This window comes from Rhinatrema bivittatum, chromosome 3 (assembly GCF_901001135.1).
Source record: "Rhinatrema bivittatum chromosome 3, aRhiBiv1.1, whole genome shotgun sequence".
NCBI classification, from domain to species: Eukaryota; Metazoa; Chordata; class Amphibia; order Gymnophiona; family Rhinatrematidae; genus Rhinatrema; species Rhinatrema bivittatum.
In genome coordinates this window covers 32,812,992-32,866,861 of record NC_042617.1, presented here as the reverse complement: position 1 = coordinate 32,866,861, position 53,870 = coordinate 32,812,992, and the positions used below count along the sequence as shown (strand labels likewise).

The window sequence follows — 53,870 nt, the reverse complement described above, 5'->3', positions numbered from 1 at the left end:
TCTTTCCAGGGAGAGAGAGAGTTGTTGGGCAATCAGCAGGCGGCTGAACTTGATGGACCTCTGTGCCATATCTAACCTTGATGTTGTTGTGCTGATTTCCCGCTTCACCCTTTATCCACGGAAGGCTCCCGCAGTAGTTAACTTTTCTTGTGCAATAAGCGATGCACGGCACAGAAAGCCTGAGCCCGTTCAAGCTGGCAACGGTAAATGCAGAAGTGCACAGATTCGGCGAGCTGCAGAGAGCCCCGCTAATGCACCGCTCGGGCCTCGCGTCCCGCCCCCCGCCCCCACCTTCGTTCCCAGGAGGAGGGTGGGGCAGGCTGCCATTTAGCGGGGTAGGCGGAGCCCGGCCTTAGCTCCTCCCCCTCGGGCAGAAGAGAAAGCTGCGGCGGGGAGAGTGGGAGCAGAGGCGGGTCGGGTCCTGTGTGTGTTTCTTGTCTCAGGTGAGTGTGGTGGTTGGTCTGCTACAAAGAGGGCGATGCTGTATCCCAGACTCTTAAATGCGGGTGGTTTTTGAACGCGAGACCTGCTGGATGTTTGTTCGCAGAACTCTTGAGGGATTTTTTCCCCCCCCACTAAACTCTGCATCTGCGATCTTTGCTGTTTATGTTCCCATCTCTTGTTCCTTGCCTGCTTTCGGAAGGGCGGCGGGGGTGGTGTGCGTGGTGTCCCTGTTCGGCGTGGGATCGGTGTCCCGGAGCCCCACGGGCTGCAGTCTGCTGGGCGGGGTTTCCCGGGTCCACACACGTGCAGGCTCCATTAGTTCTGGCTGCAGTTACTTCGTCTCTTTGCAAAGTTCATGGTGCAGTCCAGTTATTGTTTGCCCCTTCTCCCCGATTTACAACATCTGTTTGTAAGTTACTTTGGACGATTCTAAGCAGTATCCCTGAATGTTTGTTTGTGTTTGGGGCAGTGTGGCAGATTATCGTCCCCCTACCACTTTTTTCCTATTTTTTTGTATTGGGGGGGATTCTTGGTATATCTGGGCTATGACCCGGTTCATGATGACGCTTGTGACATCACAGTAAAGATAAACCAATCCGATCTGGTGAATATGAGGTATCTGTGACCCTGGGCCAGATATGGCTGTGCATGGGTCAAGGGGGATTGTAAAGTAGAATTAGAAAAAGTACAGAGAAGGGTGATTACCAATGATAAAGGGGATGGAACGATTCCCCTGTGAGGAAAGACTAAAGGGGACTCTGAGAGGGCTATAACAGTGATTGTCAAACCCGTCCAAGGGGGCCCCCAGCCAGTCAGATCTTCAGATATGCACTACCTCTATAGTATGCTAATTTTTATCTCATGCATATTCACTGTGGATGACCTGACTGGCTGGGGGTCCCCTAGGGCAGGTTTGGGAACCTCTGGTCTACAAAATGAGTGGAATGGAACAAGTAAATATAAGCGTGTTCTACCCTTAAAAGTAAGAACTAGGGGATAAAACTAAGTACTGCATTTAAAACATAGAAAATATTTTTTTTACTCTGTATAATTAAGCCCTGGAGGATGTGGTAAAAAATGTTTGGACAGTTTCCTGGAGGAAAAGGCCCTAAACCATTAATGGAGTTGCAGAAATCCATGGCTTAGCCCTGGGATTTGCAGCTTGGAATCTTATCTACCCTTTTGTATTGTGCCAGGTACTTGTAATCTGTTGCTGGGCCTCTGGTCTGATCCAGTATGGCAAACTTTATGTTCAGCAGTTTAAAGAATCTAAATAATGCTAAAACTCATGTTAGGGGGCATTCTTGGGCAATAGTGAATATCTTTCTTCTCTCACTACTGTGTTAACGTTATGTAAGTAGTGTCACAGATTTGCTAAGTCTGTGATTTTTACCTCTGAGGAGGCCACACCTGATCTTAGACAGTCATAAAGAGAGCTTCTTTAAGGTGGCCTGTTACATTTATGAAATACATTTCTATATGATTAGTGCAGAAAATAGTAGTTTGGGTTTAGTCGTATCAGAGGAGTTATCCTTGGTCACCCCTGCTCTTGGTTTGCATAATCCAGATGCATCTTTCTCTTCTACGTTTGCTGGACTAGTTTAAAAAAAAAAAAAAAAAAACTTGCAAGAGTAAGCCTTGAGGGTGAGATGTGGTAGCCCTTTCTCAGATTTTTCAAGTTTGTGAGCTCCCCCTGTTCTGTGTGACACGAGGTTCCTTCTGGCTTGAGAGGAGAGAGGCCTGGGGATAGTACGGCTGCAGAAACTGAGGGTGAGGGGTCTGACCAGGTAGGAAGAGATACAGGGTCATCATCCCAGTTGGTTGGTTTTGTGCTTTTCCAGCAAAAAGAGTTGAAAGTGTGGTTAGGGTGGACTAATGTTGTAGTTCGGTGACGGCTGCTGTGCTTGTAAGTAGGAAGCGTGCATTCTAGTCGCAGATCAGCAAATAATGACGGTTTCGGGTACTGGTGGGTGCCATTTTATAGTAAGGGGGGAGGGTGACCCCCACATGCTTTGACAACTAATGCCCCCAGTATGCAATCAGCTTTGGAGAGCTGAAAAGTGGAATATTAATAGGCCTACCCAGATTAGTCTCCTTGCTTTCCCTGTCTCCAGGCCTGTCTTCTAGGCTCTTACTGACTTGTTCATCCTGCCTATAGGTACCCCTTTTACCCCCTCTTACTGTACTTCTTGATCCAAGCTTCTATGTTGTGAACCTCATGCTCTCTCCTCTTAATACAATGTAATCTCTTGAGTATCATCATCTCTATTCTCTTGTAATTATCATGTTGAATTGTTGTTATTTCAGTTTTGAATTTGCTATTTTGATTGTGTTATTTATTCTTTCTTTTTCAAACCTGTACTATCGTTGCCCAGTTGGCATTGATTCTACACCCGTGTCTCCTTGTTTCAATGTATTTTCCACTCATTTTGTTAAAATGTGAGCCGGCATGATGTTTCACACTAATGCCGGTATATAAAAGCTATTAAATAAGTGTTTGAGCCCATGTCTTTTGGCAGAGGGAGTGCAGGGATGCCGCTCTTGCAGGCTTGCATTGGGGGGAGGAGAGAGGGGGTGGGGCCAGTTTCTGGGGTACTAGAGAGAGCCCTTAAACACGCTCTTTGGATCTGCATCCCTGATACGTTTAACAAGTGATTGTCCTTAACGATTTCTTGTAGCGGACCCTTTTGTGGCACCTGTTGGGATGTACGATAGTATGCACCCACTTACACTACTTTATATGCCTGCATGTAATCCGTTGCGATGGTTTGTTACTTGGCGACGGTATAGAAAAGATCTTAAAACACATAAACACAGGTTTGAGGGATGTTGGAGGTGCGTCTCGTCTGCCCTGCCGAGGATGCTGTGCATGTCCCTTGCACTTCCACTAAATACGGTGTTTTTTGCGGTGGATGTGGACAAGTTCCTTGTATATCCAGTTTAGGTAGAAACACCAAGTCTTTTTTGCTGGAACAATAAGCTGCTGTTCGCTGGTACTTGCCCTCTGTACCAGTTCTTAAATGTGTGGTGGTTTTTTGTTTTTTTGAAACCGAGCCAGGTTAATCTGTACCGTGGGATTTCACCGTGGGGCCGGTTTTGTTCTTGGTGAAGTAGTGCATGGCAGGGAAACTATGTACTTTGTTCTGCTGCTCCCTGGTAAACAGTTCAGGATAATCTGTTTATGGTTATCTGAGAAGTAAGGCACCACTGGCAGGGGGAGGGTTGTCTGTCTTTTAGGATGTGGACTTTGGAAGCTGTTTTGCAGGAAAAGTAAAGTCTGGGCTGGGGGAACGAGGAACGGAGAAAATCAGCAGTAAGTCAGTCTTCGGTTGCAGAATCGGCACCTGGATGTTGGGCTCAGTATGGGAAAGGCTTGGAACCCTCTCAGCTGATCCGGGCTCGTGTCTGGGGCTGCCCTTGATTGATTTTATTTATTTTTTTGGCTGCATTCTAAGGTGATAAAACCTCAAGTCAAGCCATCATTTTTATATGTAAGCAAAGCTATTTCTTATCTCTGGTATTGGCATGGGCATCGGCTGTCTTGCTTCCAGAAGAGACTGGAGGCACGTTCAGTAAAACAGGGACTCTTAATGCTGACACCAGTACTTCAATCGCCTGGATCTGCCGGTAATCCCTTTTCTTCCAGGTTTTATTAGTGGTGACCTTGTGCATAGCACAGCATCCACTTACAGGCTAACTCCATCATAGCAGGTATTGCCCTCCGGCCTGGGAATCTCCAGCCCTCCCTGGCTGCTGATTGATGTTCTGTGGCTTTCATATTTGGACCGTGTTGGTGCATGGCTTTTTTTTCCGTGTGAGCCTGGCTACCACGTTAGCTCGCCGTATTGGTGGTAAAATATTTGCTCTCTGCAGCCAGTAACAAGTACTGTGCCCGGTTTATAGCATTACTCACCCCCCCCCTCCCGCACCTTTGGGTTAACATTTAAACCATGGCTGTATGGGTTTCTTATAAGAATAGACATAGCAGTACCTCCAGGTTTTTTTACTTTGTAGTGATGGGGATGAGACCCTAACAGGCACATTCAAAAACTTAATGAATTAAACTCTGGAATTTGTTGCCAGAGGATGTGGTTAGTGCAGTTAGTATAGCTGGGTTTAAAAAAAGGATTGGATAAGTTCTTGGAGGAGAAGTCCATTACCTGCTATTAAGTTCACCTAGAGAATAGCCACTGCCATTAGCAATGGTTACATGGAATGGACTTAGTTTTTGGGTACTTGCCAGGTTCTTATTGCCTGGATTGGCCACTGTTGGAAACAGGATGCTGGGCTTGAAGGACCCTTGGTCTGACCCAGTATGGCATTTTCTTATGTTCTTATGAATATCTCCTCAGGAAGCAATTATCAGGAATTAAAAAGCAGGCCCTTATCGATGTGTGCGCCTACTACTAGCTGAATCCTTTTACAAAATGTCTTGTGCTGCAGCTGGAACGTGTCCCAGAGGCCTGCACGTGTCTCGCAGCCCTACAGAAATGTTGGAGAGGTAGTAGTAGTAGGTCCTCCTGCTACTCCTGGGTATTCAGAGTTGTGCAGCTGCAGACGGGAGAAAAAGGTTCCTGTTAGGGGGGAGGTCTTCCTGCCAGTGGGGCTTCTGAAGCTTGCTGTTGCTGTTCTCTTTTTGTTTTGTGTGTTTTTTTTTTTTTCCCCTCCACGAATGCAGACTAGGCCACAGCACCTTGATGCTGCTTGCGGTACATCTGGGGAACACTGAGCCACAGTTCTGAGCTTGTGAGCCATTTGTACGGCAGCTGCTTTGTGCAAGGGGGGGACGACAGCCTCTAGTCCCCAGAAAGTGAGTGTATTTAAACAGAAGAAAAACAAAGTAAAAGTGAATCTTGATTCTGTTCTAGGTCTGTTTGTTCCCCCCACCTTGGGGAAAGGAGAGAATTTTGGATCTTTGTCTGTCTGTCTTTTCTCCGTGGCGGAAGTCCTCCCTTGATGAGGCTCTCTATTGTTTTGAGTGATGGAAACTTTGAGCTAAGGAGTGGCTTTCTGTGCTTTAATGGTGGGGTGAGAGAAGGGGGGAGTCTGCTCCTTAGAGCAGAGAGGCCTTGAACAGGGCAGCCTGCAGTGCAAGGCTGCGGCCTTCACAAACAATAGGCTTTTTTTTTTTGTCTCCCTGAAAAGTGAGTGAGCTTCAAAATGGAAATATTTTGTTTCTCTATTCTGGATCTTATTTCCTGGGAAGGTATTACTGAATTGTAAGATATATAAATTTTGGTTTGTCTCTTTTTTTTACCCCTGACATGGAAGTTGCATGCTTGGCTTCTAAGTGTCACTGGGGGACTTGCCGCTTGGGCCTTAGCAAGGGGAGGCAGGATCACCCCCATCCCAAAAGAGGGTCCAAACCAGCTTCTTAGTGCACAGAGCGGTGTTGGTTGGAGCATTTGGTAAGGATGTCTAGGAAGAAGGTGTAAGGTTGACAGACTTCTTGGCAAGAGATCAGGTTTTTCAGAGCAGATGGCATGAGTGGGGCCAGTGGGTGATCAGGGTGTAAAACATGCCCTCGGAAGAGAAGGCCATAAGAACATGCCATACGGAGTCAGACTGAGGGTTCATCAAGCCCAGCATCCTGTTTCCAACCGGGGCCAATCCAAGTTACAAGTACCTGGCGGCTGCAATGCTAGTAATAGTGTCTATTCCCTAAACCAAATTGATAGTAATTTCTGGACTTCTCATCCAGGAACTTATGCAAATCTTTTTATTAAACCCAGCTACACTAGCTGCCTTAACCACATCCTCTGGCAACAAATTCCAGAGCTTAATTGTGCATTGAGTGAAAACTTTTTTTTTTTCTCCTGACTTGTTTTAAATGAGCTACTTGCTAACGTCATGGAGCACCCCATAGTCCTATTATCTGAAAGAGTAAATAAGTGCTTCACATTTCCCCTTTACAGAACTTTATATCCCCTCCTCAGCCGTCTCTTCTCCAAGCTGACCAGCCCTAATCTCTTCAGCCTTTCCTCATAGGGAAGCCATTCCATCCCCTTTATCATTTTGGTCGCTCTTCTCTGTACCTTCTCCATCGCAACTATATCCTTTTTTGAGATGTGGCAACCAGAATTGCACACAGTACTTGAGCGATACAGAGGCATTATGACATTCTCCGTTTTATTGACATTCCCTTCCTAATAATTCCTAACATTTATTTTTTTTGACTGCCAAACTGACCTGAGTGAATTATTTGCAATGCCAGTTACTAGAGATGTGAATCGGAACTGAAATTGGATCCGATTCTGGTTCCGATTCACATCTCTACCAGTTACTTTGCTCAAATCATGACAATGATCTACCAACCACTACATCTCACAAGTTTGTCTATGCTGACTACCTTAGCGGTGCCACTCAAGTAGTGTCTTTTTTTTTTTTTTTTTTTTTTGCTGTCTGGACCAGCCCCTGAATGAAGATACAACAAATCTAGTAGACTATATTGCAAAGCACGGCGGTTCATGCCTAGCCCTGCTAAATCTTTATTCAGTATATTCGCCTTCATAATGCCAGTGTCAAACTAATTCTAACATCTGCATGGGTGGCCAGAGAAGGCATGATCCTTGTTCAAAATAGAGCGCCTCTAATTAGAACCCCGATCTTACTGAAACACCTAAAGGGCACAACAGCAAAGGTCAAATCCAAAAAGAACTTGCTGGATCACCAGGAAGATCAAACACTTCAGACCTTAGTTCTTTCTCTATCTGCAACAGAGCACATACACCCAGCAAAGTGCAACTATGCATAACCTAACTGGAACCTTTTGCAATGCTCTTCCTCCTGAATTCCTGTTCTTGAAAATCACTCTCCCCAAGCATCCATGATATTGGCTGCGCAACGGGTTGGGGGATTCAGGATCCAAGTCTCACCTTTTGTAAGTTGCTGTTTTAGAGGATACCTATAATTTGGAAAACTAGTAAAAGACCTAGGGGAAGGCTTGGGTAGACACTTGCAGCCCAAGATGCCAGGACTTCATGGCTTTCAGAAAGGTTAGATCAACTAAATATACACCCCCCCCCCCCCCCCCACACAGAATACCAAGAGTCCATCTCATCCCTTTTATAGAGCGAGAGAGACTAAGACTCATCTGCAGGGGCGAGTGCATGTCTCCCATCCTAATGATATTCAGCATCCCTTGTTACCACCATTAGGCAGGTGCCTGCAGCTTTTTTGCACAGAACAAACCCACATAATGCAATGAGGCCTAATTCTCAGTCAAAGGAAAGATGCCCCAAAAAGGACTGCTTCAGTCCCTAAAGCCTGTATGGTCTCTCTCTTCCCCCCCAGTCTTAGAGTACGAAGTGGGAGGCAATAAAAAATCACCTGGAAAGGTTGCAAAGCCTTCAAGCCATAGTCCCTGTCGTCGTCCCGTCCCCCGTCCCCCCCCCCCCCCCCCCCAGGAATAAGGGCCATTGTATTTCATGGTCCCAAAGGATGGGTCATTTCACTTAAATCTTGGGGAGGATCTGCATGTACCCCACTATCAGATGGAGATGCTTTGCTCTCAGGAAGGGCAAGTTTCTGTTGTCCCTGGACCTGGCAGAAGCACACTTTCACATCTCCGTTTGAAGTACTTAGCAGAATCTTCTTCGCTTCTGCACGAGGAGCAAGCGTTTCCAACTTCAAGCTCTCCTGCTCAGCCTGGTAACTGCGCCAAGGGCTCCCACTGCGGAAACGGGGCATAATGGTCCACACCTACCTAGATGGCTGGCTTATCAGGGACAAACCTTTCCGGGAAAGCCAGCAAGCCACAGACAGTGGTGAGCTTATGGAACATCTGGGATGGGTAGTGACCTCCTTACAGCAGCCTAAATCCTTCCCAGCCCCTCAGATTCCTAGGACCCCTTTTCAGTATGGTCACCCTAACTCCAGAGAGGGTATCGAAATTAATAGTGCAGGTACTTTTTTTTTTTTTTTTTTTTTTTTTTTGCTTCTGGGGCCAAAAAGCACCCAGGATCTGGGACTATCTCCATCTTTTAGGGCTGGTAACAGCCCCCTTAGATCCTAGTTCCAAGGGCCAGAGCATACATGTGTCCATTGCAGCAGTCCCTTCTGTTCCAATGGTGTCCCCCCTGAATCAAGAGATTTGAGTCTTGCCTTCTGTTTACTCTGGTGGGCAGAACACATCAACCCCAATAAAGGGCATAGACTCGGATCCTCTTCCTTTGGATCACCATAAATGCAGATGTCGGTACTGCTGGCTGGGGAGCCATTGTCTAGGTCCGATTAGTCAGAGGAAACCTAGTCCATGAACTCCATTTCTTGGTAAGGTGGTGAGAATATTATCGAACAATACCAGCAGAGTAGTGCAGGTGAACAAGTAAGGGGGCAACTACAGCCACCTCTGCAGTAGAAGCAGGCTTGCTCCTCAGATGAGCAGAGCAGAACATTTATCTGCTGTTGCATTCCACATCACAGGACTTGAGCATGTCCAAGCCAATTTTCTAAGCAGAAATGGGATAGATCCCAAGGAATGGCAACTTGATCAAGAAGCTTTAAGGGATTCTACAGGTATGGATTATTGCATCACAAGTTAAGGTAAAGGGAGCAGAACACTTCTACCTTTTTTAGAGGTAGATAATGAGATTTTATTGTAGCATCATAAAAACACAATGTTTTATACATGGTAGACATCATTTTTACACTTCTGGTTTTAACAGAGCAAATTACTCGTCACAAAGATTATGGATTCCTATATTTAACTTGGTTAACTTGCACTTGTCAAATGCAGTGCTAATAATCCGAAATGATGAAAATCAACCACTTGCACTCTCCCGTGTGAATTTCATTAATGAAATTCCATGTCATAAACCAAATAGTACTTAAGGTTATTTGTTACCGGATACTATTGGCACCCTCCCTGTTAAAGTATGATCTTTCTTTGCTATATGTGCCCTATTGTAAACCGTTATGATGGTAAATAACTTAATGACGGTATAGAGAAAATTTTAAATAAAATAATTAAACTATCCCAACTTTAAAGTAGTAACTTAATCTGTTAATCTCACACTCCGCAGCAGCAGTCAGGTCTATCCTCTAAAGAATCGGGGGTCCCCTCTCAGCACAAAGGGCTGCCAGCTGATCCTCTGGCAAGCAAGGAAGAGTTAACCCTTGCTTGCCTCAGGACAGCAGACTCAGAATTTACAGACGCCTCTAAGTTTCCTAGTCTAGGACAAGGTGAAGATGGCTCAGCTTGCCGGGGTTTAGGCAAGGAAGATCAGCAAGTTCTCCACTATTAATGGAGCTGAGCTAGATGCTTAGGCTGAGCTTCATGAAAAGTCTTGGGTGCCAAGTTTTTGGTGGTTGAGTTTATTTGAATGGCAGCAAACAGGGTGGAACTATGCGGCTGTAATTTTTCTTTCCCCCCCCACTTCATACTCATGGAAAACTTCCTGGCAATAAACACTACCAAAACAGAACTACTCATCACACCGCAAAACAATTCTTCCCTCAACTCTACTCACATTTCACAAGCCAGCCCTCTCATGACACAGCAGGTACGCAGCCTCTGCATAATCATTGACAGCCATTTCTCTTTAAAAAAAAAATTCATATCTGCCACAGTTAAAAATGGATTCTTCAAACTACATACTCTAAAGAATTAAATCTCTCCTACACCCTAATGACTTCCGACAGTCCTACAAGCCACAATACTGTCAAAACTAGACTACTGCAACTCAATCCTCCTAGGACGGCCAAAAAATTCGCTACAACCGTTACAGATGCTACAAAACGCAGCTGCCCGCATACTCGCCAATGCACACCGCCATGAACACATTACGCCCGCACTACAATCCCTTCACTGGCTACCTGTAGCATCCAGGATATTGTACAAAGTACTTGCCCTCATTCACAAGTCCATCTATAACCAAGATATGCAATGGTTCTCTGATCATTTCACAAATCAAATAATAGACCAACAAGAACAATTCACCAAGCCAGACTTCCACTCTCAAGCATATCAAGCATTTTTCAACAAGCGAACGCTCATTTACGATTGCAGGAACCAACATTTGGAATAAAATGCCCTCTGACCTGCGCCCGGAGCCCTGCCATAAGTTTAAACAAAACCTGGCTATTCAAACAAGCTTACCCATAATAGGAAAATTCTTAATCTGAACTGCCAAACACTCCCTCCCCTCTCTGCTATCCATAATACCTCAACAATTACTCTCTCTGGCAACGCCTTTTAATTCATATTTGTGGTCCTTAAAATACTTTACCATTCTACAAATAGATTTCAATCTTCTACTCACCATACTACGCTTGTTGGAAAAATACCTAGTTATTTATAATTACCTTTTCTATAACTTCCCATGTTAGGCTTGCCTCAATTGTATTATGCTTTCTATCTTACATGTTTTGTTCCATGGTCATTAGATTGTAAAGCTTGTTGCTGAATTATTGTTTATTGTAAACCGAGGTGGTGATCATTACGTGCCGCGGTATATATAAAAATTTCTAAATTTAGAACCTGCTTTATATAGCTCTTAGATAAGCCCTGTGGAGTTTTGTTTGATTATTGGAAAATTAATAACTCTTAGATTCAGTGCTCTTGTGGTGTTTTCCAACATTTCAAACTTTTTATGAAACTCTCTCTCTCCTTCTGCTTTCACTTGATGACTCTGAATCTTTTCAACTCTTCCATATCACAGATTTTTCTTTGTTTCTATCATTTCAGAATTCTTTTTCAGTGAATTGTTTCCATCACCGCATCTGTTAAATTTACATTTGAGGTATCTAATTTAGCTATATAGTTCCAGAGTTTCCATTGTAATATTAACTGGTTTGAATGTCACGGTTCTAATAGTCGTAGACTTAGTAATTATTCCAACATCCTGCTGCTTGTTTAATCCTGATTTCTCTATCTTCGGCATACTTGGGGGTCAGATGAAAACTACCAATATCTCCCAGCTCAGATGTTTCAGTTGAAGCCTGACACACAGGCTCCACAGATATTAATTCTTTAGATTCACTCTGACCATCACCTCGTATCTCCAGACTACTCAAGCTTCTTAAGAACATAAGAAATTGCCATGCTGGGACAGACCAAGGGTCCATCAAGCCCAGCATCCTGTTTCCAACAGAGGCCAAGAACCTGGCAAGTACCCAAACACCAAGAAGATCCCATGCTACTGATGCAATTAATAGCAGTGACTATTCCCTAAGTATAATTGTTCTACTGAGTCTGGCACATGAGGCTGCCAGCCCTTTCTCTTGTAATTGCCCAGTAACTCTACTGACCACCTGATTAAAAACAACTTCAGAGCCAATCCCAACTTCAAATTCTTCCTGAAGGACTTTAACAGAGTGCTATAATCTTCCCATAGCTGGCCTAAAAGCTTTAAGCCCACCCTTCTCCAATCAATGGCGTCTCTATACAACAGTCAGTTGAATTACCCTGTACTGGAGTAAGGGCAGAGACTCTGCACTGGCCATCTTAATTTTTTTTTGCTCATAGCACTTCATATCTTCAAGGTATGAAGGATGGGGGGGGGGGGGGGGAATGGGACTAGTCCCACAGGCTTTCTTGGCACCTGGTATAGAGTCGGGCTGTAATAGCAGCATGGACAAATCTGCTGTACTTCAGGCAAATAGCAGGGGACCGTCGGGTCTCTGTGAAGCCACACCATGGTGTACATCAGGCCAGAAATCCCTGTAAGACATCCCCAGCCCCCTTGGGCCACCATAGTGTACACATTTTTATATGTGCAGGCTTCCCTTCCCAGATGAACTTATTCATGATCCCTTGCAGTACTGAGAAACCCCTCAGGCAAACATCAAGGAACATATTGGAACAAATACATGAGCTGAGGTAAAATATTCATTTTCAGGACATTAATCCTGCCAGTCCAAGAAAAGATGATCATTCCAGCTCTTGATCTTTCTTAATCTGGGCAACTATCGATGCATAATTAAGGAGATATGTCTGCCATCTTATGTGGTATCCATATTCCTAGATATTTAAAGGCAGAGAAACACCTCTATCTCTTCCATTGCCATAGGCCCTAAGGGAAATGCTTTTGGATTTAGAATGTCTGTCTGGTTATAAAACTATTCAATCTTCCATTCTGCTAGTATGGTCAGCAGTCTGGAGCCAGAGGACCTGGGGTTTCTCAAGAGAGGCCATCATCCGCGTATAAAGATATAACCTGTCTTGTGCCCTCCCCCTGAAAGTCCACCACCTTAGGGTCCTCTTATATATGCCAGGATTTCAAAGGTGAAGAGCAACGGCAAGAGGGGGCACCCCCTGCCTCGTACCCCTCACAATAGGGAAGGATTCGCAGCAAAACCCATTTGTAAATACCTTGGCACAGGGATGTGCATATAATACCAATCTCTAAACTCCACCGGGAGACCCACCCTCTCCAACACGTCAAAGAGAAGTCAACTGAAGGCGATCAAATGCTTTTTTTTTTGGCATCTTAACGCTACTACCATACCCTCTGTGTGTTTGCTTTGCCATAGCTGTAATGTTAAATAGTCTCCTCATGTTTGTAGTCTAAGCTTTTTTTTTTTTAATAAATCTGCTTGAATCATCCTTAACTAGCATAGACATTCCCAACTCTAGCTGGAGAATTTTTGCTAGAATCTTGGTATCAGAATTCAACTGAGTTAAGAACCCTATTCTGGCCCATCTCGACCCAGCTTTTGTAATACTACAAATACATCTTATAATATGGGGAGCATCTGGGTCACCCCTCAAGTAATCTTATACCACCTGGCTAACTCGAAGGGAAACTTTTTTTTTTTTTGTCTCTATGAACCATCTGGGCCTGGAGTTTTACCCTTGGGCAAACCCATGATGGTACTATATACTTCTCCCTCAGTAATTGGGGCCTTTAACCTACCCACTGTCTTTCGGTGAGCTGTGGGAACTCTATTCCCCCGCAGGTATTCATCTATCTTCGTCCCCGGTATTACTATACAAATTCTGATAGAACCCCCTCCTATGTACCATTAATGGCCTGCGAACAATATAACTTCTCCTGCGGGAGTTCTAATGCTGCCGATCCTATTTTGGAATTTTATTTTCTCAAGGGCTGTAGTCAGTAGTGCCCCTGTCTGTGTTTTTTTTTTTTTGTCTTTTTTTTTTCCAATGCCCTCTACTTGTAAATATCTGAGTTCATCCCTCACCCTCTGTAAAGAACCAAATACCCTGGGGGAGCACATAGCCTTATGCTTAGCCTCCAAGGCTTTAATCTTTCAAGGGATATTTTTTTTTCCCACTGCAGCCAGAGCATGTTCCTATGGGAGGCAAAATTAATAAACTCTGTTCTGAGGGGCAAGATCAAGTTTCCCACAGTATTACTGGCAGCTGCTCTGCTGTTTGTACCTCTGTAAACTCTTTGGTGTCCTTAATCATCTGACAGAACTCCTAGCAACGAGGGATTAAGGTGCCAGGCTTTAATGGGCGGGAGACCCTGGGAAGCCGAAGCAGCAACAAAACGGATGTGACTGGTAAGGATGTCCAACTATCCCAGGTTCGTGAGCACAGAAGCTATGCAGAGAAAAATCTGACTAAACAAAAAAAAATAAAAATGGCGCGTGGAACGTGTAATCCCTTCCTGTTGGGTACTGAGTCCACCAAGCATCCAACACCTCTAATCTGACCATCAAATCCTTGAGGCTTTGAGCAGCCGTATTCAGTACTGCACCCTGTCCTTTAGATCTGTCTCAGAGGATCAAGGCTGATGTTCCAATCTTCTCCCATCACCAAGGGAGAAGATGATGATTTTATAAGGGGCCCTCATTTGGCCCATACACACTTACCAATGTATAGCATGCCCCAGAGATTACGCAGTCTAGCATAACTGCCTTCATCTTTCAACTGCTTGTTTGCCTGCAGAGAAAGGCCTTGATGTATTAAAATGCACAGACCCCCTACTTTTGGTGTTTTTTATATGAAGAATATAATACTTGACCCGCCCATTCCCTCTGAACCTTGGCATGCTCTTTATCAGCCAGGTGTGAGTCTCCTGCAGTAGTGCAACATGCACATCTCGCTTCTTTAGCTAGTCTAATTTATGTTATTGGTGCTTAATGTGGTAATATTGATCTCTCTACCAGCCATAGCCATGGTTAAGTTGACGACAGTGTGCTGTGTTCCTGAACTGATAGAGGGATATACCACAGTTAGGATTTAACGCCCCCACCACCCCAACCATTAACACATAACCAACAAACTGCCCCAAACTCTTTTTTTCCTTCACAGCCCATCATGGCAAGAAAACCCCCTCTTCCCCCCCCCCCCCTTCTTAGGTTGACCGTATGCAAAGCACACCCATATCCTACATCTAAAATCTTCAAACATATCCCCACCCCCCCCCCTTCTCTGTGGTATGTTATCGCCAAGTTGACATATCAGACCTCATGGACCGTCTCTGGCCATATCTTCTGGGGGTAGCAATATTTCCTGAATCCTTGGGTTTAGCACAATGGGCTCTTGGTCTAAGCCACGTAAGTTTAAAAAAAAAATGGACCCCCGTTCATCCATAAAATCTCTCCATGCATTCCCCCTCACCCCACCATCATTCCTATGTAAATCAGCATCTAAGAACCCTCTTCCCTGGTATTATATAATAACAGTACCCCCGGTATCTAATCCTATCTCCAGTAGGGAGGTATTCTAAAGAAAAAGGATATAGAGATTTGCTGCTCAGCTCGTAGCCTGGGTTTTACAGTGGATTGATCGCCTTGTGCTCCGTCATGCCGCAGTCAGCGAGCCAGTGCACTCTGCCAGACTAGGCCATTCTGGAGAGTCTGTATTTGCCACGGATCTCCAGTTCGGGCTACCCCTATTGCTAGGGATGGATTGAGGATCAATCTACTGTAAACCCTTTTTCGGATTCCCTCAGCGGCAAAACACAGATGCAGGTGTTTGCCGCACAAGGTGACAAGGCGCCATTTTGTCTTCCAGCCTTCTCTAAGAACACCACTGCCGCCCCAGGAGTCTCAAACGCCCACCAGACATTATCTGTCCCCCACCAACAGTGTAGCGGGAGGAATTGGTGAATTTTTCATGCCGAAGGAAAGTTAAATGATGGTGCCCTCCAAGAATCTGTGCTGGGACCAGCCTGCTGTTGTGAATCTGGCAAATTAGATTATTCCAGGTAATAGAAACCAAATCTACTGGTGGTGAAGAGCTACAAAGTGATGTCACGAAACTGAGTGAATGGGGAAATTAGCAGAAGAATCGCAACGTAAGCCAGCACTCTTCCAGGGACTTATACGAACATCTCTCACCACATTCTCTGGCAACAAATTCCAGATTTTAATTATGCCTTGAATAAAAAAAAAAAAAAAAAAGTTCTCCTATTTGTCTTAAATGTATCAGCTAGTAACTTTATGGAATGTCCTCGAAAGAGTAAACCAATTTAACGTTTAATCATCCCCAGACATCCCTGTCACACCACATCTCCCAGTCCTCCAGGAGCTCTGCTCCAGCGACTTATCCTCCTCATGTCGTGAGGCCAAGTGGGGCTTGTATCAGACCTTGCTCATGCACTGCAGTGGGGTCTGTGAGCACGGGCTAACTTAGTCCTGCGTCCATTCACTTCAGTCGGGGGTGGGGAAGACATCACTGGAGAGGCGTTTCAGAGGTCTAGTAGGGGCTGTCCACACAGGTTCAGGGTGTGTTGGGGGTTTTTTATTTTTAGGTAGGGGAAGGGTATTGTGGCAACAGCCCCACGTGTGCCTTGGAGCAGTATTTTGGTGAAATCAGTCTGGCTATAAAGTGAAACGCGAGAACAAAGTGAAAGCATTTCTTCACAGAAAGGATGGTGGATGCATGGAATGGTCTCCCTGAGAAGAGAAAAAGCAGCAGAATTCAAGAGAGCCTGGGATAAAACAGAGGAGCTTCAGTTACAAAGGTGAGGGGAAAACCAGAGATCATCTAGAATCTGTGGCATTGTAACAGGAAGTAAACTGGGCAGACTAGATGAGCCTAAATGGGCCCGTTTCTGCTGTAATAGTCCCATCTAGTCTGTATACTGTCCCTGCCTCTGTCAGTGCTACAGGCCCTACTCCCGTTCTAGCATTTCCCAGTGCAAAGGATCTTCCATTTGCTTATCTAGGTCTTTTTAATCTTGAGGGTACGCCTGGCATCGCTGTCATCCAGAGTGGCGGCAGCAGTCTTCCATTTCTTCTTTGCCCAGCTTGAGCATAAGTGGACCACCATGAGAACAAAACACTTCTTATGCAGTTCTCGAAGAAGAAACTTTGCTGAAAGGCAGGCTCTGGTCCCGGCGAGAAGTGGAATCGTGGTAGGGCGTGTTGACATCTTATTTATTTTAGTATGGCACCAATAGAAGGTTGCTGTCATGCCTGTGCTTTTTTGAGTCTGCGTAGGTCCTTTTCCACTTTGAAAGAAAGCAAGAGGTGTTACACCTGGCTTCATAGCAGCAAAAGGTGAGACGACCATAACTCTGTGTACAGAACACGAGAACTATAATCCTGCTGCTTCGGGGCAGCAGAACTTTTTTTTTTATTTTAGTTTTTGCTAGAACTAGAGGAGATGCGGCGGGGTCTGTCTCGTGCTTGCCTCTCTGTTCCAGCACTTCCTGTATGTCTCCTAAGTCTGTGTGATTACAGCCTGGAGCTCCCATGCTTTCTGTACATGAAGATCACTCGGCGATCCTGCTGGCTTTCTTAGCAGCTGGATCTGCCACGGCATGCCCAGTCCCTGTATAACAGGAGTGTGCTGGGGCACCTCTCTGCTGGTTCCATTGTATTTCTTGTTTGGCTTTTTTTTTTTTTTTCTCATTCGTAGTACTTATATGTATTTTAAAACAGGATTAATCCTTCTGCTTTAGCGGTGGTTATGTCATAGGATCGCCAGTGGAGGTGGGTGGCAGGGTGTGCACTGTGGTGCTGCAAGTTCTAATTCTCAGCCAAAAGGCCAAGACTCGGACCCTACCGTTGGCGCTTCGCCCTGAGAAGCGCCAGATGGTGTGCACTTGCTGGATGCTGCTCTGCCTGTGCGTCCTGTAGGGAGTGGGAGCATCGCCGTGCTCTGGTGCCTGACTCTTGTGCGTGGCAGCCTTGTGCTACCTGTGCTCTGAAGGGCGACAGCAAAGCATGACGGCTCAGACTATTTAATATCGCTTTGCTTTTTATTAGGGCGGTTGGGAGCAGGTGTAGGAAAACTGGGCTCGTATGTACTGTTCCCTTTTAATCAAACTGGGGGAAAATCCAGTACCTTAAGACATATGGAGGGCCACCACTGGCCGTTGCCTCACCATTGTCGGACTCCTCTGATTTAGAGGAGAATGGGGTGATGCAGGAGATGGGTGGAGGGCAAAGACATCTGATTTTGTTCAGACTTGTGCTGTTGTGGGGACTTATCCTGCACAGGAGTACAGAAAAAAAAGTCATGCCGGTTAATGGTGTTTACCGTGCATGACATGAGGCAATGGCTTCAGCTAGTCCGACGTGCGAGCACTCGCACACAGGGCAGGAGGCACCCAGACAGCATAGGAAACTGTCTCCTAAACTCGCCACCGTAGGAGCTTTGCTTTGAGTGTGTATTTGGCATTGCGGCCCATCTGCAATGGCTTCCTTGCATGCCTTTTTATCCAGTACCTGATGCATCCCAAGAAGTCCTCTGTCACCTCGTACAGTCCCTGCTTGCGTTGCTCCTGAGGTGTTTAGCAGTAGATATTCCTGTTAGTTGTGAGCGCACTGTAGATGGTCCTTGAAATTGTAGTAATAGGGGGAGGAAGAATGCAGCATATTAAGCAGGAGGAGGATAACGTTTTATGCCCTTGAGCGCTGTTCATTTTTTAGGAAACCAGAGGTGCTGTTCAGGTCCAGCCCTGGAGGGGGAGGGAGTCCTGCGCTGCTGTTCCAGAGTTGGTTGGATACACTTTCGGGTTTGGGGTGAGGTGGTGTGCTGGTTTCCCGTAGCATGTTAGCCTCGTTTTAGCACATGTGAAGTCTGGCTGGGGGGCACGGCATCCTTCTCACCCCCATGGCCGCCTCCTTCTCTTCCCTTGCAGGCACCATGCTGCTGGAAGTGGCACTGGCCGTGCTCCTCGGGGCTGTCCTCTACATGTTCCTGTCCCAGGCGAAGGAGGAGACCCTGCCCATCGGAGACGGATGGTGGGGGGAAGGACAGAGGCTGGACTCCAAAGAAGACGAAACTGTTCGGCCATTTAAGGTGGAGACATCCGAAGAAGAGATAAACGTAAGGCGACGTGTCTGAATAAGTGTGCATGCCCTTTCAAACAAACAGAGACCTAAAGTGCTCTCTGACATTGTCTGTCTGAACAGCCCACAGCCACCCAGCCTTCTTTGAGATGTGAGACTTTATACCAGATAACGATATGAAATAATACATAACATTTAAGGGTTGCAATGGGTCTTATGCACAGAACAATCACACTTTTTTTTTTTTTTTTTTTTTTTTTTTTATTCTGTTACCAGATATTTGGTGCAATATTGGATCTAGTTGCTTTTTTTTTCCTGCTCATTGCCATTATATGTAAAGACTCCTATTAGTATCTTTTATTATCTTTTATTATTTATTATTTATTTATTATTTATTAATTATTATTTATTATTATTTATTATTATTTATTATCTCCTATTAGTATCTTTTCTATGTTTCTATATACAGACAACCAAAAAGGACTGAATTACATAGTCTGGGAAAACAAATAAGCATGGGTGTAGCTTGCTTATTGCGGCAGTTACTACCCCTAACTAATTAAGCTAAATATTTCACATAGATGCAGCTCCAACACTGCTCTCTGCATTAATGGTGGGGGTGGAAGGGAAATAAGAACCAAAAGGTTACTAAGAGCCAAGAGTAACAGATAAGTATGAGAAAAAAATGTGCAAGCTTGCTGGGCAGACTGGATGGGCTGTTTGGTCTTCTTCTGCCGTCATTTCTATGTTTCTGTGTTTTAAAGTTAGGGCCAGATTCATTCCAGATGTTCTCCTTAGGAACAGAACATCGGGCCCTGAGTAAGCCAGCTTTAAGGTGTCAACCAGCCCCTACTGGGGGGGGCAGTAAGCGCTGAGTAAGACAATAACTATACTGGGTCAGATCAAGGGTCCATTAAGCCCAGCATCCTGTTTCCAGGTTGCAAGGGCCCAAACATTAAATAGATCCCATACTACTAATGCTAGTAATAGCAATCTGTGCACTTCTCCTCCTGGAGCGTACACTAACCACATCCTCTGGCAACAAATTCCAGAGCTTGCTTGTGCGTTGAGTGAGAATTTTCTTTCTTTTTATTTTTTTGTTACATGCTAACTTCATGGAGTGCTCCCTAGTCTTATCTAAAAGAGTAAATAACTGATTCACATCTACCAGTTCTAGACCTCTCATGATTTTAAAGACCTCTATCATATCCCCCCTCAGCCGTCTCTTCTCCAAGCTGAACAGCCCTAACCTCTTCAGCCTTTCCTCATAGGGGGAACTGTTCCATCCCCTCCAACATTTTGGTCACCCTTCTCTATCTTCTCCAGTGCAACTAATTCCTTTTTTTTTTAATTCCCACAGCCAGTAAGAAATCTTTAGAGTTTAATTATAAGGTATGTTAATAGCAGTGCTTCCCAAACAGTGCAGAGTAAATGCCAGCTCAGCTTTTCTGAGCTGGTACACTTAAATGTCACCGCTTCTAATCTTGTGCACCAGTGTGTTTTTTGTTTTGTGTGCATAATATCTTCCTAATTGCTTAGTTGGCATTATTTTATTACAATAATCCAGTCTTATTAGCTCATGTAAGTCATGATTTCTCAGGACAAGCAGGATCGTATTCCTCACACACGGGTGACATCAGATGGAGCCCCAACACTGGAAACTGACACACTGAGCATGCCCTAAACCACACGTCCACGTGGGGTCCCTCCAGTCTTTTTCTGCAGAGCTATAGGCAGCATGGTGTGAGTGAGCTCATGTTGGCTGTTTGTTTGACCTTTGGGAAAACTTTAAATTTTTTTTTTTTGTCATGCTTAGCAAAGCTGGGTCCCTCTCAGTATTTACCTGTAGTGCTCCTAGTCAGGAATTTGGACACTTCTGGTAAGTTTCCTTTCACAGTCTATTTTCCCCCATGGTGGTGCTTCAGTGCCTGCTGGTGATTTGAAACCTCCCTCCATCAATTTTCATTTTTGCAGCTCTTTTTGATTTGTCCCATCGTGGCATCCAGTTTTCATTGATGCTCCTGGTGCCCAGGGACTCGTGTCCATTGCAGACCCTCACAAGATGTGTCCTCTGCCTAGGGGCATTGCATGACATCGGGGGTTGCCACTTATGCACACAGATGACACTGAAGGGACGTCTACATCTGGCTCGACAAGATGGAACAGCTCAGGCCTAAGACTGAGCCATCGGCATCAGTGGATCTTGGAGCCGCATCAGTGGGACCATCGGTTCCATTAGGGGTGCGGGATTCAGACCAGTCAATCTCCTCCAGGCCGAGGAATGTCTGGTATCTCAGCATCAGGGAAGGACCAGTCCAAGTATTGAAGAAAGTCAAAGAAGCATCCTCTGTCCCCATCTATGCAAGGTGCTGAGCACAGGGATGTAGTGGCTCATGTCACAATGCCCCTGAAGCTACCCTGTACCAAGGAGTGCCAGTCCTGTCAGTACTGGGGGGCTGTGACAGTCTCCCACCGTTCCTGATGCTGGTTACCAATCCATAGGAAAGACTAAGAGGTTAGGACTTTTCAGCTTGGAGAAGAGACGGCTGAGGGGGGATATGATAGAGGTGTTTAAGATCATGAGAGGTCTAGAACGGGTAGATGTGAATCTGTTATTTACTCTTCCGGATAGTAGAAAAACTAGGGGGAACTCCATGAAGTTAGCATGGGGCACATTTAAAACTAATCGGAGAAAGTTCTTTTTTACTCAACGCACAATTAAACTCTGGAATTTGTTGCCAGAGGATGTGGTTAGTGCAGTTTAAAAAAAAGGATTGGATAAGTTCTTGGAGGAGAAGTCCATTACCTGCTATTAAGTTCACTTAGAGAATAGCCACTGCCATTTGCAATGGTAACATGGAATAGACTTAGTTTTTGGGTACTTGCCAGGTTCTTATGGCCTGGATTGGCCACTGTTGGAAACAGGATGCTGGGCTTGATGGACCCTTGGCCTGACCCAGTATGGCATTTTCTTATGTCCAAAAATCTTGCCACACCTCCTTCCTCCCAGTCAGAGTTGGCATCTGCAATGTTCGAGGAGGAGCTTGAGCGCCAAGTCCAGTTGGCAGAGGAACAATCTGGCATTGGTTCTGTGGCACTGACAGCATGGAAGCTGGTACCGTCCATCCTGGAACCACTGCTGGAGAAGCTCACTGCACTAATTGGTGCCTGGTTGAGGCACTGATGCCTCCCACTTGCCACTTTTTTTTTTTTTTTTTTTTTATGGTGGCTGTTGCTGGTTCCTCTGAAGAGGAAGCGCCACCTAGTCTGACAGACGCCACTTCCTGTAGCCCCCTGTCCAGCTTTGCTGGTGACTTCTTGGCCTTCAACCAAAGGTGCATAGGGCCCCATCCCCTGTGGCTTACAGTGAGGATGAGGGTCTCCCCTCAGACCCTTCTCCAGAAGAACAGAAGACCCCACCTGAGGACTTACCCTCATAAACCCTGCGAAGGTTGATGGCAGAAACCATCCCATTTCCTTCCCCGAGGGAGGAGAATGCTGGAGCTCCTCCTGTTCATGGAGCTTCCTAAGGAGATTGAGGTGGTCCCAGTACACAAGATCCTTAAGGAGCTGCTGCTGAGGTCATGGGAACCACCCACTCACAGTGCCTTCCGTTAATAAGGCTGATGGGTTTACCTCATCCAGAAGGCTCCCAGATTTGATAAGACAGCTGCACCACCAGTTGGTGGTAGTCAAATCAGCTCTCAAAGCCGAGCAGTCTCTGACCCATTCGTCTGCACCCCCGGGGAAGGACCATAGAACAATGGACGCTCTTGAGAGGAAAGTCTCTTTCAAGGGGCCTTGCTTATTGCCTGCATCGCTGCCCATCACCTCTACATGAGCCAGTTCTTGCAAGACATCTGTAAGTAGGTGCAGGAGGTGGTTGAGCAGCTGCCTCTGTAGCAACAAGACACCCTCACATCGCTGGTGCACAAGGGTCTGGCGTGTGGAACGCTCGTGGTCTGTGCGACCTAAAATGTTTTCAAAAAGGCATAGAGAGTCTGAAGCAGGAATCTGTGCAGGCCTCAGATATCAGACCGGAGGTATATGAACGATTCACTCACGTACTGTGTACTAGGGAGAATCCCTTCAGAGAGGGGCAGGGACACCTTTAAAACCCTCCAACAAATCTCTGCCAGCACTATGGGACCCATCCTCCTCCGAGGCCAGTGAGAATGTGATGGTCTTTCGCCAGAGAAAGTACTATCCTCCGCCCTCTTGCTCCCATCATCACTCTCGGGGCTCCCGAGGCTATCCCACTATCCCAGGCAGCAGAGATCCCCCAAGCCCCAGCTGGTGCCTGTCAACTGCAGGGATGGGGTTTTGACTGGGTCATAGGAAGCCTATGCCAGTTGCCCATACCTGGGATGATGGACCCTCTGGGTAGGTTGCAGTTCTTCGCAAACCACTGGCCCAGTATAACCTCGGCCCAGTGGGCTTTGTTCATATGTCAAGGGTACCCTGCCAAATTGCCCTCCAAGCCTATTTGGGGGGCCAGTAACACATCAGGTGGTACTGTTAATGGAGCTGTTGTGCCTGTCCCACCAGGGCAAAGAGGGTGGGAATTCAACTCCTAGATACTTCCTGATTCCAAAGAGAACAGGAGGACTCCATCCCATCCTAGACCTAAAGCGCCTTGAACAAATTAAAGATGCTTTCCCTGGGCACCCTGATTCCCCTTGACTTCCCCCCCCCCCCCCCTTTAAAAAAAAAAAAAAAAAAAAAAGGGGGAATGCCTATGCTCCCTTGATCTAAAGGGCACATACTTCCTGTGACTGTGTCATATTTGCAGTGGGGAAAACAGCACTTCCAATACTGGATGTTGCCGTTCAGGCTAGCATCAGTTCCACGAGTCTTCACAAAATGCCTGGCCTTGGTGATGGTGGTGCACCTCTGCAGGCTGGAGGTGTTATGTTAGTCCCTTATCTGGACGATGGTCTGGTCAAGAACACCTCAGGTAGTTGCTAGGGTTCATCTACCCGAAGTCCCTTATTGGTCCAGCACCTCAACTGGACTGCATACAAGCCCTGCTAGACATGGCTAAGGCCTTCCTGCCTTGTCAAAGGACTCACTTCAACTATCGTGGCAGAGCCAGCAGGTGTTAGCCTGGCACATGTTGGGCCACAAGGCCACAGCTGTCCATGTCACTCTTGGCACGATTACACAGAGGCAGGTCACAGTGGTGCTGCCATGCAGAACTTCCAGGACTACATCGGTTATCCCATTTCTCCGAGACTCGTCCTGGTGGTAGATACTTTCAAATCTGGAACAGGGGATCTTTCTCAAACTCCTACCCAAATTGTCCTAACCATGAATGCGTCCACCCTGGGCTGGGTTGCTCATGTAGATGGGCTCAGCACCCAGGGGCTCTGGTCTGCCCAGGAAAGCTGTTACCAAATTTCCTGGAGCTCCGGGTGATCAGGCACATGCTATGGGCTTTCAGAGATCAACTGTCAGTCATCCTGCTCCAAACTGACAGCCAGGTAGCTATGTGGCAATTCAACGAGCAGGGAGGCACGTGTTCCTACCTCCTGTGTCGGGAAGTGGTCCGGATCTGGTCAAGGGCCCTGTCTTATGGGATGGTGCTCAGGGCCATGTGCCAGGTCAGAGAACTTGGTAGCGGACAAGCTGAGTCAAGCCTTCAGACCCCCACAAGTGGTCCCTGGACCGGGAGTTAGTGAATTGGATGTTATACATCTGCAGGAGCCTGGATATATATCTTATTGGGGCAAGGGTCTTCTATATGCATATTCTCTTGAAGCTTGACGAGGGCTATGATTCTCGTAGTCCTTTATTGGCCAGGGACAAATCTGCTTTCCACTCCTTTGGGAGTTGTCTGCCTGGGGACTTCTCCAGATCTCAACACAAGATTGGGGCTGGTTGTAATGTCCCAACCTCCAGGCCATGTCTCACAGCCTGGACGTTGAGAGGTTAATTCTGCAAGCACTCAATCTCTGAGAATGTCTCAGGTCCTGGTGGCTTCTAGACAGCCTTCCACTACAAAGTCATATGGACTGAAGTGGAGGAGGTTTTCTGTGTGGTGTGAGCAGAAGGCCCTAGATCAGTTCTCATCCACCATACAACTGCTTGATTTACCTTCTATGTCTGTCATAAGCTGGTTTAAAAACCAACTCCATTAGAGTTCATCTCAGTGCAATTGGTGCTTATAACCAAGGTGTAGATGGTATGCCCACCTCTTTACGGCCTATTGTATGATCCATGCCGGACCTGTGTCAATTGAAGCCTCCCCTAAGGCCTCCTGCTGTATCTTGGGACCTCAACATGGTGTTAGCTCAGCTAATGAAAGCTCCTTTTGAGCTGCTGCACACCTGTGACTTGAAATCTGACCTGGAAAGTCTGGCTTTTTTTTTTCTTTGTGGTGGAGCAGCATGTTGCTAGGGATTCATCCATGTATGAGGACTACCATTCTGCTTTTCCTCAAAGTTGCTTACCTGTAACAGGTGCTCTCGGAGGACGACAGGATATTAGTTCTCAAGAAACCCACCCTGCGCAGTTGGATTTCTCAGAATTATATAAATGAAAAATTAATGTTTCCTAGCGTGTAGCAGATGGACTCAGGACCAATGGGTATAGTGTACTCGAGTACACTATACCCATTGGTCCTGAGTCCATCTGTCTACACTAAGGAAAACGAAATTATCAGGTAAGTAATTTCTCCATTACAAGACTGGAGGAAGCCCGCATGGTTTAGGGTATGGTTAGTGTGCCAAGTCAGTCCTAGAGACGGACACAAGTTTTCTGTGTCTGAAGGGCTCAGTGTGTGAGGACCAACATCCTGCTGTCCTTGGAGCATATCTGTTATAGGTATGCAACTCTGATTTCTTGTAAATTGAGCCCAAAAAGCAAAAACTAAACTCAATTCTGACTCTTCACATGGGTTGGTGGGGGTGGTTTTTTTTTTGTTGTTTTTGTTTTTTTTGTTTTTTTTTAAAGCTTAACATCCTTTTTTAGCAGCTTTTGGATAGCTGTTTGATCCGTGCTGTAATTATCTTCCTTCACCACCAACAAACTAATCTGGTTAACCAAATACCTGCCAGTTGCTGCTTTGCATCTTAGAATCCATTGTCTGTAGTTTTAGAGCTGATCTTTCTGAGCTGGTGGTTCTCCAGAATCTTGGGGTCCTCAAACTTCCATGCCCTTATCTGCTTTCCAAAAAAAAATGCAAGACTCCAGTTTGTAGTATGCCTCTTTCAGACATAAGCCAGATTTTCTGTAAATTCTGGGAGCACAGTTCAGAAACAGTAAGTCCTCCTTCAGAGCTCTCGTGGCTTTTACCCCCTATCTTTATTACGGTACTACAGACTGCTGTGACTTCCTTTGGGGGGGGGGGGGGGGGAATCAGAATTACACATCCATGTTTACAGTGGATTAAACCCAGAGCTGATAGTCTATCCTCCATAAACAGAGGCAAGTGGTAATTCTGGTGCACTGAAGGATTTTAGCCCTTGTCCTGAGCGCAAGGATATTTATTTAGTAAATGGCCTGGTGTGTTTCCCTGCTCTTATTGGTAGGCTGGGACCAACCAGTGAAAAGATGTGCCTGAGCTTTCCTCAACAGATGGATCATGAACTATAAAGACTCCAGATTTTGGTGGAAACCAAAATGGCTACTAGAGCTCCGCACCACTTATTTCAGTCCAACGGAGCACATTGCATTAAAGCTACCCTACCATTGGCTGACACCTCACCTTGTGACTGCATGGTCCATGATGCTGACTCACTTGTCATTGTCTGCTGCTTCTATGCTTTTCCAGCCAGGAAGTTGAAAGTGAGTTACAGAATTGAGTTCAGATTGTTAGTACTATAAAAGCAACAGTAGGATGGGAGTTAACAGAGTGCAATGACTGTGGTGTGCTAGAGTTTGTTTTTTTTTTATTTTACCACCTGCTATTCAAATTGTTTGTTTGGTCAGAGAACGTTAACATCAAATTACACAGCATTTGATGGGTACAGTTTCTAATTGTGATTTAACCATGTAGTACATAGTTGAGAGTATCCTAGGCTTTTCTTAGTTATGTCAGACTGGAGACAAATCCCGTTGGTCTGAGTTGGAAGTAATTGTACGTGGTTAAGTGGTTGCACGGGGGTTTAGGATTAGCAGTTCAAATTCCAGGTATGCCCAGAGAGCTCTTTGAGAGTTGGAAGGTGGGTAGTGTAAGGGTTGAGGGGTTTCTGGGCATAAAGTTGACAGAGCATATGTCACTGAACAGTACTAAAAACTGCTTTAAATGACCAGGTTTGCACCAGTCTTCTGAAAGAAGCCCTAACATGGGGGTGGTAGGGTTGCACAGAGTTGTAACTGCTCCTGCAAAGGTGCCTTTTCTTCTTGTTCTGGGATGACTGTGCCTTAGTGGGGCTGGCACTACTAGGTAGGCTTGTGTTTGGGAGAGTATATGGGGTTGGAGCTCTGGGTGTCTTGAAGAGCAAAGGTTAGGAGTCTGAAGTTGGTATGGTAGAGCAGTGGTTCTCAACCTTTTTCCCATTGTGACCCACCTGACAGGCCACGCTCACATGTGTGACTCACGGCGGAAATAAATAGTAAAGATTTGGTAATTTTTTATTTAAAATGACAAGGAAAAGATACGTATTCTGTCTGAACAGAAATTGCATAAATAGTAAACATCCCACACCAAAACAGCACCAATTTCCAGCACTTAACAGTAACCACCTTACCTAAGAAAAGGCAACACTGAAACATTACACCAGGCCTTAAGACACCAATACACCTCCTATTAGGAAAACGGACCAAGCCAGGCTGCTATAGAGCCCTACACAGAAACTACACGCCAGCAGAAAACCTCACCTGAATCACATGTGCTGACCCTCACCTAACAAAGAATAAAGACCAAAACGCATAACTAGAAGCATGCAGACAAAAACTGAATTGGAAACAGCAACAAGCCAGAGTCTCTGTATGCAGTGCAACAAAGGGAAAAAAACATCACCCATCCTTATAAAACAAATCAAGAAATATAAAATCAGTAGCAGTAAAACCATACTAACAAAAAGAACAGATTATTCTGAAACAGCTGATGAGTGGAATATCCAATAATTAAACTCATAAAAAAATTCTAGATACCAATAAAATATTTCAAAATAGCAGACACAAAGACCAAGTAATGAAAAATAAGGATACAAAATTTTTTTCCTCTGCATGCCTGGGAACATTTGATATCCAGGTGTCCTGAGATTTGTTTTGAATTAGCAGGAGGAGAGGTGGTTTGCTTGGCACTTTCTCCTCTGTCACATACCAGCACACACTCTCACACTGGCTCTCAATTACACGCATGCTCTGTCACACATACGCATGCTTTTTCTCTCATTTTTATATAGGCTCTTAATTACACATTTACACACATGCTGTCTATCTTTTCAGGCTTACACACAGGCTTTCAATCACACATATAATGCTGTCTTTTTTTTTTTCTCACACGCAGACTCTCACATGCTTAGAAACATGCTCTTTCTCTCATTTACACACAGGCTCTCAATCACAAACTCACTCACATGCTCTCACCTACACCAGCTCTCAATCACACACACACACACACATGATCTCAATCATACACACTCTTTCACACAAACAGGTTTTCAATCACAAACTTACACATATAGGTTCCCAATCATAAACTTACATTCATGCTCTCAGACATACTCTTTCACATATACAGGCTCTCACTCATACACACATGCTTGCTTATTCACTCGCTCTCCCTCCCCAGAACTAGTGGCAGCAGCCTCCTTCATTTTCAGCCCTCGTGGAGAAAGGAGTCCCATCAGCCGCGGGGGTTGACGTTCTTTTTCATCTTTCTGCGCGCCTCTCTTCTGTTCTTCGGGCCAATGCTGACCACACTCGCATGGTCTCTTCTTCCCGTGCACGTACCCGCTGCTCACCACTTCCTCTTCCTGGGGGGGTGGGAAGAAGAGACCATGCCGGTGCCGCTGACTCCACCTGTTCCGCCCGGGCTGACAGCATTTTAAGCCCGGGCGGAGGAGGACTGGCAAGTGTGGCGACACACCGGTTGAGAACCACTGCGGTAGCGTGTAGGGAGACTGGGTAGGGTTTTGTGGTCTGTTTGCATTCATTATTAGGGTGGGTGGGCTGCAGTGTATCTGAATCTATTTGTAGGCAGTGGTTGAGAGTTGGGGTAGTGAAAGTTTCACTAAGGCTTGGACAGCGGTGACCAATGCATCCTCCTCCAAGAGGGGGTGGAGGTAGGCAGCTTTACTAACTGCTTGAATCTGAGACTTGATGGTTAATTGGAGTCCAGGTTGAAGGCCAGGCTTGGCACCTGAGTGCTTTTCCACCACGGGTCTCGAGGTGGCGGCTGGGTTCTTGCTTCCTGATCCATAGCATCTTTATTTATTTTTTTATTTAGACTGTTTTGTTTTTTTTGCCTTCACCAGCCTGCTATATTTTTGTCCAGGCAGCTGTGAGGATGGTGATGGCTGTGTCTAGACTTGCATTGGGTAGGATGGCTAGCTGGATGTTACCGGCATAGAAGTAGTAGTAGGGGGGTGAAATTTTTTTTTTTTTTTCCACAAACTTGAAGTCCTGTGAAGGATTTGTCTGGGCAAATTTTTAAGTTATCCTGATAAATCCCAAGGTTTGTTTCTGGCCTGCAGATGGGTAAAATTTAGCTGGATTATGAGGGAGGGTGGCCTGGGGCGAGGCCTAAATCCAGGTTGTGCTGAAATTCAGGGCTATCCAGATAAACTTACCTGGATCAAGTCCTAGTAGGGGAAACCATGGTCCTAAAGTTACCTGGGTATCTGCAGTGCAAGACTTGCCACACTGCTGGGTGTGATTTTGGGGAGTATCCATTGGGTTGGAGTACATGACCTGTGGGATTTGTTGCTCTCTGGACCTGGACTGGAGTGGCTGTCCGAGATCTCAGCTTGTAGAGGGCCTGTGATGCTCTGCTCTGTTTTCCCCATCCAGCAGTTTAACTTTCAATGCCCTTACCCACCCGCTGGACTTCTTCTGCAGGATCTGTACCGGCGCATTGACGAGACCCGCTTCCCTCTGCCCCTGGAGAAGTCCTGCTTTCACTATGGCTTTCACGCCACTTACCTCAGAAAAGTAGTCTCCTACTGGAGGAATCAGTTCAGCTGGCAGAAACAAGTGGAAATCCTCAACAAGTACCCCCACTTCAAAACCAGGATCGAGGGTAGGTTGCTGGGTGGGTGGATGTGTGCATGGGGAAGGGTGGGGGCAGTGTGAACACCGTGGGTTGGTTGGAGCTGACATTGGGGCGGTGCTTCTGAAACCTTTTCAAAGAAAGCTGCACGGCTTACGTTCTCCCTCCCGATTCTTCTGCTTTATAATATGTGGCACATAGGAGAATCCTCGGGGGGGGGGGTCGGTTTCCACCCCCCTCCCAACCAGGAAGACTGAGAAGGGCAGAGCTGGTGCTTTCTGGTTAGGCCTCTTATCGTGCTATGGTGCCACTGATGGGTGCAAATCGGATCAGGCTGGTATCGACGTGACCCGGCTGAATTTGGGGAGGATAGGGTGGTGGAGGTACTGGGAACCATAGAAAAGAGAGGAAAAGAGACTGGAAAGTGAAAAAAGATGCTGAGGGGAAGAGAAATAGTGTGAGGAGGCAGAGGAACAAAGGAAACAAGAAGAGATGGGAGGGAGATGAGGGACAATGCAGCTTTACCAGGGGGGAGACCACGTCGGACACATCTGATTTCCCTCCCCAGGAGGCTCGTACATAAGCTGAGCAGCCTGGGTGATAAAGCAGTAAACTGAAGGCCAGTGAAGTGGAATGGTGTTCCCACTAGGGAAAAGGCAAAGGGGGATTATCTGCGATGTGCCTTGGATCAGTCCAGGGTCGTTTGCTGCTTTTCAGTAGCTTCATACGCCGCATTGCAGAGGGGCTGGCAGGGAAGGCTTAGACTCTTTGCCGATGATGGAAAGATCTTCAACAGGATGGACCCATCAGAAAATGACACGATGAATGTCATCACTAAAATTTGTTTCCAAAAAAAAGTGTGGTCTTGCAATAACTTGAGGTGCAGAAATCTGAAAGATCCCTGGGTGATTGCTTACACTAAAAATGTATTAGTCACCAATATCAAGGCCTAAGATGACATAAGACATAATATCCACATTAATTGAACTAAACTGCACAGTAAAATCATAATACAATGTCCATGTGAAACAAAATGTGCTCTGTAAAACAAAGAATACTAAAAGATTTATTCCTAGATAATAAAAAAAAAACCTTAAAGATTCAAAGTACCTTACAGCCAAAGGTCAGCTGGACTAAAAAGGTCTTTAAGGCAGTGTTAAAGGTTTTCAGGTAACGAATTCTGTGAGGCCGGAGCCGCAACAGAAAAGGGTTCACCCTCTAGACTCGGCCAGGTGCACCTGCCGAAGAGATGGGACAACCAAAAGGGCCCCGCTGAGAGTGCAGGTGAGACTGTAAATCTTCAACAATGCATTAGCCCAGGGAAGGAAATCAAACTAATAACTTAACTTAAAACTAGTAGTGGAACCTTATATTTCACATGACTTTCAACATAAGCCAGTGTAATATGTTCTCAACTTCTTTCCTGAGATTAGCCGAGCTGCAGCCTTCAAAGCATAGGTAGGCCACCAGATATCCATCGCGTTGCAATAGCCTAGTAATGGTACAATCCTTGCCTGGACATCTGATCTATGTAATAGTGGTTTTAAACCCCCTTAACAAGCACCATTTAAAATAGCCGGACTTAACTGCAGACTTAATCTGACTATGAAATGTCAAGATTGAATCCAATAAGAATGCGTAAACATCTTTTATTTGTGACCCAATGGGGTTGTCAGTCAACATGAGAGGCCTCTGGCACAGCATTATGACTGCTTTGCAAAACAATGACCTGTTTTAGGCAGGTTGCGTAGCAATTTGATTATGCTTGAGCCATTGCCTAACTGCAGACAGGCAAATTGACAGCATTTCTTCAGTTTTAGGCCAGAATAGCGTGGCGCAATGAATAAAGTAGGTATTGGCGAATAACCGGTATCAGCACAGAGCAGCTAACAGCTTACAAATGGGGGCCATGTAGATGTTGAATAAAACAGCTGTCCATGCTGATCCCTGGGGGACACTAGTATGCCGCACTACTTATTTTATTTCCAATATACACCAGTTTAGATCTTTCAGCATGGGAAAAAGTGAACCATTTCTAGAGCTAAGCTGGAGATGTCACATCCTCTTAAACGAAGAGGAGCATCCCCATGGTCTAATTCACCAAAGGCTGCAGATACGCCTGACAAAACAAGGAGAGATCCTCAACCTGCATCAGGGTCTCTCCTGATAGCATCTAAAGATGAAAGAAGCAGGGTCTGTGCTTAGTGACTTTTGAAAACCGAACTGGTACTGGTCCAGGACAGGAGTGTCCTCTGGACGTGTCCAATTGACGCAGAGCAAGTACTTCTACAAGCTTAGAGACAAACCACAAAGATGAAATTGGTCAATATGATGGTCTCGAGGTTGCAAACCAGTGTGACTAGCATTCCTCTGGCTCTCGCCATTGCCTTGAGTACCTGTTATAGGTAGAAAAAGCCCTAAGAAGTAAGACTTAAAGGCCTACGATGCAAACGCAAGAGAAGGATAGGAGGCAGCGACATGTGGTGAGACTTTCACGTAGCTGGAAGGAATAAATATTGCACAGGAAACCAGCATGTTCCAGAATAAGGAGCTCGTGATAGGAGGCACATAAGAAAATGTTTCTTCAGACAGGGCAGTGGTTGCATGGAACTGTCTCTCTCAGTGGAGGTGATGAAGGCAAAATTCTTAACAGAATTGAGACACAACATGGACTAAGCACAGATATTACTGTTTGTTAATTCTTGATTAATTACAAATGTAAAAAAAAGCAACGTATAAACAGGCAAAGCTAACAAAGCAATATATTGGTAAAACATCAAATCTTAAAAAAAAACCCCAAAACTAAATACAATAAATACAGATGATTCAAATAAAATGTCAAATACTGGCTGACTTGGGGGCCGATGCAATATTTATGCGCAGAAAGCGGGTGCTGAACACTCGGTGCCCTCCTGGGGGGGCACCATGTAATATTTAAATTAGAGGTCACTTGCTATTTGAGCATCCGTTTTCTGCACCTGACTGCCGGCGCTTTTTTACTATTTTTTTTTTTTTTTTTTAGTTCAAAGATTTTTCCTCCTATTAATCTTAGGCAGGCGTTTAATTTCTGATCACAAAAACGTGTCCTAGATGTGTTTTTTTTTTTTTAATTACTTTGAGCCTATTAGCTATTCACGCCCATTCACATGCATTGCATAAGGGGATTAGTTGGCACCTATACCACCCACGTCCAACTGCGGGTTAATCGGTGCGCTCGGCTCAGCACGCCGTATTGCATCGGCCCCGGAATTAATAATCCATTGTGGGGAAAAAGCCTGTACCAACAAAAGATTTGTCTTCTAAATTTTAAGTCTCTCAAGACTAATATTAAGAGGTAAAGAATTCCCAAAGTGAGTAGATAGGTAAAGAAAACAAACTGCACGTGAGCTTTCAAAACTAATCTTACAAATTGAATGCAGCACTAAAAGTTCTTGTGGTAAAGAAGCAAAGATCAAGTAGGATCTGTGCAACAGGAAAAGAGCAGGCAGAAGGGGCCGGATCTTCAGATTCTATAGTGAGGGATGGAGGTGTGACTGCTTCTCATCACATCTCACCCTCAGGCTGATACAGAACACAATCACTCCGGTGGCGCGATTGGACGCGCATTTTTGTCGTGCTAGCTTTACCCCTTATTCAGTAAGGGGTAATCGTGCGGCCAGCCCCCCCCCCCCCCCCCCCCCGGAACTAATAGCACCCGCAACATGCAAATGCATGGTGATGGCCCCCCTGGGTATTTCCATGCGATTCACTAAGTAAAATGTGCAGCCAAGCCGCACATTTTACTTTCAGAAATTAGCGCCTACCCAAAGGCTGGCATTAATTTCTGCCGGCACCCTCAGACTTAATAATATGGCGATATTAAGTCGGAGGCCCCAAAAGTTTAAAAAAAAAAAAAATTGGCTCGCGGGTTGAAAACCGGATGCTCAATTTTGCCGGCGTCTGGTTTCCGAACCCGTGGCTGTTGGCGAGCTCGAACAGACGCCGGCAAAATTGAGCGTCAGCTGTCAAACCCGCTGACAGCCGCAGCTCCTATCTGAAAAGAGGCGCTAGGGACGCGCTAGTGTCCCTAGCGCCTCTCTTTACTGCTGGCCCTAATTTAAATAAATTACTGTGTCATGCGCACAGGAGAGCGGGTGCTCACCCACTCTCCCGCGATTTTTACTGTATCGGCCCACTTGTAGCTTCACCACATCCTGTAGCACTCATGTTTTTTACAGGGCAGATCATAGCCGCCGCCTTTTTTTTTTTTTTTTCTCTCCTAGGTATCGATATTCATTTTGTTCATGTGAAGCCCCCGCACGTGCCCCAGGGCTGTTCTGCCAAACCCTTGCTGATGGTCCATGGATGGCCCGGCTCTTTCTACGAGTTCTACAAAGTCATCCCTCTCCTGACTGATCCCGCTGGCCACAGCCTGAGCGAGGACCATATCTTCGAGGTCATCTGCCCATCGATCCCTGGCTACGGCTTCTCGGAAGCGTCGCACAAACAAGGTGCCCCATCTGTGTGCGCCCTGTAAGCTCAGTGTGCGCGAGCTGCGAATTCAGGCTGGGATGGGTTAAATACAGCAGCTTCTGCCTTGAAGCAGAGGGATGTGTTAAATGTTGTTTTTTTGTTTTGTTGGTTTTTTGGGGGGGGGATGTTGTCTTTAATTTTTGTGCTAGATATTTGCTGTTCCAAGGCTAAGTTTTTGAGGTGACTCATCAAATTCAGGTACAGTAGATAAGTCCATTGCCTTAGAGGGTTTGCAGTTTAAGTTTAAGGGCTAAGTGAGTTGTCCAAGGTCACAGGGAGTGTTGGTGGGAGAAGTGGGATTTAAACCCTGGCTTGCCTGCTTGTCAGTCTGCTGATGTAACCACTAGGCTCCTTTCAGTCCTTTTTTTCTTCTTTCTATGGCCCTGTGCTACTTTGGCATATCACTTACCTAAATACCTGGCCTTGAAGCAGCTCACTCCCCTAGCTTAGGTGGCAGTGCTGACGAATGCAACCAGTGTCATTTGTCCCTTCTCAATCACCAATCGCTCCCTTGATGTTCTCCCAGTCTCACCTTTATCTCACTGTATCCACAATTGCTTCTCTTTCCGCTTCTACTTCTGTTCTTAGGGAGGAAGAGGAGGGAGGCACCGTCTCTTGCTGATAGTCCTTGACAACTACTTCTATTCCCCACCCCCAACGCATGTCTTGGTTAGACAGAAGGGTGCCTCTAGGAGAGACGGTGAGGCCAGTCTCTCGCTGTCCTCCTTCCAGCTTGTGGGGTACAGCTGACGTGGCCACTCACCCTATATATATATTTTTTTTTTTTTTAAAGGGAGCTTGATGTGTCCTGTAGGCAATAGTTAAAGCAGCGTTTTTTTTCACTGTGGCTCAGAAAACAACCGGAGCAGTTGCCCGGCTTCCTGCTGTGTGGTACTGAGAGGGCATTTATTGCCATGTTTGGGCGCACGCTGGGAAATGCGAAATCGGGCCTGCGCAGGTGAAGGAAATAACGCACTGTTCCTGCCGTCCCTCCCTCCATCGTAGGTTGCGACTCTGTGAGCGTGGCTCGCATATTCTATAAACTGATGCAGCGTCTGGGCTTCAGCGAATTCTACGCCCACGGCGGAGATTGGGGATCCCTGATCTGTACCAACCTGGCACAGATCGTGCCCACGTAAGTTACGCATGGCTTTTTTTTCTTCTCTTAAGCTCTCAATGCTTGTTCCCAGCCCATCCAGAGAGGCTGGTGGTGGGGGCTGGGACAGACAGACATTTTCTGTGCCTCCAGCAGCCATCGCAATTCGCCTCTTGTCACTGCAAGGCAGTAAAAGGCCTGAAACGGGGAATTTGCAGCATTTTATTTTTCTCCTGCTGGTAGCCAGGCTCCTGTCAGTGCTTTTTGGCTTTCTGTATGATGTGAATTTCTGCTAGTTTTATTGTCCGTAGCCAGGGCAGAGGCTGCCTCCTGGGACTTCCTGAAGGAGGTGGCTTCTGCCATGCGCTCCCACCTCAGAGGCTTTAGGAAGAGGGGAGGAGAGATGCAGGGGCCATAAACACTGAAAAACTGGCTTTACAGCAGCAGAATCCAGCATGGAAGTTAGAATGACCCTGGAAAGCCAAAAAGAGCCCTACGAAGTTTAAACGTCTTTCCTGTCACCTGCTTCAGTGATGCTGGTTACAGAAACTTGCCAGTATCTTGGCACACTGGCTTCCTCTGCTGGTCTTGTTCCTAGCTCTCCTTTTTTTTTTTGTCATATTTCAGAGCTGAGGTTCTACAGTGCTCATCCCAGTTTGGTTTTGTTTTTTTTAAGAACTTTAACAAATAGTTATGCACACTATTGTGATTGTATGCTATCAGCCAATGTCATGCCTATAAAAAGTGCACAAGAAGCGACAGGCTGCTCATAACTGGGACATTAGATCCCTATGTGTTAACCATAACCCCTGAGCCCACCACCTACCCAGCAATCTCGCTCCTCCCGGTTTTTGGCAGTGGGAAGTCTGCTATTCACCTCTGTATCCACTTTGTTGGATGAGTTAATTCCTCAGCCATTTGGGCTGTATTTTGTTTTTCCACGTATTGCTGTGATGCCTCCTTGGGGGCTCTGGTGAGGATCTGCACAGCAGTGCCCCAATTCTACCTGCATTTAGAATGAGTAGAGAGGGAGGAGGAGACTTCCAAGATCTAGAAAAGTTTCTCCTTTCCTGAGAAATGAGAGGAACAATTTGGTACCACTGTGAACCAAATTATAAGAGCATTTTGCCGGAATGACTTTTTAGCTTATCCTGAGTGTAGTGAATAGGGGAGAACAGTGACCTTGAACGTCCTTCGGCGACGAGACTTAACGCACAGCCCTGTCCTCTTCCAGACACGTCAGAGGCCTCCATGTGAACGTGGTCTTTTTGGGAAAGATGAAATTCACGCAGTTCTTCTCCATACTGTTGGGCCAGCATGTCCCCAGACTCTTCGGTTTCCAGGATGAGGATGTGAGGCGGATGTACCCTTTCCTGAACAAAGTGCTCTACAAGGTCCTGAAGGAGAGCGGCTACCTCCACTTACAGGCAACCAAGCCCGACACTGTTGGTAAAGCTTTTACGATCTATACTGTCTGCAGGAGAGCATTGGTGGAGAGGTGGATTTGTTGCCGGTAGGGGGTGAAACTCCTGTCTAGGTATAGTGCGATAAGCTGAAAAGGGGGGTCTGGGAAAACCTCAGGGGCTGCATCTTTGACCACCATTTAAAGCAGTGGTGCTATCGGGATTGCTCAAAATATCAGTCTTGTTTCTTTCCTGACTCTATTCACTTTCTTCTAGCCTTTATACTTTGGTCTGTGTTATCCTTTTATGCGCCTAACCTTTTTTTTTTTTTCCTTTTATTTTGGAGAGGAGGAAGATGTGGGGGGCTTGGAGAGACAGAATGTAATTTTCTAGAAAGCTGATGGACTTGAAGCTGCTGGGTTATAGTGAAGGTTTAGCCAGGATACCTCAAGTCTGTGTTGCAGTGCCTCAAGTATTTGTCTCCTAGGTTTGTTTGGTTTTTTTTCTCTCTTTTGAAAAGGCGTGTGTTAAATCGCCTGGCTTGGTTACTTGTCATACTGTGCAGATTCACAGAAAAGCCAGTCCCTTCTCCGTCTGTCTGGGATTCCTGCCTGTTTTATTGGCATTAAAATCCGAAGTCTATGGATTATAAAGAATAACATATAATGCATCTCAAGACCCCCCCCCTCATAATTGGTGAGGGAATGATGGACAAAGTCCAGAACACCAATCATCTTAACCCCCGTTGCCCCAACCTAGTCCCTGATCCCGCAGTCTTATCCTGCAAAAAATGAGGGTCAGAAAAACTTTTAATTTCCCCACTAGACTACGATACATTTCCAAGGAAATTTTAGGAAGAAAGGGAGCACAAGGATGCACTGCTTAAGTGATTAAAAAGGCTCTCCCTTGCAACATGGGAAGGGTTGGTTTGTTTTTGGGATCAAAAGGTACAATAAAAATCAGATTCATATGAATTAAATATTGCTTAAGAATTAAATATTTTGTCAAACTAGAGCACACATTGTAATGAGTGTAGCCCTCAATAATATCCTGAGGGGCCTGTAATAAGGCTGATGGGTCAAAACTCTCGCATGGAGATGGTGTAGGCAAGGCCTCTGCTTCCAGAGCAGGAGGTTTCCTTGTATCTGGCACAGAACTGGATTTCTGTATCCTGAGCAAACTAATACCTCCTCCAATAACTTGGCTGATAGCGACCTCAATTTAGGGGAATTTTTGTTTTTCTTCAGCCGCCTCCTGTTCTCCTCCAGTAAATTTTTTTGCTTTTTACATAATAAGTTGGAATTACCTTTAATTCCAACCACTGCTGTTACTTGCAGGTTAGAAACCTTACCAGACGACAAAGGGTGCGTACTTGACATTCGACAGATTCCAGTCAGTTACGGCTCGACGTTTTGTCACAGATCTGGGGGGGGGAGAGAACTGTCTCGTGCTAGGGACGCCTCGGATCATGTGACAGCCCTCCAAATAGGTGGCACTGTTGAGCAATGGCAGAGGCTCCCTTCCCGGGCTGTGAATGCCACCTCTGCAGCATAACCCGGGTCTCCCGCATGGCAACGCACGGTACTGCCGCAGAGGCGCTGGGCCGGCCCTTTTTGACAGCTTTTCATAAGGAGCTGTCACTGAAACAGGGGAGGCAGTATGGACACACATACTCTGCTGAAATCTATTTTTTTTTTTTTTTTTTTTCTTTCAACAAGTCCTAAGATGACATCCAGGTACTAGGAGACATGAAGGTGATCTCTGAACTCTTTCACAAGCTTTTTTTAAAAAAAAAAAGAGAATTTTGGCTGACATCCAGCTCCAGTTGTTGGTGGGATGTATAATTAAGCAGTCATGTTAATCGCTGTGTCGGATGGATCAGGCCTACCTGGCACAGGTATTTGCTTGGGACTGAACTTGCTAAAGTTCCTTAAGACTGTTTTGTGTGTAGTGTATAGTGTTTTTCTTGGGTTTTTTTTTTTTTTTCCCATTGGTTGGTGGCCCATAATCCAGTAATTGTAGGATTAGCAAGTTGAGTTCAGAGTGTGACAGGGAGGCCTGGGTGTAACCCGCAGGGAGGGGTAAGCTTGGGGCCTGCCTGCAGGCCTCTCCGCTCCGTAGCCAGGGATGCTCCTTGTCTTAACTTGCAGCATCGGCTTATTCCCCGATCTGCATGGAGCCAGAGTTTGGCCGGCTGCTGGTGCTCTTGTACGCTGGGGGCTCGGGCCTCTTCCTTGTCTGAGGATTGCGCGTCTCGGCCCCGAGGAGCAGAAAACGGATCTGAGAAGCAAATCTGCTCGCCCACCTGTTTCACCTCTCTCTCCTTCACTCTTACTTCATAGCTCATGGGAGGGCACAGTAAACATCACCCCCCCCCCCCCCGCACACTTTATTTTATCTTTTTTTCCTATCCCCATGCTCTCTTCCTCCTCACCCACACTTTGCCTGTCTTCAGAAAGCTAAAGTTCACCCTTGGTGAAGACTTGCATGGAAAATCCATCACAGAGGAGGATCTGTGAGATGACAAAAGTGCTCTCCCAGTTGGAAGCAATGGCCTTCTGCCTGCTAGGAACCATGAGCAGGGGATAAGGAAGGCTGCTTCATTTTTATTGTATTTTTTCCCCGTTTTCTGTGCCTTCCACACCTGTCTTCCCCCCCCCCACACACACTCTCACACTCCATGTCTGCCGCTGCTCCTTCCTTCCTGCCATGGTAGAGCTTCGATTGTCCGCCAGGAAACCAGAGTTGGGATTTCATGGGTGGAGGAGGGGCTTGAGCTGGGGCAGTGCTGTGTGGCTCTGCTCAAGCTCTTTCCTGTTTGTAATTTTATTTTTTTTTTTTTTGCTGAGAAACTGATCTTTACATTCAACTCTATTTGACAATTCTAGATACTGGAAAAATTAGTTTACTAAGAAAAAATGTATACAAAATTTTTACACCTGTTAGGGGGATTGGGGTGGGTGAAGGAACGTTTAACTGAGCATTTTCCAAATCAGTTTCCCATGGCTCAGGGCCCTCCCCCCACACGATATAAGCAACACAAAGGAAAAGCAAAATGCCCTGCTGATAAGCAGAAGGCTTCGCTCCCTCAGCCTTGGCCTTGATCCACAGCCGTTGAGCCTGCAAGAGTAGCAGCCCGGATCTAGATTAGAACAGCTGTCTGAAAGCCAAATAACCTCTTGCAGGGATTTCTTAATTGCCTGTGGATCAAGGGCTTGTAAAAGTTCAAACAAAAACAGCAGAGCTGGAACAAGCTCAGTGACACTCCCATACAGGCCAAAAACAAAAGGGCTTAATGTGAGATCCCCCACAGCTGGTAAGATCCAAAAATATGCAGTGTCCATTTTGACAAATGCTTAGAGGAGCTGAAAAAGTTGTAGGCTCTCTGCACGTGTTCCAGAGTCTAGGCTGACCCGCTCCGGGGCTCTTCAGGACTCTGCCTTCCCTGTGCTCTTCACTATTCTGCATACCTTAGAGTTGCAAAGGGCAGGTTGGGAGAAAACAGTGGAATGAGAACTTCAGGTTTGCTCTGGGAGACCAGAGCACATGCAGGCACACAATAGACTAACGCGCACACCATTCGTTTTGTGCACACATTCGTTTTGCGCGCACATTTGTCCATTTGTGTTATGCTCACTCGGCAGCAGAACGGGTGCACGAATGTCAACGAATGTGCATCCCTGTTGGCAGTCTTGCCCCATGTCCTCTGAACCCAGCTTTCAACCTAACTTTTCGGCAGTACACTTAATATGGTCAATCTGAATCTGTTTTTTGCTATCATATGTTCTGGCCATAAATAAAACTTATTGTATAAAGTACTGTTAAATTTCAAATTGAATGGCCTACAAATGGCACAAAAATGTAATTAGTGGGATAATCCAGTGGCGTGCTGGGGGGAGGCAAAGGGTTATGTAACCCCAGTACATATAGAACTATATACATAAGAATATTTACCAGGTTTCAAAACTTGCTGGGTTCATTAGTTTTCTCAGTTAATAACACACCCTACTAATCGTGCAGGTCATATTTTGGACCAAATATTCTATCCTAGTTTGGATGCTAAAAGGGGTTTAGTCTCGCTATAACAATTGATGCAGTTATTCGGTCTGCTCATTATTTCATTACATTTACTTCTTGCTAATTTTGTTTCCAATATATTTACACTTTCACTACAAACAGTAGAAGTGTTAAGTTCCCACTGATATGGGGGATGATGAAAGGGATGATTGACTGTGATTCCTGTCATGATTTATCATGGACTTCATCTAGGAAATGGAGGAAAACCAGCTGAATGGAAGACTAGGGTTTTTTATTTCCTTGCCCATCTGGAGCATAAAATGCTGTGCTGCTTGTTTGCAGTTTATCTAATAATCGTCCACATGAATTGTTTCAAATGATCCATCGTATTATAAAGCAACTGAGCCGATGCCAGACATCCAGGAATTTGCGGATTCAGAAACCTAGAAAACAGGAAGAGGAGGTCAACAAAAGCTTTAGGTAAAGAGACTGAAAAGTGGCCCAGCTTTTGAATTCAATGATAGTCCTTCCCTGTGTGGGGATAACGTGTTTCGCAGACAGAAATAGAAGGAACACTGCCAAACTGACCCTCGTATTAAGACGTTTTTACCAGTTTTATGGAAAATATCCCTAAATCTATCAATTGTACAGGAAATGCAGGCTATTGTACACCCAAGCTTGGCAGGAAATGTAGCTGCAGGTCAATCTCTAGACGTACACGAGGGAAAACGACTGAAAGAGTGATGGCAGTTCAATGATCTGAAGTCTTGGATGATGAGAGAGTGCAGGTTTAGGAAAAGTGGCAGAAAAGACAGTAGATGCCCTGTTGAGGGAATTAGATTATGTGGCATGCTGTCCTACTTGTACATCGTGATATTTCGTCATGGGAGGCTGAGTATTAGAATGGTTTTAAGTCATTCTTGACTGATAAGAGTGCAAACAGTTCTTTGTGGTATAGTTTGCAGGGTTTGGTTTTATCGCCCATGTTTAATGTTTTATTGGCAGCTATTATGTTTTACTTTTGGAGACTCTCAAGATTTTTGCTGATATCCCAGCTTCCCATCACTCCAGATATAAATGAAGGGATAGAGGAAGTTCAAATATGTTTTGAAAAATATATATTTTTAATTGGATGTGTAACAATTTAATTTTTAAAATCAGAAAAAATCGAGGTGATGGGGGAACTTTAGGACACCACCTCCAAATACGCTGTCTCTGGACCTAAATGGAACTCCGGTGACTTAAAAATTGTTCATCAAAATGAAAACCCACATTTTTTTAACTGAATCCTATCGGTAAACAAATGCATTTGGCTCTGAGCATGTTAAAACATCTTTTATCCCACAGATGACTTTTTGAACATTAGTCTTTTTTGTTGTTTTTTTTTTCCTGCCTCAAAGCTCTGCCACCTGACTTGGCTGCCTCGCCCTGCCTCATTATAGAACCACCCCTGGTCATGGGGTAAACTCGGGAGTAAAATAAAGCATTTCTTCCCAGAAAGGGGGTGGCTGCATGGAACAGCATCCTGCGGCGTGCAGGAGAGCTGGAAGCAGCAGCAGAGGACCCAGTGCGCTCTTGATATAAGAATCCTTGCTCTGACTTTACTCAGGGCTGTCCGCCTGCTTGTCTTACATTTGAGCTCTTGCCTAAAAGAGAGACTAAGCTGATTTGAAGAAACAAATGGGGCAACAAAGCAGCCCTGCCCCCTCTGTGGCAGCCGTAGTGCCACCGATCCTTTATTCTTGCTCAGTTCTACCTTTTTTGGTTTTACCCAGGTTTGAGTTTTGACTCTTGTCAGTGCCGCAGCCTCTTCTCTGCTTTCCTCTCCTCTCTCTCCTGCCCTCCACGCTGGATTAACTAATTTTGCCCCTGGGGTTTCTGAGTGTATGACCTGCAGATTTCATTTTCCCCCCATGGCCAGGTCTTCCTCTGTGTGTCCTTCCTCCTCCCATCTCGAGCAGTGTCTCATTGGAGATCTCGTCCTAGCTAACTTGCAGCGTCCTCTTATGATCCGTGGTCTGTGTGTATTAGAAGTCCATATCCTGCCACTCAGACTATGAATGCATGCAGTGCCCTTTACTTTAAATGTAAACTCCCCCCCACCACCACCCAAAAACCCCCCAAATTCCTTGTTTTTAAGGGAACCAAATTGAGGGGCTGTCCTCTGTCCTGCGAAGAGGGAGTGGCACCGCTGCCCCTTGCTGTCCTGACCTGTTAATGAGTCGCGGTGTCTGCATCGAGGGGATCGGGCCTCCTACTGACCTTTATTCTTCTGTCTGCCTCTCTCCAGGCTATTCTCTGAATAACTCGCCTGTGGGGCTGGCCGCTTACATCTTAGAAAAATTCTCTTCGTGGACGGACTCTGAATTCCAGAATCTAGAGGATGGTGGCCTAGAGAGGTAACTGCAGCACTTGGGAAAAACTACCACTGCTCCTCGTCCTTCATGTTAGCCCTCCTGCATGCAGCCAGCAATGTATGAGAGAGTTCCTGCTCTGTGGAGCTTACAGCCTAAGCACACAGACAAGACAAATAGGAGCTTGGGGTGACAGAAAGATGGAGCTTAACATTAAGGGTGCAATTAAGGCAAAGGTTTGTGTAAGATTACTTTTTTTTTTTTCTCTCAGTACTTGGCTCTGTTCAAGACTTGTAGGATAGCTCTCTGGGTCAGTACCGTGATCAAGGAACCCAGAATGCACAGGGCTGGATTCAAGAGGCACCTTCCCTCCTGTTAACCCTGCAAAAATCCTCCTGTATGATGTTCCTCCTTTCACCTCTATCAAACAGCAGCAGTACTGGGGTGGCCTGCCCCCTCGAATGAGTTTCCAAGGTAGCAAAGGCCTGCTGAAGGAGGCGAGGGTGTCGCGTTGCTGATTCCTGGAGCCCTGCGCAGCTAGAGAAGGGAAACTGTGCCGCAGCCGTCGGCCCATATGAAGACACAGCAGCCATGACAGTGCTCCTAGTGCAGTGATGGGAGGGCCTCGGACAGGCCACAGGTTTTCAGGATATGCCCAGGAGAGATTTGCATGCAGATCTGCCTCATGCATATTCATTGTGGATATCCTGAAAACCAGGCCTGTTTGTGGCCCTCGGACTGGAGTTCCCCGTCGCTGCCCTGGTGCCTATAAAAGTAAATTTAAGTGCTGGAGGCAGATGCCTGTCTGAGCCTAGGCTTTCCCCATAAAAGACTTAAACATAAGCAAGCTAGTGCTGCCTCACAGCCAAGACACACTTCCTTTTCAAAGCACCCCGTGTAATAAAAAAAAAAAAGCCATTGGCCAAACTTATTCCAGATTCTGTTTAATATAATTTTTTTTTTTTTAAATACCCAGAGAGCCGGGTGCACGGCCCGGGTGCTGAACGTGTGATTAGCATGGATGGGAAAAACCCAAGGGCTTCTCTCTCTCGTAACTGTGGATAATTCAGTCGCACAGGACTTTCAATAGGTGGATACTTCGCACCTGAAAAGAGAATTTTAAATCCCGTGGGCCTCCCCAGAGGGTATCCTCCCATGGTAGGGGGTACTAACAAGCTCTGTGTGTTTTTTTCCTCCTCAGGAAATTCTCCCTGGACGACCTCCTGACCAACGTCATGCTGTACTGGGTGACGGGCTGCATCACCTCCTCCATGAGGTTCTACAAGGAGAACCTCGGGAAAGGACTCGGCACGCACCAGCACGACAAGTGAGGGCTCTGGGTTTTCACTCTCTCTGGCCAAGCGGCTGAGCTGGCGGTGTGTGTGCTGGGATATCTGCTTTCCCTGGGTGCAGGAAGGGAGTAGAAACACACCCCCCCCCAAAAAAAAAAAGTGGGGGGGGGGGAAAGCAAATTTGTTTTGTTTTTTTTGTATGCAAGGCCAGCTCGATCTGCTGCTTTGGAGACTGCTGTTATTTAAAGCCTCTGCGATGCTGTCTTGGAGCTCACACCGGCTGGTCCCACGGCCTGCCCCGGGATTGGGATGGGTGGTGCCGAGGTGCCCGTTGCATCATGGGGGAGACGCTTTATGCAGGGTTCCGGGACTGTGCGGCTCTGTCTTCTATCCCTCTCTAAGTCTCCCACGGTCCACCCCCGGCTATGCCAGCGAAAGGCATGGGGGGGGGTGTTTGCTTAGCATGTCGGAGGCATGCTTTTAAGACTGCCTTATGCCTCTGACTGCTGGAAGGCTGTGTGCGCGCTCGCTTGCTTGTTGAGACGGTTTTTAGTTCATGGCATCGAGGGGCATGTCCTGGAATTGCAGCCTGTGCTCTGAACTCCTGTTAATCATCGCCACTTCCTCTCTCCCCTCCCCCCCTCTTCCTTGCAGAGTACCAGTGAAGGTGCCCACGGGCATTGCGTCATTCCCCAACGAACTCCTGCACGCTCCTCTCGTCTGGGTGAAGAATCATTACGTGAACGTCGTCTCTTTCAACTTCATGCCTCGGGGCGGGCATTTTGCCGCCTTGGAGGAGCCAGCGCTGCTAGCCGAGGACATCCGTCGGTTTATCAGGAAGCTGGAGCAGAAGTAACGCGAGCAGTGAGGAAACGCCACTGCCCCGGAAGGCGTGGGTGTACCGGAGCAGTAGCCCGAGAGCGCCCCCCCCCCCCCCCCCCCCCCCCCCCCCGTGTGGAAACTGCTGGCACGGTTGAAGTGCTCGCAGTACATTAGAATAGCTGCGTTGGTAGGCGCTGCATTTGCTTGCTTAGAAGAGCATAATCGCTGGCGTATTTCTCATTCCAAATATTAATTATGATAGATTAAAAACGGGTACACCCTCCTATTTAAGGGGGTTCTTTTTTTTTTTTTGTTTAAAGGAAGAAAAATAGTAACTTGCTACGTTTTTGTGGTGTTCGTGTGAGAGGTGGTGGGGAATGCACAGGCTACAGTGGGAGGGGTCTCTGCACGGGGGGGCGTCGCATTTCTTCGGAGCATCACGGTCGCTTGCAATTTTGGCAAAGAAGCTCGTGTAAACGAGCAAAGAGCTGCAGCTCAGGCACTTTTTTTTTTTTTAATCAAACCATTGTATGTGACTATAATTATAATAATAAAAGATGGTTAATTCCAGTGCGCGCTCTCTTTCTACCTAACCTGAAGCGTTCTTTCTGCAGTATTGCCAAAACTTGTGAGTTAGGAGGCAAACGTTTTAGTGCTGGAGCTTCCTTGCTGCCAGCGAATGGGGGTCATAAGGAGGTTGAAAAAGTAAGAGGGGCCGATGCAATAAGATGCGCGATAAGACGGACGTCGTACTGAGCGCCCTTGTTCCTGACGTGTGCAGCCACCTCTCCTGGGCCTGATGCATTTGAGCACTAGGGATGCACAATGGTCTCATCTACAGGGAATTTTAGATGTGATAAGCACTATTAGCTATTACCTCTGCTGCAAGAGGGGGGGAGGAAATCAAATAACCGGGCGTCCCACGCATACTTTAAGGCAGCAAATTAACTCCGGCCCCAAAGGTGGTAAAGTCGCTCTGCAAGCCAAGGGCACAGGAGAAAAAAAGTTTAAAAATGCAGTCCTCTGTTGCGATTATTTTAAATGAGCTGCTGCAGTAAAGAGATGCAAAGGGAGAATTGTGCAGCCCTAGTGCTCAAATGCATCAGGCAGGCACTCGGTACGAGCATCCGTCTTATCCCACTCCAGGTCGATTTCAAACAAAAGCTGAAATGTGTGCATTGTGTCCAGAAACCTTTTACATCAAACCCCATTACATTTTATCTTTATTCTTAAACATTGCAAGCAGTAGATTTAAGTAAGATCCACCACGGAGGACTACATTTTTAAACTTTTTTTCTCCTGTGCCCTTGGCTTGCGGAGCGACTTTACCACCTTTGGGGCCGGAGTTAATTTGCTGCCTTAAAGTATGCGTGGGACGCCCGGTTATTTGATTTCCTCCTACCCCTTGCAGAGGTAATAGCTAATAGTGCTTAGCACATCTAAATTCCCTGTAGATGAGACCATGGGCTTTATACGGCTGGGTGCACGTTCTGGGGACCCTAGTCTAGCGCGTCCAGCCACGCGTTAACCTGTGCGCTGGGCTGCGTGCACGTCACTGCATCGGCCCCACTGAGTGCTGATTTGCATGGAAAAGCCTCAGCTTGTGCTGGGAGGCATAAACGATGATGGGATTCTAGGAAGAAATGGGGAAAGCGGAGGTAAATCCAGAGAGCGAGATTGTGCTGTGCGTCTTATAGTAGTAGGAGGAGACCATGGGCAGACCATAGTGTTTTTCAATCTACACCACTATTTGCCCGCATAATCTGCGTGATAAATTGATGTCCATAGTCCTCAGGTAATTCAGCAGTGTAGTTGTGGCCACTGCCGGACAGCACATGTGTGAACAGTGGGTTGTGTGTGTGTGAGAACGTGCTGCAAATTCAGTGTTACATCATTCATTTTTAGATATTTGATTTGAATTCAGAGAACACTAAGATGGCAATGCCACACAAGTGATATATGCTATCCAATGCCCATGTCATAAACTCTACATTGGCGACATATTTATTTATTTAAACATTTTCATATACCGGCATGCGTTGTGGACATCATGTCGGTTTACAGTAAACAGGTTAAGTTTGGAAATTACATTTTAACAGGGAAGTCAAAAACTGGGAGGGGGGGGTAACGATAGGCAGCTAAGAAAAGACAGGGTAAACAAACAAGGTACCGAGAGGAGATGGAGTAAAACAAACATGACCTGGGCAGGGACATTATCATCTTGTTTTTAGTACTGGTTATTCCTCTTTCTGTGTTGCCCGGCGTTCTCCTGGCTTTAGTTAGCACCAGCTGCATATATCTGCTGCTGCTCTTGATGTCTGCATCTGCAGAAATCTGTTTAGGCCTAAAACGACAGGGCGAGAGGGCTGAGTAAACTGGGGGTGGAGTGCAGGCTGAAGCAACCAAGGAGGGCTGGGTGACCTCGAGCTAGACTGGCCGACTAACTGGTAAAACTGGGATTGACCTTCACACTCGCTTTAAAATCTGCTTACCTGCGTGCGCTAAAGCTGACACAGCCCTAAGGAAGAGATGGAAATTGTTTGCTTGAGAAAACGTTTTAAAATTAGGAGCACAGATATACGTGGTAGGTGTATTTTGCATTGTACACGCTCAATTGTGCACACGATTTGAAATTCCTGCGTATGGGCGCCCGCGTGCTTATGTTAAAGTTACCATCCCAGGGTGTGAATTTAAGATGAGGGGGGGTAGGGGGCGTGAGGGAAGAGGCTATTGGCTTACCCATTACATATATACGAAACATCTAAAGTTAGATAATTATATACTTCACATAGCAAGGATGAGATAAAGATTGCATTATAAACTTCCTACTAAACTTGTCCATAAAGTTGTATCTTTCGGTACTAGCAGGACTATAATCGTACAGGAAAGAGGATATTTCAATTAACGTTCTTGCTAAAATTGTGGAGATGGGCTGAGTGTTGAATGTAAGAAAATATTTGCAGTTCTAAAGCTCATGAAGTTGATTTAATTATTAATAGCAATTGATCTCCAGTGACCTAACTTAATGGAAGAGTAGTTTCCTACTGTGACCCGGGCACCTTTTCAGGTTACCATTAACTCGCATGGCAGTTAGAGAAAGGGATTTAGGGGGGAGGATCCGTTCTGCGGCAGCCCTCCCAGTGGCGGGGCTGAAATGGAGATCCCCTGCGGGAGGGTTTGTAGGAGAGCTCCGCAAAGGGCCCTGGGGCAGTCAAAGCTGCGGGGGGAGGGGGACACTCCACCTTCTCTCTCTAACAGGCCGCGCGGGAGAGCCGGCGAGCGCCCAGGCCACTCTCCTGGGTGCGCGATTCAGGAGGGCGGCCTATGCAAATTAGGGCCCGCGGTAAAAGGAGGCGCTAGGGACACTAGTACGGCCCTAGCGCCTCCTGTTTGACAGGAGCGGCGGCTGTCAGCGGGTTTGACAGCTGATTCTCAATTTTTCCAGCGTCGGTTCTCAAACCCGCTGACAGCCATGGGTTCGGAAACGGATGCTGGCAAAATTGAGCGTCTGTCTTCCGACCCGCGGGCCGATTTTTTTTTTTTTTTTTTTTTAATTTGTACTTTTTTTTTTTTTTCAAACTTTTGGGGCCTCCGACTTAATATCCTCTTTCCTGTACAATTATAGTGATATTAAGTCGGAGGGTGTACAGAATGTAGAAATTCTCTTCTTTCTAAGAACTGCTTAATTTCAACCCTTTGTTCTCACAGTGGGTTTTTTCTGCTTTTCTGTGCACTTCCCCGGTGCCGGCCGAAATTAACGCCAGCCTTTGGCAGGCGTTACTTTCTATATCGCACAGGAATAACTAATAGCGCCTGCAACATGCAAATGCATTAGTTTCGGGGGGGGTGTTGGACGCGCGTTTTCGACGCACTATTACCCCTTACTGAATAAGGGGTAAAGCTAGAGCGTCAAACGCACGTCCAAACCTGGGCTAACAGTGCGCTCCACCGGCACCGGAGCGCACTGTACTGTATCGGCCTGTAAGTTAGTTTTTGGCCTACCCGGAGCCTTGGAAACTCTCTAGGACCCTCCAGGGTGGGTGTGGATTACACCGTGATACTCTCCAACCGAGGTACAGAGTGTTGTGCCCAGGCACTGATTTGGCTTTTTGAGTAAAGGAGCCCTGCTGAAGGCCCCTCTTCCTACCCATTGTTGGACCTGAAGTTCCATCTAGGATCCCTTTCCAAAGAAGATGCAACCCACGGTGAGTAATAACATTATCTGAACTAGGGGAGGACACCCACCCGGCCTCTTCAGTCAACCCTGGGGAGATGGAGCCATTACCTCTCTGTGCCAGGACTAGAGGTTTGGCATCTGGGAGGGGCCCTAACCTGAGGGCTCCACTGCTCTACCTAACCCGGGCTGGCAGTGGGATTTCTGGCCCTAATATTAGACTTTTGCACACACACACACAAGGCACAAGAACTGTAAACCAAGAGAAAAGAGAACTCTGCAGCTGGAAACCTATTTATTTGTGCTATTCAACCAGGCTGTTTGCAGTAAAGGGTTATTCTTGGACACTCCCTCGGTGGTCGCTGTGTATTCTTTGGCACCCAGCATACAGGACCAAGTGTAACATTTCACCTAGCCCAGGAAATTCAGAGCAGGAAGCCAGCCACCCCGCACTGGGACCTGAGAGGACTCATTTTTATCCCTAGTCAAAAGGATCGGTAACTTGGGCAGGGAAGAGTCGGAGAAGCTAGCCAGGGTCCCTGCCCCATAGAGCAGATGAATAACTTTATGTACCCACCAGTGCTGGACTTGCACACCGGGGTGGGGTTACACTACAAAGAAAACCAAAAACAACTTGCACTTCTAAGGATGAGGCCCAGTGCTACTGGGTGTGCACACCCGAGGGGGCAGCGGAATAAGAGCTGAGCCTCATCCCACCCGCGGCCGAGAAGAAGCAGAGGTCCACGAGGCCACCAGTGAACCCCATCCCACCGGCAGTGGAAGAAGAGGAAGAGGCCCTTGAGGCTGCCTGTGGACCCAGTCCCACCAGTGGCTGAAGGAAGAGGGAGCCCATTCTGCTCCTTCTCTGTGCTGGCTAGCATGTGCTCTATGCTGATCTCACGATGCACGGGATCAGCATAGAGGAAGTGCCAGCCTCACAAGATTTGATTAGCTCAGGGCCCGGCACACAAGGAGGAGCAGCAGAATGGCTCCCGATGGGGGGTGCGAGTGAATGAAGGAGAGCCTGACTGGGGGGGTGTATGTGTGTGTGAATGGGAGTCTGATGTGTGTGTGCATGGGAATTTGACAGGGGGATGTGTGTGTGTGAGTGAGATCCTGACAAGGCTGTATTTGTATGGTACCTAACTGGGGTAGGGGTGTGTGTGTGAATGGGAACTTGACAGGGGTGTGTGTGTGTGTGTGAGATCCTGACAAGGGTGTATTTGTATGGTACCTAACTGGGGTAGGGTGTGTGTGAGAGAGAGAGAGAGATCACCAAACTGGGGTAGGGGTGTGTGTGAATGGGAGCCTGCCTGGGGGAAAAGGTGTGTGCACGTGCGCATGTGAGTGTGAAGAAAATTTGAGCTGCCCCACGACGATGACTGGAAATGAAAAGTTTTCAGATATGAAGAGCATTGAATTTTTCATCTTTATTAGTTTTTATTGAGTGTCTGTACCATTTTGAAATATTTTTTTTGGAAAATTAGATGATGTTCTGTTTCTTAGCTTGTTAGAAATATCCTTTTGATTAGTATGGTTTTACTAATATGATTGATTTATAGTCCTTGAGTTTATTGTTTGATGAATAATTTATGAGGACTGGTGATGTTTTTGTTTCTCCATTGCTGCATTGCATACAGGGTCTGGCTTGTTGTGGTTTCCAGTCCAGTCTCTATTTATTCTTTATAGTCTCTTTATTTCTGTATTTGGTGAGAGTGAGTCTGTGTTCTGCATGTTTAACTGAGGTATTCTGTGTTAAAAAAAAATGAGGAGGGAGCAATACAGAAATTGTTCGCACAGGGCAGCAAAAATGCTAGCACCAACCCTGCTAAGGATTATAGATCGGGAGTCCTCATTTCTTTGGCAGAGTGCACTACTGCCTTGTTCAAATAACTTTGGACAGCCGCCAGGAAGTTAGCACCAGTGAGAACAAAGGGTTGAAATTAAGCAGCTCTTAGAAGAGAATTTCTAGATTCAGGTACAGACAAAATTTCAAATACTCACTGGAGAGCAATTTTAACATAATTCCTTTTGAGGTTGATTTTTCAGCTGTTTTAGACTGAAATAGGCATGCTGATTTCAAAACTGCAGTTAGTTTTTTCTATCACGTCAAGTTTTTTCTCTACAGCCTATCTTAGGCCTGAATTTATCAAAATGCACTAAATATCGCATGTGAAAGGAAAAGGGGCGTGTTTTATGGTAATAGGCTGTTTGAAAAGATAAAGGCCAGGGTGTTTGACGGTCCATAGATTCGGCAGTTCATTAAAGATGAACATTTCAGCAGGACAATGTCAGAACTCCAAAAGAATGCTTGGTTGTCATTCAAAAACCTTGTCAAGGACTTTCTTGGAAATACCCGAGCACAGAATTACACCGAAATTATCCAGAAACTCTTGGAGAGCTTCAAACTGCTTCGTTGCAACATGAGCATCAAGGTGCATTTTCTGCATAGCCATCTTGCTGACTTCCCGAAAAACCTTGGTGCAGTCAGTGATGAGCAAGGTGAACGATTCCACCAAGATTTGAAGGTCATGGAGGCACGGTGTCAGGGTAGATGGGATGTACATATGATGACTGACTATTGTTGGAGCATCAGGCGAGATTGTCCACAGATTGAACACTGCCGGAAAAGCTATAAGTGTAAATTTTTACCTTAATATGTATGTTTGGTAGCAGAACTTTTCTACTTGCACACAATTTGACTTACAGTAACAATATATAGCCTTTGTATGAATAAAATAACTCTAAATAAACAGTATATTCAGGTAACGTTTTCTTTTATTTCCTTTGTATGTACATTTTGTATGATTTTTGGGACAAAGGGAGGGTATCCTGTACCTTACGTTGACGTGATAGAGAAAATCTGGGGTCATTTTTGGATTCAGATGTCAAAAGTTAGTCAAAAACAAGTGTCAGATCTAACTCAACGAAAATTGTGCTCCCCAGTTCATCAGCAGAAAGTAACCTGGAGGCAAGAAAAAAATGTAGATTCTTTCCCTTATATTTTCCAAGGGACGGCTGCAATAAATGTGCTAGAAAGGCGCTAGGGAGAAATGTCCGTCCCTAGCGCCTCCTTGAAATTGGGCGCACAGGAGAAGTGGCTGTCAAGCTGTTTGGGAAAACAGAAGCCCAATCTATGAGCGTTTGTTTTCTCCCACTACCGGCATATACGCGCATAAGATACACAGCCTGGCCCGTGAGTGAGGCTTGTGTCTGTATTGCACTTCCAAAAATTGTTTTTTTCAAAGATTTTTTTTTTTTAAAAATAAATACTGCTTTAGTTGGCTCCTCCTACACAGTATCGCTACGATACTATCAGGAGGAATCGCAGAAAGCAGGATTCTTCTTTTTTTTCTCAATGCGCCCTTGAGCGTGGCCTATGTTTTATGCCAGCCCTGGGATGGCGTAAAATTTGCGGCATTGTAAGGTCGCATTGGCCATGTGGAAAATGTATTGGCTTGCAGGGATTAGCTAATAGTCTCGTCTACATGAATTTGCGTGTGAGGAGCGCCCTTAGTTACGTGGTGTTTTGGAGGCGCTAATCCCCGTATCGGATCAGGGGTTATGGATGCGCGTCCAAAACGCGCTTTAAGCCGTGTGCAGTGGCTGGCGCACGGTATTGAATCAGCCCCCAAGTGACTGGGCAAGACCAACGTATCCTTTGTAGCTGTCTGACGAGAAACAACTGGAGCAGTCACATTATGCAAAGATTGCTCTAAAGAGTTCAAAGGGAGGTCATGTTCACGCAGCTTAGATCTGGCCTCTTCCCTACTCTGGCTGAGCTCTTCAATAGAATGAGACAAGTATTTGGCTCCGAGGAGAGATCATAAGCTATTGTATAGGAAATTGGAGAATATGAAACTATCTGAGGAGGTTACATTTTCCTAGGTCCTCTCTAGTATCTCCATTACAAATCTTTGAATAGGGGAAATAGAGAAGTCAATCTACCTTTTAAATACTCCACATAAAAAAAAAACAAACCTTCTTAACATCTGTATTTACCAAGCTGGGAGGCCGCTGGATCTGCTTTGAATGTTTTACATCCCATCCTTCCCCCTCTCCCGCCATTGCTTGAACTTTACACGTTTCGTACAAGAGTCGCCATCGGAGGTTATGAATAGATCTGCCCTGTTAGTCACTTTTGCCCTTGATCCTGGTAAGGATTGGACCTTCCAAATTCTCTTTCGTATTAGACATGCTGGGGGATGTTTTGGGCCAGAAGCTCTCCCTATTCCCTGATGACTAAACATTTTTTTTTAAGGAAGAAACAGAGAGCCACCTTTGTGTAGAAATTTCCGAGATGTTTAAGTAAAAGTGCTGCTGCTGGGTTTTTTCTTTAACCTGAACGGTTGGAGGCCTTCATACACAATAGGCTTTCACACACAGGTTGTCACTCCTAATTACGTGCTGGCGGGAGACTGGAATATTATCCTACTGGT

At 46.1% G+C, this 53,870-nt stretch overlaps 1 protein-coding gene across 3 annotated transcripts; it reads left to right on the top strand.

The window, feature by feature from the left end:
• Positions 1 to 305: 305 nt before the first annotated feature.
• On the top strand, positions 306 to 45,771 carry EPHX1 (epoxide hydrolase 1). Of its 3 annotated transcripts, none has more exons than XM_029593076.1 (9): positions 306 to 443; positions 18,450 to 18,637; positions 29,611 to 29,791; positions 34,024 to 34,251; positions 35,279 to 35,408; positions 36,604 to 36,818; positions 43,080 to 43,188; positions 44,345 to 44,470; positions 45,090 to 45,771. In XM_029593076.1, the coding sequence occupies exons 2-9, from the start codon at positions 18,455 to 18,457 to the stop codon at positions 45,289 to 45,291; spliced, it is 1,374 nt and encodes a 457-aa protein (XP_029448936.1). In that variant the 5' UTR covers positions 306 to 443; positions 18,450 to 18,454; the 3' UTR covers positions 45,292 to 45,771. The 3 variants fall into 3 exon arrangements, with proteins under 3 accessions (XP_029448936.1, XP_029448938.1, XP_029448937.1); XM_029593078.1 differs by lacking the exon at positions 306 to 443 and adding an exon at positions 3,735 to 3,757; XM_029593077.1 differs by lacking the exon at positions 306 to 443 and adding an exon at positions 3,787 to 3,935.
• The last annotated feature ends 8,099 nt before the right edge of the window (positions 45,772 to 53,870 follow it).

What these genes read in the sequence shown, in the direction of transcription:
- EPHX1 (XM_029593076.1), top strand. Translation starts at nt 18,455, where the DNA reads ATGCTGCTGGAAGTGGCACTGGCCGTGCTCCTCGGGGCTGTCCTCTAC. An exon ending in CTGGCACAGATCGTGCCCAC is followed by an intron (nt 35,409 to 36,603) that starts GTAAGTTACGCA and finishes GTCCTCTTCCAG; the next exon opens with ACACGTCAGAGGCCTCCATG. An exon ending in GAGGATGGTGGCCTAGAGAG is followed by an intron (nt 43,189 to 44,344) that starts GTAACTGCAGCA and finishes TTTCCTCCTCAG; the next exon opens with GAAATTCTCCCTGGACGACC.